Source organism: Dermacentor silvarum, chromosome 5 (genome assembly GCF_013339745.2).
Source record: "Dermacentor silvarum isolate Dsil-2018 chromosome 5, BIME_Dsil_1.4, whole genome shotgun sequence".
Classification (NCBI taxonomy): Eukaryota; Metazoa; Arthropoda; class Arachnida; order Ixodida; family Ixodidae; genus Dermacentor; species Dermacentor silvarum.
Window position 1 is genome coordinate 64,976,951 of NC_051158.1, and position 72,089 is coordinate 65,049,039.

At 47.4% G+C, this 72,089-nt stretch overlaps 1 protein-coding gene across 2 annotated transcripts; it reads right to left on the reverse strand.

Moving 5' to 3' along the window:
- Positions 1-2,972: 2,972 nt before the first annotated feature.
- Positions 2,973-22,905, reverse strand: LOC119453422 (pleckstrin homology domain-containing family A member 8). Of its 2 annotated transcripts, XR_007467145.1 has the most exons (4): positions 22,670-22,905; positions 16,859-17,161; positions 3,727-8,128; positions 2,973-3,591 (listed from the first exon to the last, which is right to left on the reverse strand). XR_007467145.1 is itself a non-coding variant. In XM_037715450.2 (3 exons), exons 1-3 carry the CDS (start codon positions 22,772-22,774, stop codon positions 6,875-6,877), a joined length of 1,662 nt encoding a protein of 553 aa, XP_037571378.1. In that variant the 5' UTR covers positions 22,775-22,905; the 3' UTR covers positions 2,973-6,874. The 2 variants fall into 2 exon arrangements, 1 of the variants encoding a protein (XP_037571378.1); XM_037715450.2 differs by having other exon boundaries at positions 2,973-8,128.
- Positions 22,906-72,089: the final 49,184 nt, after the last annotated feature.

Genomic DNA, 72,089 nt, shown 5'->3' on the forward strand with positions numbered 1-72,089 from the left:
TCCTGTGTACACCTTGAAATATAATGTATCTGTGCATGGTGTTCACACTGGAAATTAAAACAACATGTTGAAGTGAAGAAATACGGATGAGGTAGCCGCCGTTGGTGCTTCTTATGTGCTTCTTTTCCTATTGTCAGGAGTTTCAGAAATAAAGCGAAAGTATGAATAAAAGTCGTGCACATCCGCGTCAACAATGATGCAGTAAGATTTTAGCCACCATAAGGGAAAAGCCACCCAGAAGCCACCCAGAAGGGAAAAGGTTGAGGCAACTACAAAGAGAGAGATAAACCATAAACGATTTGGGTAACAGGACTCTGGTAATGACATTTTAGGAGCGGGGGGAAAGGGGGTCTTAGCCCCCCCCCCCCTCCGTAGTCGGCGCCTATGCGGCCTGTAGGAATCGATGTTATGCGAAGCAGTGTGCAGGGAGCCTACCAAGTTAACGAAACGACCATGAGAGCACCAAGACGTAGGCGGTTCTTTCATGACCTACATGCCACGCATGTCATGAGTCCTCAGGAGTCCCTTTGGCTCCACCTAAGAGATCTTAAGGCGAAAGCCTTCAGGTTATAGCCAGTTATGGCTGAGTTATGGTCACGACTATGACTTCTACCACAATCCTTTAGTGTTAATTCCTTCAATTAGTGCCCACGTCCGAACCCATTTCAGTGGTTTTTGAGTATTCATCTTTTTTTGGCTGATTCATTGTAATTTTTGCTGAGTCATGCTCATGACTATCACTTACTATCATCCTTTAGTGTTTCCTTCACTTAGTACCGACGTCCAAACCTATTTCAGTGGTTTTTGAGTGTTAATCTTTTTTTGCTGGGTCATTGTCCTTACCTATATGACACTCATATTATGACATTTATGTCATGAACTATCACTTATGTTCGTCATACACTCTTGTCATACTATGCCAATTTTGGTACCTACCAAGTTAACGAAGCCACCATGTGAGCACCCAGATGTAGGCGGCTGTTTCATGACCTACATGACATGCATGTGATGACATTGAAGTCATGACATACCATTTATGTTCGTCGTATACTCTTGTCATAGTATGCCAATTTTGGTACATAACCAGTTAACGAAATGACCATGAGAGTGCAAAGACGTAGGCGGCTAGATAGATAGATAGATACTGTCAAAGTAGCAAATGCTCGCGAATGCTTCGCATTTAAAAAAAGAAAAGGAAACAGACGGGTCGCCGTGCGCGCAGCCGTCTTCGCTCGCTTCGGTGGAGTGTCTGGCGGATGAAGCATGCATCTGGCGCGTCATTGGCCTGTCGCTAGTTAACGCAATAAGTCGCAAACTTTAAGTTCATTAATAAGCAAAACCTTTTAGTTTTCGCGGCATAGATAAAAAAGAAAAATAAAACAATGTCTGTTAACGTAATTTCACTTTCTTTTTTGCGATGCTCGGCAGCCAATGTTCGGCATCAATACTATAGCGTGACATATTTCCTGTAGCTAGTTTTTGCCGAGTGTCCCCTCTTGTTGAATTTCTTTCTCTATGCTGGAACAATGAATCCGCTATTTTGAGCAGGCTATGTTTGTATATCCACAGCGGCCTTCTTGCGAAAAACAATTCTTGCTAAGACAAAACACAATAAAAAGACGAGCATGGCGATGCAATTACTAAAGGATAATTCGTGTCATTGCAGCGTTCGCGCCATTAAATACACAAATACACGGCACAGCGACGGCTCTCCTTAGGTTACAGAAGCAAATCTCAAAGGCTATGTATAATAGAAGAGCAGCGAAAATTAACACACAGAGGAAGGAGACAGGACGGCGCTTGTCTTTCCTTCCTCTGTGTGTTGTTAATTTGCACTGTGGAGGCAACAACTCACCCAACGAGAAGTACTCCTAAGATTCAAGGGCTATGCTTTTGCTGGTGGCATGAGCATGATGAACACAAAAAAGTCAGTTTCGTCCGAAAGGCGAAGCATTGATTGCGACAGCAAATTAGTGGACAGCTATATGAACTAAGGATAGCAGTTTTATCGGCCGTATAAACAAGGCATACTAACTAAATTAACAAGCATGATGTCACGCGTGCACAAGCAAACATGAACACATCTCACTCGATGACCGCGGAAACTGTCAAAACGCTGGAGTGAAGAAGCGCAGCAGCAGCAGCGAGCGAATTGACCTTCGAGCTGTTGCTCGCGTAACGCGAACAATTTTTTCAAGCGAGACTTGTATACGCTAGCCTGGGCCGGCCATGTAATGCTAAAGCTCCTGCTACAGCGGCGGCTCGCCGGCGCCGGAGCGTGAGTCATTGGGCCTCTTCGATTATCCGTCTCCGACAGTCCCGGACTGTCCGAGGCGGTGCTTTCAGCCAATGAGCGTTGCGTATGCAGCATCTCGCCGACAGTCCGCGACTGTCAGGGACGGATAATCGAAGAGGCCCATAGGCACGGTGCCAGTTGCGTAGGCACGCGCTCATGCCCTGTGCGCAGCCAATCAGAGCCGTTTCGCTTCCGCCGGGGAGGGAAAGGGCAGGAAAAGGTGAAAACACAACGCAGGGCGGACTCTGTTCCCGCCGCAGATAGCTTTCAAGATACAGCGGCCCGAGCGGACGCGCGTGGCCGCATGAGGAGTTTTTATCGCCCTTGGACTTTGTACGGAACTTCACGGCGACGACAGAAATGCGCTTTAAGTGTTCATATAATTGCTATCAAAATAAAAGATTGCAGGCGCCGGAAACGCGTCATGTGCGCCGTGTTTCAGACATTTCTTATTTAGCACTGCTAAGTTTCGGTTTTGTATACATTTACAACGCAGCCAGCTTTTTCATTCGCCGTAAATATTCAGCCTATAGACCCTTACCAATTCGGCTGTTGCGTGGAACGATACCAAACAGTCAGGCACCCATATGCTGTTGCAGTTGTTGCCACAAGCGAACCAGTCATCACGACAGTTGCCCTGTCGGAAGTCATTTACAACAGCTCCGGCATGAAGTTCTACGTGAGACACTTTTATTTGACAAGATTTCAACTGCACAACTAAAGCTGCCACATGCGTCAGGATGTTGCATAAGTTGCTCGTGCAACTACTGACACGTCATAAAGCTGAATACAAAGGCACAGCTCCACCTCAGTTTGTACATATATGTACATTTAGACGTATAATAAACCTTTACTGCGATAATCTTATATTACAGAACACTTTCACACAAAACTACATCACTGCACACAACACGCTTCCTTGACTGAGGCGAAAAAATAAAGAACAGGGATGAATTTGTGCATGTTGCCACTCTATCTTAGACTCTTAAGAGATGCAGAAGCAAAGACAGCCTGCAGAAGCAAAATCCAGCTAAGAAGAGCTAGCACGGGAGGTTTGGTTACTAAAAAGCCTGCTATGCTTAAATTTTCTTATGATGCTGCAATTTAGTTTACATTACATCAACACCAACAGTGCGGCATTAGTGGCCCTCACATCAAACAAGCAGAGAAACATTTCAACAAAACCAACTACCAAATGCACTTGTGCAGTGCCACGCAATGGTGTGGTCTATCTGCAAGAATCTTATCAACAGCAATGTGCAGAGTTAGCCCAAGCTGCAGGCTAGGTCGATGACCTGCCATCATATTCTGCCACCACTTCCAAGCATACTCCTAACATACATATTCCTAACGAAAGGAAGAAATCAGACCTAGAGCAAGAACAGTGATGCACTACAATCTTCAGGCAAGACGATGAATGATGCTACAACCAAGACCAGACTCGTTCACTGATGTGCTGTGACACAGCGCAAGTTAAATGAGTTGCACTACCAGACACAGTGGCAGGAACATTTCTGAGAACCAACACCAGATCAGAGACGAGGCACTTGATGCCCATGCATTAGGAAACAATGACCTCTTTTCAAAAGCCTACAATGTGAAGGAATGGCAAATTCTGGGTGGGCTCTCAAAGAATGACTCACTCTGACCAGAAACTTAGGCATTGCTAAAAAATATAAATGCTACTAAATGCAAAATAATGAATGAAGAGAGATGACAAAGCAGAATAATGATACAGAGCAGGCATAGAACTAATGCCGAGTGCCTGTGCAGAAGTTGCAAGCTACAAATAAGTGTTCTCTTGCAGGTCGACACACAGATTGCAAAAGAATGGAAATACAGTCGAGTTACTTGTTCATACTGAAACAGCTTGCATGAGACAAGGACTGTTTCTTGCAGTCTGGTTCACGCGCACTGTTTCAGTATTTTACGTATGCACTAACATGCAGACAATCAGCACAAGATCTGCAATGCCCATAAGTGGTCACTGCTGCAACACTGCAATAGCTGGTAAAATGCAATGTTACTTCACTTAATACATGAGCCAAAAGTTGCAAATAGCCAATGCACTTGACACAATTTTTGATGTCACATAAAGTAGGCACTCCACAGAGAAGAGGGGGTTCAGGTGGCAGTTCACTGGCCACTGTAGCACCAAGCAAAGCAATGGATACTATGTGCTGGAAGTGTTGGCACACTATGTTGGAAATGAAACAAAAAAATGTGCATCTAAGCTAGTTGCCACTCGAAGATGATGATAGCACCATGACACGAAGCGCCCTGAACAATTCAACATATACGTAATTTCATTTCTATTGGACTAGTGGCTGGCAAATCCCTGCCACGGATATTTACAACAAGGGAGCTCAAGAAAATTGATGTGACATCTCCAATGGCTACAAGTTGAGCTATCCCGTTACCCTTCCCACTCTACACTTTTCACACATCTTCCGAAGTGAAAACGGCATAGCTGATCTGCCAGGACAGCGAGTCAGAATCACAACATGGAGTAAAAATAACTTATTGGCTTGTTATGGAATGTGCTCGGCCAGGAACAACACAGAAAAGTGCTCAGTGCACGAACACTGTACAGTGTTGCCAGTCAGCTGCTGGCTTTCGATCGTACGACTCACTCCTCTCTCAGCTAGGATCTGAAACTGGTCTCTGCTCTCTAAAATGAAGCACAGAGCTCATTCTCTAGGCGCACTAGCATGATTTAACGTCTAATGTTATGCAATCCATGTCACCGACGCAACACGTAAATACTACTGCACATGAAGTCTACAAGTACTACTAGAGGGACGTCTGGCACTGTGATTGTTTAGTTACATTGGGAATGACGCGTAGTGTATGGATTTGTCTTGTCTTTGTGCTTCAGACATTCTTGCAGTGTTGTTTACTGTGCTTGATCTTCCTAAATTTCCAAGCAATCATATTTTTCTAAATGCATGGAGGGAATACGTTTCTGCACACAAGCATAATCATTGCAAAATATTGTATTTATACAGAGATAGCTGAAAAAGTTTGGAAATACGCAACGCCAGTTGAAGCCAGGACAAAGTCCAGGTGAATCTGTCTACTGCAAATCATTCGAAAGCTGGCTGAGCCATCATACTTGCGGTTCCCATAGGCAATAGCACCAGAGTTGCCTCTATAACATTTTGTAGAAAACAGTACGCTAATCAACAAGGTATGCAGCTAAAGCATATGTGCAAGGCTGCACACAAGTTCATGTTTAATAGATCTCTGCCTAATGCATGCCTGTTACTTTTTGTTCAAGATTACTCAAATGTCAAGGTTAAAATTGACACACACTGTATCAGCATAGTGCATAAATATCCTACCAGTGCTTACTCGGGTTACACAAGCACACCTCATAATAAAGTCAATATTAAATTTCAAGCAAAAAGCCACTCACTTGCAGTGACTCTATTTCGTGTGAAACTGAGACGAGCAAAGGGCATGCTGCCTTGAGCAGATAACACTGTACGCTTGATCGTCGGCAATGCTTCTAGTTAGTGCCGCCAACAATGTTTGCGTGGCAGAAATTTTACATGGGACAGACAGGGCCACCAATGACCCAGGCAGATGAACCTATCTGAAAGAAACTGCTGGCACACTTTGAAGAATTCTTAGGTTACCGAGTGTCTACATCTACTGTCGTTGAAAAGAAAATGAGCGTGCTCATACCAATGCTATCACAAACTGCACAAAAAAAATGAAAGCATACAGATTTCAGCAGCGCCTCCATCATACCCACACACAAAAAAAAGTAATGTCGGGTGGCTTATAAACAGAGCAGCATTTTCTGTAGAGGATGAAATATGGCGCTTTGTAAATGCAAATAGAAAATAAACTCTGCATTCATTTAAAGGTAGAGAAGTGTTTCTGCTGGGGAAATATTTCCAAAGCTACTTCATTTGTTTTGAGCTCTCTATGCGCTTTCGTGCAGAGTGAAACATGCTGGCAGAAGCTGCATTGTCTATTTCACACAGCATGTTGCCTTTATTTGCTGTCAATGCCTGACAACACTGATAAGTATTGCACTGATAAGTTTGCTGATAAATGCTACATCTTCTGCAACTCACTTTTCGTGACACCGACATTTTCAAATGGTAGCACGCCAGAGAGGTTTGCGAATTTCATAAACTTTAAAGCTGCAAGCAGAAGACTCTGAAGTTGGTCCAAGGTTAAGAGTGCCAGTTATGTCAGCACGGAAGTCATAGGGCCAAGTGGCAATGAGTCGTTTCACCTAACTACATGCACCTTTACAAAAGTGTGCCTGCTAGTTGAGCAGGTGAACTGACTAGCAACTCACTTTCTCTGGTGGGATCTGACTATACCAGGGAATGTGCCCCGCATTTAAATTGTTACAGCCACACACGCAGATGCCTCGTGCCTACACATGCATACACACTAACACTTCCAGCCGCTGCATTGTACGTAGTCTGCCTTTCATCGTCAGCTTTTCATGCTCAGTTTGGGCACACTGCCTCGCTGCACGAGTCTTCGGCTCCTGTTCCTCATCACGGGCTGACCCACTGATTCATGCACGAAGGGCACAAGGGGTTCGAAAGCTCAAGATTTCTGGACAGGCGGCTCGAGCCCATTCTCGATGTAGAAACTGTTCAGTGCGTCGAGCACTTCCCGCAGAGCTTGCAGGTACACTCTGCTGTCGGTAAACAGCTGCTTCCGGTAGTCCGGGTGCTGAAAGTCCTCGAATGAAGGAGCCATGGCCTCTATAAACGGCTCCAGATCGGGCATGGCTCGTAGCGCTACGGCAAAGATGCTCCGTACCACCCAGCCGTGGTGGCATTTGAGGGTGGCACCATATGCCACTGAGGCGCAGTCCGTGAGGACGGGGTTCCCCGACTGGATCTGTTCCAGGAATGCATGGATGAATGCCAGCGCACGAGACAGCCACAGGAGTGCGTCCGTTGCGGAGTTGCGGGAGGTGTTAGTGGCCGAATCGACCTCCTGTTGCACCATGTCGAGGAGCATGTTGAAGCGCGACGGGTCTGAGTCGTACCTGGCCTGGAGCTTGCCGATATTGCCCTGGATGTCCATCTTGACTGGGACGAATGCCGTCGAGCCGAGGACATCAAATACAGCCAGGATGGAGCGACAGCTGTTGAGGAACTGTTCTGTCGGAATTCCAGTGCCTAGGGCAAGGTCACTGAAGCTGTGCTCCATCACCGAGAAGAAGGTGCGTGGCCGGCCCAGATGACCCGAAAGGCTCCCATTGGCCACTAGACTAGGCTGGTCCGTCGAGGTAACAACGGACCTGTCGGCGGCGGATGAAGACTCTGTGTTGTCTGAACCTTCTGCACTGCCCGGCAATGGCACACAATCAGCAGGCGACGTCACGTGGTTGGTGGCAGCAGAAGACTGAGACGAGGTTGATGTGCAACCAGGTGAGGTCGCACTAGACTGGACAGGCCCGGAACTGCATGGTGCCCCATCGGTGCTTTGGTCAGGTCGCTGACCTCGCTGCCTGGCACTGTCCAGTGTAGACACTGTGGAAGAGGCGGCTCCAGATGTAGCTGAAGAAGAGGATACGGAGCTGGACTTCCGCCGGCGTCGAGAAGGATGAGCGCTCTGCAGGGACTTTGGGACCACGGGTGCGATGGGCGGTGGGGCCTCGTGTGGCAGGGCCGAGTCTCGGACTTCCTGGTGGGGCAGCTCGTATGTGAAGTTTGCATCAGCCAGGCGCATGCAATCTTCCAGTGTGGTGATGAAGGTGTCGCAGGTAGCCTGCAGCAGGTCAGCTGCTTCGCCTGCCTTGGCAGCATCCTCTTCGCCTCCACTCTGTGAGGTCTTGATGGTGTGCACCTGAAACAGGATTGCACATATCAAGCAGTGTACACTACATACTGAAACAAATCAAAATGACAACTATGAACAAGGTTAGTGTCGTAAAGAGTACATAACTCAAGCAGCCATAGTACGTGCTTCCTAATGCCAGATGTTGCAATCGTGCTGCGGCAATAAGTTCCAAAACTCATTCTTGTGGGCATTTTGTGCAAGGTCAACAGTAGCCAAAGGTTTCCTTGGGACGACGACGTGACAGAACTTCCAAAAACCCCCTCTAAAGGCTGTTTAGGGTACCTAAAAGGAACAATTATGATATACAGTTAAACCTGGATATAACGAAATTGACAAATTCCCGAAAAACTTCGTTATAAAGAGGATTTCGTTATATGCAGGTTCGGCACGAAAATTTGAAAAATAAACGTTTACCGTATTTACTCGATTCTAACGCGCCCTCAATTGTAACGCGCACCCGTTTTCCGTTTTCGTCGAAGCACTCATCCTCGGAATGTCGCACCAGGTCCCGAATGCGTGGACGCGTGTCGTTTCGCACAAGCGCGAGGCATTGGAAACGAAGAGCAAGCGTCACGATGGCGTCGTAGCGTCGTATAGTGTTACAGTAGAACCTCGCTGTTACGTTCCCGGGGGCTGCGTTTTCTCGGCTGTTACGTCGTTTTCGACCGGTCCCGGCACAGCTCCCATAGAACTCAATGCATTGGTAACCCTGCTGTTGCGTCGCAACTGTGGGACCGTTCCCGCATCATACGTTGCGAACTGCCACCCTGCGCCGGCCCGAGCGGCCATTTTGACTTTTCATGTCGCTTGGCTTGGTGGCTTGACGATGGCATTGGCCTCCCCAAAGTGCCGGGGGCAACAACTATGACGTATTTTCGGTTTCCGCCAGCAAAAGTATGACCCTTGAGATCCGTATTTGCTATATAAAGATGGAGTCCATGACGCGTTGTGGCCCTAAAATTGGTTTTGGCTCATAGATATTCCGTATATAAGGGTACGGCCACGCTAGCAGGAAAAAACGCGCGCGTCATGCAGTGAGCGGCAGGTTGTTGCGCGTCAGCGCGTTGCCGCGAGGCCTCCGTGGCACGCGCGTCTCGCCGGTCTCGCCGCGCGGCAGCGCGAAAAGATATCCCACGCTCTCCGAACGGGCGAGCAATATCGCGAGCGCTCGTTGTTTCACGCGAGAGACAACGATCGTCGATTGAAAACCCGATGCGGAACGGCGGCGTTCCGATTGTGATGACTCCGTGACGTCACCCTCGTCGCTCTTGATTGGTTCTTCATCTCGCGGCACGCGGCATGTGCCGCAGAACCCATTTCGCACGGCACGCCGCAAGACCCCCAATTCCTGCCGCTTTTGCCGCAAGCGGCATGACGCGTTGCCGCGCGTTTCTGACGCGCGTTTTTGCTGCGTGTTTTTGCCGCAAGCGTGGCCGTACCCTAAAGTCCAAGGGCGATAACGCAGTCGCCGCACGCCGTATGTGCGAATGAAAACGTGCTAGGGGAGCCGACGAGCCCGTCTAAATCTCGCGCGCACAAGAAAAGCAGGGAGGAAGCGCGCCTTCTTCCGTTGCGCTCGAGGCACCGGAGAGGGAGCAAGGGGGGAGGGATAGCGGGGTGGCGCGTGGTCGCGCAGGCCGCATCTTGAAAGCGATCTGCGTTGCGGCAAAGTCTAGCAGTGTAGGCAGGGCTCTCACACTCTCAAGTTCAACAAATGGCCACAGAGGGCGAAAAAATCGACCGTGCGGGCGCGGCTAATAAACCAAGCCTAGTCCGTTTTCAAAAAAATTGCCCCGGTGAGTTCCGTCGTCTCCCGCTAGAGGCGCCGTAGTAAGTGCAATTTCAACCTACAAACTTACTCCCAGACTTATCGAAGTGTTTTTATTTTATGACAAAGAGTACATATTTATTATTCCTAATTATACATCCTACTCTTGAGTAGTAACACTATTGTTTTTTGTCATTACAAACGCAAAATAACGTTCATCATCATCGGCCTCCCACGTGACCTCTCGCCTGGATTTAAAATTTTTACCGGTATTTTCAGAACACGGCAAGCACGGCTTCATTAGTTGGTACACTTGTGCTAGTTGCTTATTTGTGCTAAGACCACTTTATTGCTCTTCGACACCTCGCGTTGTTTAACTTGAGGTGAAGTGACCTGTGAAGTGAAGCTTTAGCTTGGGTGCTCCTATCTAAGTACATGTAAAACGAGAATTCGTTTTTCTCGGCAACCGCTGCACCACATTTGATGACGTTTGTTGCAGTTAAAAGAAAAGTGAAACTCTAGTGACTGTTGGTTGCGATTTTTTTATTTAAGTCGTCAACTCTTTAATAAAATTGACAAAATAGCAGAGCTTCAGAAAACGAAACTATCAAATTTACAACTCTAACTCAGCAATGAAACATGATATCACAATCTTGTAAACTGCACCGAATAGTAAATCTAAAGTGCACAAAATTGCTATATTCTACATGGCTTTAAAATAGACTACTATTTTGTGTGTAGAACTTGTGCAAAATCCTTGTAAACAATGTAACAAATTCATGTAAGAAATAAATTGGCATATCAAATTTGTCTCCTTTGAATGCTCTAATAGATGCCGTTCACAGGTCTGCGATATCTTTTATATAGGTGCAGAGCTACGAATTTGTAAATTTCGTGCCTCTATTTTTTTCAAACTTACCAATTCTTGAAAATTCCAGTTAAATAATGCAGGCCAGAAATCGACATTTCGCGTCCGACAGTCACTAGAATTTACCTTTCTCTATCATATGCAACAAATTTAAGTAAAATCGGCCCAGTGGTTATCTCAGAAAACCGTTTCTGCGTTTTACATGTATTTGAATAGGCGGCGTCAGAGTTGGGCCCGAGCTAAAGCTTCCTCTTAAGAGCAAGCTTTATTAGATTCGCTTCATTAGATCTGCGTGATCTGGCCCTCTGGATCAGTTGGTCTTATTTGAAAATGCGGAAAGAACCGCCATTACTGCAGTGCTTCGTAAACTGAGGACGCGTTCTCAGCACGCTATCATCCATTCGGATTTGTCAGTGGTGCTCCAACAATTATCCCGTGCATTGTATGGCAGCAAGTTCGGCCGATAGTCATTGATGTTAGCTCAGGAGCTCAGCAATAGGCATTTCATTCTGAAGTTTCAGTGGATACCACCACGTTGGACTTGCAGGCAATGATGCAGCAGATTACATTAAGAGTGCCAATGAATCACCCCTTATATAAAGACTTCTCAGCACTTTGAATATCACCTCACCATCCAGGAGTGGTTTAAGGAATCCGTCACGCAGAAGCTATACGCTGTTTCATAGAGTAAGAACTAGTTCCGCGAACACCCCCCCCCCTTCCCTGTTAACGCGGAATAGTTCATCTGTGCCTGCCAATACTTCAATAAAAACACAAACGCTCTACTTGAGACTTCGCACAGAAGACAATTTCCTTAAGAGTGTGCGGAACAGGTAATGTTTCCCCAAACTCATAAATTTCTGAGAGAGGAAGTGTCGCGTCTCTGCCCACCTGTTCAACCCCCTTTTTAAAGAGGCGGCAGAAGAGAGCAACCGCTGGCACTATCTGCCAGCTAAATCAGCCCTAACCAACGCCATCGCCCTCCCCCCCCCCCCTCCCAACTACCGTATCTTAAGTTATACTGTATAATGACGTTGCCGACGGAGCCATGGCGAGTACAACGTTTTTAGAGACCTTTACCTGCCGTAAATTTTGGTACTTGTGTACATGCACAGGGAGTTCACCGTTAAACCTGCAATTATCTGCGCTGCAAGCTACGCACACTTGTTAAATAAAATGAGCCATATAAAGCTTGCTCTGTTGACGTATATTTACTCACATTCAAGAGAATGTGTATTGTACTAAACGGTATTTTATGCATAAGTATTAACCATAAGGGTAAAATTACCCTTTTGTCGCAATCATGGCCAAGTTTAGGCAAGTCAGAGGCTAATAGACGTTCTTTTTACCCCGATGTCCCTATTTCTTATCACCGTGCTGCATCCCGGCGAAGCTCTCATTTCTACCATATATTGTCATTAAAAACAAAATAATGCAAGATGTTTTTTAATGTTCTTTTTCCAGTGTCTGTAGACAGCTGTTTACGAAATTTTGAGAAAAATTAACGATGGTTTTTTTTTAATTTTGATTTTTAAATAGTGTTCATTTTCTTCAAAACTTCACATTTGAGGCAAACTGTAAAAATGGAAATTTGCGCTACAGCAACAATATTCAGCACAATCGTTAAACAGGTTAAGGTCTCACAGCCCACCAAATTTCAAAAGGCTACATGCATTAGTTTAGTAGATAAAAATGCGTAAATATAGCAAATTTTGAAAAGTGTAGCAAATTAAGAATTTTTTCTAAAACACTTCCGTTTTGCACAGAAGCCTCAAACAACGCTTGCTGACTCTTCTTTACGTATACGTTTTACAGAAGAAAATGCATTCTTTGTAGCCGTAATATTTTGTATTTCACATTGTTGTGAATTTGCAAGAATGCCCGGTGCATGAAAATGGCGGCTGCAACCTGAAGAACTTCGATATTTTTTTTCTCCTAAAGTATCCATTTGTCAAAGAAGGCAAGTTCACTTTCCTACTACCGAGTGATATGCGCACAAAATATAAAATATTGAATGAAATCTAAAATATAAATTTTTGGACCCATGTTGATCTCTCGTGGAATCACCCGCCTGCAACCTCTGAACAAGCATGGACGATGCTGGCCAAAAGAGTTCCATCAGTTTGCCCTTCCTTAATCAGCTTCCTGGCCTTGTAAAATTCAATTTGTGCCACGTATAAATTTTTGCTATGAATGCAAGCTTTTTCATTCCCCATTCTTGCTAGATATCATTCTTCTTCCTTATCCAAACATAAAGGTGAACTGATTCTTTGCTCATACTTAAGGCCCGTCATTGTCTATTAGCATAACATCTTTGTAGCAGTATTCTCTACGGTACGTTGCCATGTTAAATTCCTCTCCTGAAATAGCAGATGCGGCATCGGCATGTGTCTTGCATTAACCTTTGCACCATGTGCTATGTAGCATTTCACTTTTCTTAATGTTATTGGCCTTCACTGCTTGCAGAGCAGAGTGGCTTGCTGAATGCAAGCTTTCTCATTCCCATATCTAATTCTTGGTCTCGTTCAAAACTGCTCTTCTTGCTCAATAGCCTGGGTTTTTGTGCAAGCTACACTGAAGTGGTTGATTGCAGAATCTGGTTGCAGAAACTTGGTCGTGGTCGCTGTGTTACGTTTTTCGGATTTGGGGGGCCTGGTAAGTTGCATTGGGAAGCAGTCTCTCGAGGTAAGCACCTGCTCCTGCAGTCCGTACAGCAACATAGATTCCCAATTTACACGCACCGTGATTGGTGCTCCCCATTCCGTCCTTTCCTGCTGCAGCCGTGTGCAAATTTTGCTTGTGGCCTTCGTTGGCCGTGATTTGGCATACATGCTTACATGGTCGGAAGTGTATGAAGTTGATACCCACCTGGGTGGAAAGGTCCGCAAAAGTGGCTGCCGAAGGTGATGCCCACGAAACCGACTTGTGCATATTGAGAGAAACTGGGGCACCAAGTGTCAGTGACATATAAGTGGCCCCGATAGACAAACATAAACGTGCAGCTTGGAAAGGAGGTAATGCTAGAACGCACGGTAGTCCATGTTGCTGTGTTGGGTGCGGCAGCAGATGCCTGCGTCACCCAATTGCTTCGGAATGCAAGTTGCTAATCTTCAACGGTGACTGTCGGTGCAAACATCTGGGACACAATCTGCTTGCGCTGCTGGTTGTCGCACATTACCGGACCACCATGTGCAATGACAAAAGTGAGCAGTTTACAAGCTCACGTTTATTGTTTCAGGTTATCTTAACATGCAAGTTTTATTGCTGCTCTTGTACGAGAAGGTTCACTGCTTGTCTTCGACCAATAAAGTCGTACGTCCTGTTCACTCACTTGTGGCTTGTTTGTATGGGCGTTAGTAGAGGCTCTTTGGTCTCCTGGCAATTAGAACGCACAAGCTAAGCGGCAAGGCACGGAGGCCCGCCGAACGCTAGCCGGGCAAGCGTGGCGCGTACCAGCGAGCGCGACCGGTAAAAAACGGCTATATTGGATTTTGCACTAAAAAAAAATATTTCCTCTTCCTGTTTGAGCAGCGCCATCTGTCGGGTACCCCAGTGAGTTCCATGCGCTGCCGCTTCTTATTTTCATACCGCTGTGGAAGGTACAGTTTCCCTTCTCTAAAGTTGGTCTTTATTCTATGGTGTAGGTGCGTCGGCGGCTCGTAGCTTTCTGCGTGCTGTGTGTTCTCGGCGCTCAGTTTGCGTTGAAGCGATAGACAACAGCACGAAGGTCTCTTCGCTCGCTTCTCCAGCGGCGCTTCCACACGCTGCCAGCGTTTGACAGTGCGTGTCCAGCTCATCGAGTCTGATGTGCCACAACGTGTACCAGCGCGTCGGCAACATCAGCTGGAAAAGGAGAGAGTGCCGGCTTGGCGGGCTAGGCCAGCTGCAGCAAGCGGCAGGATCAGATTTGAATGAAGGGAGGGGGAAAGGTCACGCCCGTGGCAGCAAGATCGCCGGGTCGAGGGATGCCGGGCTGCCTTGCACACGCACGCACGCACACGTGCGCTCGCTTCGCATTCCATCGCGGCGGAGAAGGTGCTTCCGGTTGCTGCTCGCGCAAAAATGACAAAATTTGGGGCGAAATCTCTAGGTGGTCGGAGGGGAAAATTCGTTATATCGAGGGGGTTTCCCGCTTCCACTTCGTTACGTAGAGGTCTCAAATGCATGTGCTTCTATGGAGTAATGGCGGGGAATTGAACAACTTCGTTATATCCAGGAATTCGTTATATGGAGGTTCGTTATAAGCAGGTTTAACTGTACTGTACTTGCTGTATGCACAACAGATTTCGTTCACTTTCGAAAAAAAGCTTGCCGCTAACCGCCTGTATGTTTTTTTAAAAAGTCAGACATTATTTGGCATTGCAGCATTTCAGGAACCTAAATATTCAGATTCATAGCTTTACTGTATGAAGAGAAATAAGGATGGCCATGGCATCCATACTCTGCGGTGACTTGAAATGGAAGGTTGCAGCCATGATGTTTAGATGCTGTAGCATTGAAATCTTATGTATGCATGCCATGCTCACGATTTTGTCTACATTTATCTATGTTCGCACTATCACCCCATTTTATCAACATTCCATACACCTCCTTTTACGCTGCTTTATTACCATCAGCTGTAGCCACAGGTCGGCATGCCAGAGATTTTCAAAGTAGAACACACTCAGACTAGTTCCAAAAAAAAGTATTTTTGCTTAAGGTCTCACTCAGACTCACTCTCACCAAAATTCAACTTAGCCGGACTCACGGGTCGGCCTCAATCCGAGTCGGTGAATTCGAGTCTGCCAACCTATCACTGCAGCAGCTTATTTATGACCACCGCAAGACACAGGCCTCTGCCAGCGTCCTCCCATTACCCCCATCTTGTGTCAGAAGGCACCATCCTATGCCCGCTGGTTCCCTTATCTCCTCTGTTTTGGTAGAACATGATAAAACAAGGAGAATGGAGAGACAGGGCCACACTTAGTATTATGTGAGTCAATGTTACTCCACACTTTTTTTTCATGTGTTACCAACAGAGGAACAATGATCATGCAATATCAACTTGCTCAAACAAGGACACTTTCTCCCCAATCCCGTCATGCCACTGAATCCTGTTGTCCTGAAATGCGCTTCTCTGCCTTGACACTCATTTTATTGGTCTGTTAACAGAGTACTTGTTATCTGCTCCAGGAATCTGTCCTGCCTCAACTTCACTTCTTAATCTTAATCTCAACCAGAACATAAGCTACCTGCACTTTATATTACAACCTGTCTAATCTAATCTTTTAAAACATTTTATTAAATCTCTCTTAATCGCCTTCTATTAGTCTTAAACTTAGCAGTCACTCTTAGGCCTAGATATCCTTGTGGAATAAATACCAAATCACTGAAAGGAGACATTCCATCAGTGTCTGCTCTGTTTCCTCTGTTGTTGCAGCTTCATTCTTGGATCGGCGCTGTCACGGCTCTTGCAGTGTGCATATAAGTGCACATGCCGAATAAGCGGTTATGTTTGCTGTCATCACAAAATGGGGATGCCGTTTTCCGTGACTGTGTAATAAAAATAATTGAGCAGAAACCATCAGAAGATTGTCAAAGCAATAGCTTCATGGTGGATCTGCCAGTATATGCAGCTGGGACCCTTGTTGATTAGCACAACTGGTTAATCTATATAAGATGTGCAGGTGCTGTAACGTGCACACAGGTCGAAGAGCACTCGGCAGGTAGTCTTTAGCCTCAATATGCAACCACACGAGACAAGCTGGTGTATTCATTTTTCCTGCGCCTAAGGTTTTGCGATCAGTTGTGCTGTGGCCAGCGTCTCACAAAGTGTTGCTCATGCTTCAAAGTGCTCTTTTCTTAATTAACATTCATGTGCTGGAGTTCCAGCACAGCACACCTTATTAAACAGAGGTGTGTTACTTGTAGCATATGTGAAACACCAGCTTCAAGTTCTCTTTCGCTGCTTGAGGCGGGCTGCAGCTGGCCAGGTGAGCATGTCTCCAGGACGCTACACTGATGCTACAAGTGAAGTGGAGTGTTGGTATAAATGCTTTCCCAATAATATAAGGACATCGATGCTTCATCATTTCTGGGTCAGAATTCTTTGGCTGGGTACCTGCTGCATGAGGAGGTCGCAGTAGAGCCGCAGCTCGGCCTTCTTGGCCCGCAGGCTGCCCTCGGGGTCACCTGCGCCTCCACCGAGCCGGGGCGGCTGTGCTGCGTGGCTCCCTGCTGCCGTCGTAGCTGCTTTGGAGCTGCCTAGCGCCACAAGCCACTGCTGGCGCTCGGACGGCGTGGGCGCGCGGAGGTAGAAGTGCTGCTCCGACGGAATCACCAGATCCAGCCGCCGGTTGTCCGTCGGGTGCACCACGATCTCGCACGCCGAAATCTTCACCGAGCCCTTGCAGCCTTGATTCACCTGGTGTAGAAAATGAGGCGGGGGGGGGGGGGGGGGGTATGGTGAACACCATTACATGTCTCACTCACAGAACAAGACCATGGGACCAGCGCAACCATATGCCTGGCATGCTACTTTTGATTATTAGGGTGACAGATGAAATGTGAATGAGAGGCACGACTACTAAGAGAGACAATGAGGAAGAATTTCGCTAGAAAAATGCTTACGAAACATACAGATAAAGCAACTGAATAAGCCTCTACAAGGCACGTTTATGATTAGGGTGAAAGATGAAAATGTATTAATGAAAAGCATGACTGACGAAGAGGAAAGTGAGTAATAATTTCACAAGAAAATGGTGGTTTCGGAGCACAAAGATACACAAACTGGACTCTACAGGGCGTGGTTAAGGCAAGTAGCACGCAGAATAGTCAAAAGGAGCGCAGTGCTCCCAGAAGGTGCGCAACACTATGGGTTCAAGGCGTTGTGACGAAGGTATAGAGAACCCCAAGTCAATCCTTGAGGCTGTAAAATGCCTACAATATATACGAACCAAGCCCTCGACGTCACTGCATGAGCGACACCTTGACTTCAAGACTGATTGGTTTTGACATCTCAAAGCAGGGTAACTATGAATGTCGTAGTGAAGGGCTCCAGATTATACCTGATCACCTCAGACGGACTTTTTTTTAGCATACGTCCAGAGCTTGGTACGCGAGTGCCCTTTGCATCTTGTCCTATCGGAACACAGCTACAGTGGCCAGGAATTGCACCCACAACCTCATCATGGGTTGCAGAATTCGTATTTTTGGTGTTGCTGCAGAGGTATACACATTTAGACAACTTTTATACAGAAGGAAGATGCAGAGTCAGTGACTGTATGGGGACCTCCTGTAATGTTAAATGTATGAGAAATATTAAATTGCAACAAAATGTACTGACACGTAATACGGTAAAGCATAACAATAAAAAGCTTAGCTCTATAACATGTAGTGGTGGACATGTTAAAAAAAGGCCGGCTATTAAAGCAACAATGCAAGACAAATGCAACAAATGTGCTATTTATAAAAATTATATTACGGGAGAAAGAGAAAATAAACTTCACACCAATAGAGCATGCAACAAGCAAAAACAGCTTCATTATTTCTCCCTCTGTCATTAGGTATTTCGTCAATTGCTTCTTAAACGAGTACTAAGTACACCGAGACGATCTTACTGGAGATGGTATTTTGTTCCAAAATGAAATGAATTAAAATGAACTGTTTACCGCAGTTAGTAGATACTTTTGGCAAGAGAAGACAACCTTGTAATGTTAGTGTTGTCTAGTATAGTGTTGAGATTATTACAGTCTGAGCTTTACTCTTGTGAAATTTGAACTAAAGTATGCCAACCTTTTAACCAACTAGCTCATCAACTGTGAGAATGTTATTGCCATGAAGGGCTTGTTTGTTAATATTATTAGTAGAGAATGCGCTAGATGTAAGCAACTTATAGTGACATTTTGCAAAGGTTTGCAACGACATCAGCTTTAAGATTTATGTATTTCTAAAACAGAATGTACTTCAATTAATATGAGTCAATAAAGGAGTAATAGAGAGGGATAGGTATAGAGTGACTAAAAAAGGTGAGCTGTAACGATGCGGATGCCATCTACAATATTGTTTTCTATCCATGTGATGTGATCCCGATACTTTAGATTACGATCAATTCAATTAGTTTATTTTTGAAGTGCCCATATTCAATTATAAGCCTTGGTAAAGGTACACTTGTGAAATGACAAAGGAAAAAAGAAAATGAAGCACGAAATGTGAACAGCAGTACATGATAGCAATGAAAAAAAAAAGAATTAACAGCAAAAACAAATCAGCAAAGAGCACACATTGGGTTTACAAATGTCAAGATTATCACGCAAGGCATTTTGTTGTATTAGAACATGCATTATAACACTTGAGGTAAAAGTTCATTTGACTAGAAAACATTTGAATTACGCAAGTTCTGGAATGGCACAAATAATGATACAGCTGATAGTAAACACTGAGAGGAGAAATGATTGTAGACTAACTTATACAAAAATAAGTAATCACATTATTTCAACCCCATTTCCAGGAACTTAAACGTTAAACATGCGCGATACACGCTCATAGTCATAGTAAACACGTCTCATGGGAAATCGATCATACAAGATTCGAGTTCAGCAACTAGAAATGCGCAGCAGTTGCGAGCTGCAATTAAACGTGATCTAACCGAGATACAGAGAATATGACTTGGTTGCCTTTGGTGAGAGCTAAAGACTACAAACTTGAGGTTAATCTGTAATGTGTTTTTACAGCCGTGACTTGACATGTTTACCAGATTTTTGTTTAATTTAGCACCTAATGACTCAACAGATTTATCAGTGGTGTTTATTGCTGTCTCATCTGCAGCAGGCATACATATAGAAAAGGCTAGTGTGGCAAATCATTTATGTAACAGTGTGGCAAATCATTTATGTAAAGACTAATAGTGTGTCCTTTGGATACACTATTAGCCCTTGGGATAGGGGTGCATGTTGAGATCTATTTGAAATTTAGTACAGTAGGCCTAAAGGAGCACAAGTACAAGCAGTGGCGAGATTTCATGGGGAAAATAATAAAACGAATAAAAGAAAGTGACAGTCTTTACAATGCTCACTTACAGTTCTACCGCTCGTTGGCACTGTTTCGGTAGCATAAAAAGATGTTGAAGCAGCTAGATTTTTCGACTCAGAGTTACCCGTTCCACAATTGTAAGCAGATCAGTCGTAGTGTGATGGGTGTGGAATGCAAAAACGCTCATCCACCACACTTTTGGTGAATGTTAGAGCCTCATAACTACGTTTCTCATACCTCTTGTGTTATTTGGGAACGTTAACCTCCAGGAATATATAAAAAAAAAGAAGATATTTGCTGGAGTGGATGGGAGCAGCAAACAATGAGAGATAAAAAAAAATGATATTGCAGCTTTGTCCAAAGTGACAAGCAATAACAGCAAGGTTCTGCATTTTACTCACAAAAGGCTCAGGCTGTTCTGAGAAATGTCAGCTGCAGAAACATTCGCAGACACATGGGAACGATCGTCTCAGAGGAACCATGGCTTTTGCTCCTTCCCTTCTCTATGCTGCATTTAACTCTGTACTGCAGGTTTTAATTAGCTTACATGATTTCAGTGCTGGTTGATGACTGTCTTATACATTGCAATGCCCTTTGACAAGTCTGCTCGACGAACACTGCTCAGTTTGCGCTGATGTCATGGTAACGCAGACTAAATATTCAGAAGGAAACATACTGGCATTTAAATCAGCTGAGGTACCTTTCCTCTGAAAATCTTTGAGTAGAATTTGAGCATTCTTTGGGAACTTCACCCAGTTTGCGGTATGTTTTTGTCTGTTTGTCCATGCCAAACTATTTTCCTACCAACTTTGGTCACTGGGTAGCACATGATCTAATGGGTAAAACATCAGGCTGCTGTGCTGAAGCAACCGAGTTAGAAACCAACCGTCAGACCAACTGGGTATATGCCACTTTTCAATGAAACTCTTTGATGCCAACTTCGGTCACTGCTGCTTGCGTCCGTATGCAGCAGCGCAAGCTCGAAGAGGAAAATGACTTATGTTAATGCGATTAGCATTACACATCATCGCATTCATCTGCTGTGCCCCAGAAGTAATCTACGAGATTCAGCTCAGCTGTGCTAAGTGTACATTGACCATTCTGGCCCCTGTCACAAGCAGCAGTGGGAGGAGCTCGAAGAGGAAGTAGAAGACTCTGCCTGACTGCATACACACCTCACACATTACTCTTGTCGGAGGTGGCAATACGGTGTGTCGATACGTTGCTTTAATGCTAATTGCATTACCGTCGACATTCATCGTGACATGCATTCTCTCGGAATTTTTTTTAGTGGTTGTGACGTGATGATACGACTGTTATATATCAGAGAGCTGCTATGACCTGCCTATGGGGAACTGGCGCTGGCCAGGGGGCGCTATGACAGTGCAAGTGTGTAATCAAAACATGCTGCTGCCGTGCAGTACAGAAGTAATGAAAACGGTACAATATTTCAAACGACAACAGACGTGTGCCTGTACCAACTTTTGCTTTAGCCTGATACGTCCAGCCATGCATGTTACGAAGAGCGTAGGCACTGTTACGTTCTAGCACGCTGTCGCCCTGCCAGCTTAGGAGCTGGACACATGTGACTCAACATGAGCGTTGAATTGACTGACGCGAAATCCCGAAATGTCCTACTTAAAAGTGTTTCCCTCAACTAACTAGTCTTTGTTACAGCGCTGCTGTTGACAAGCAAAATTTCAGCGCTGGTTGGCCACAATGACATCATGCAACAACCTGATGCAACACCTCGGATACAGCCTGGAGAGTCCCTAAAACAGATATCGCCGTAGAATTTACTTTCATGTCCACCTGCAACAAGCAACAGCAAAGGTGATAACGGAAAAGAGACTTATCAGCGACAACAATGGTTTATCTTTCTAGCAGGGCAACTCTCACATCTGTGAAGAGCAAGCTCTGAATGTTGCCACATAGAGGGAAACAAACAGTGTTTCCTGTAAACATGTTTTCACAACTAGTTTGAAATTGAAATGAATAGAAGCGATGGCAAACGTGTTTTTCTTTTGCAACTGGTTGTGACATTCACCAACCGTATTTCTTATTTCCTGCATCGCGTTCATCCCCAATTGTAGGTGCTAGCTAGCCGACCAGCTCTAAACTGGCTGCTTCTCAACAGCGCAGTTATGCAAGATTGGAAAATAGTTGTTTTTTTGTTTTTTCCCCCTCTCGATAGCTAATCCAGCGCCTTATAAACATCTCTCGTTTCTATGACTACGAGGCTCACGCATGTAGGGGCGACCGACTGCTCGCTGCGATGCGCCGCAGCAATCGCACGGCATCTAAACAAATGCCGTTTCCTGCCAGCATACCAGTTTCAAAGTGCGTCAAAAAAGAACATTCGGCAACTTACGCCACGTTCTTTCACTAAGCGCGAGCAAGCGCGCTGTGCGTTCCGAAGTCACTGTTTTTGTTAACGGTGCTAACTAACATGTCAAAATCTTCCAAGTAGCCAAATCGGCGTCAACTAACGTTACGATCCACATCTGTCGAGTGCTGCGAGGTTCACATATGTTGGGCGATTGAAGTTTCGCACTGTCAATGAAAGGACACCACACCCCCAGCAAAACAGGGCCGTAGGAGCACTCGATGCTGCGCTAACGGCGAAATTTGAGAGGTGACCGACACCACGCTCAAAAAAGAGAGGAATGGAACAAACGCAACCACAGCTTCTCTCGATGCGCGAATTAAAATCACGCTGCACGGGCTAGCGGCATCGCATTTAGAATCGGTGCCGCCTCTTGCAGCTGGCTGAATGGGCGGCGTAAAGTGACAGGTGACAGGGCACCAGGGCCACGGACGCGTCACAGAGCGAGGCGCTTGACAGCGAAACAGCGCCGGCTTCGGTTTCCGGCGCTTTGCTGGGTCGCGCAAGGAGACCCACCTCGTCCTGGGACTTGTAGTACGTCAGGATACCCTTGTCCAGGATGAACCATCGAGGCTGCCAACCGTTCCAGTAATTGGTCCACTTCCACAGCACGCCTTCCATGGCCGTGTTCCTTGTGATGCAGGCGGAGGGAAGCAGCAGTTTGTTCGAAACGGCGAGGAGAGAACGCCGCGTACGCGCGAGCGCTGCCGACGGATCACGGGTCAGCCATGTCTCTTTTGGATGGAGAGAGGGGAAAGTGGCCGCCGATTTGCACGCTGCCAGCGTGGACAGTTTCGCACGTGTGAGCCTCACGGCGAAACCGAAAGAAAAAGGCCAAACTCGATTTGCAAGTACTACATGCTCGCGTCTCCTCCTGTTTTAGGCTGCTGGCAAAAATAGCGATCGTATTGGGGCCGCCACTAATTTCTCTTTGGTTTGTAAAGCCAGCGTGCGGCGAGCTTTGCAGACGCTGCGTGGTTTGACTCATGAACTCTACAGTTTCTCTTTGTTTGATCGCTGGTTAAAACTCCTTCCTCAACAAATTTCGCAGTTAATTTCTTAAAGCATCCGTCGATGGCAACGCTTGTGCTTCCACACCATGAGGATCTTTATAGCGAATTATTTTATTTGCTTCATACAATGCACTTTGCGGCGGCGAGGTTCCTGTCTCGCCTTGTTTCGGGCTATTTCAACAACAACAACAACAACAACAACAACAACAACAACAACAACAACAACAACAACAACAACGACGACGACGACGACGACGCAGTGGCGCACCGACGGGGGGTGATTCGGGGGTTGTAACCCCCCCCTGAGGCCGACTTAACCCCCTCTTTTGTTTAACCCCTTTTCTTTCCTTACGCATTTCAGTACTGCAACTAAGATGTAAGACGCGCAATCGTCTGCACACTCGCAAAAAGCGCATTTTTTGACAATTCCCCCCGAAGAAAGTGAAATTAGCGCTGTTTAGATGGTATTGGCAAACTGTCAACCCCCCCCCTGGCAGAGATCCTGGGTGCGCTACTGCGACGACGACAACAACGGCAACAACAATTACAGTGTACTAGATAATTGGGTAGTGTGCTCTCTGCCCTATGCGGCGCATGCTTCCAGCTGAAGCCGCGTATGTCGCCGGAGCCGGAGGCCGCTAGGGGCGCTGGAGCTAGTTCCACCTGAAGACCCGTGCCAGCGCGTGCGCTCCTGTCACTGCCATTTGCTTGCTGCAGTCTGCACACGAGGACGCGAATCGACTTGATTTTGATTGTTTTTGTAAAGTGCAACGTTCGTCGACTTGTCTCTGCAATGTCCTCGGACATCCTTTGTGCTCGTTCTACGGTGCGCTAAGAAACTATGCCTAGTCGCCGGCGCAATTATTGTTTTGCACCAGGGTGCCGGGCAGGCTCGCCGAAGGCGTCTCTTTTCAGCGTCCCACAAGGAGACAACAGTGGGAAAGGAACTTACACTGTGAAGAAAAGAAGCTTGACCAAACATGTGCCGTGTGCGAATTACACTTTGAACCGCGTTACATAATCAGGGACTTCGTTCAGGTCGTTCACGGCAAAGAGCTTTTTTTTTTTTTTTTTTTTTTTTTTTTTTTTTTTTTCATTTCGCCGTACTGCATATTCTTAAGCTTGCTCTTAAAGTGATCTAGTGTGTGCTCTGTGAAAAAAAAAAGTTTTTTTGTATACATTGTTATTGTTGTAAACAGAAATATTTCCTGCATGCACTAACAGGGAGCTTTGCAATATTTTTGGAATCTGTGCAGTTCTTCGAGTATTCTTCGGTTGGGCTCCTTTTTGCCTATTTTTCACTGCTGCAACAATATTTTACATCGTTTTTGTTTCGATGCTGTTCCTAATAAAATGTATGAACTTGAAAGTGCATTCGAAAATAAAAGCAATTTTATGCGCTCAATGAGCACTGCCGCCTGCTCGCTGAAATCATTGGTCGAATTATTGTATACAATTAGAAATAAGCTTGTTTGGTATTTTAAGGAAAACAATTTTTCATAAATATATGCGCCGTGTTTTTCTTTCCGGCGATGTGTACCCCCACGTCGTGTATATGCATTTATGATGCAAGAAAACTGTCCGCAACTTGACCAAGTGCGGTCAGCTTGGGCAACGGTCCACAGCTAATGAGAGCGGCGCTAGCTCGACGCTGGCCTTAGTGGACCGCAGTGGACGATTACACGGTGATAACTAGTACTGTAAACGAATCATCGCGCTCACATTATCGTCACAGTAACTGGCAACTGCTACAAACTACCGCAAGCTGCCCACTTTAGTGGCGAACCAGCGCCCAAATTCATGCACTCGCGAGGTCATCGATAAGACCTCCCGAGCCGTCGCAGTCACAATGGCAAAGTTACATATATAGCACAAAATGCGAATTGACGCCTTTCCGGTAATACAGATAGCAAGAACTTATTTAGATTTACGCTATGCAGTGAAATAACCCGCATAGCGTACGCGCCAGACTGCAAAACGTTTCAGGTGAGAATGTTTGTAGCGCCATCTCTCGGAGGCGACATCAAGGGCCTCAAGCGGAGCCGTCATCTGAGCCCACTACCCCTATTCTAGAACACTATACAACAATAACGACAACAACAAGAACGACAACAACAATAATGACAATAATAATAACGACAATAATAATAACGATAATAATAATGATAATAATAATGATAATAATGATAATAATAATAATAATAATAATGCAGATATACGGTAAGAATCGATATCACACGGATCGCATTTTGCAGATGGCTGCATGGCTATGCCACTGAACTTTACTAGACCCTGGCGCATTTCGAGGAATTAAGGCCGAGTAAAAATAGAAAGTCGCTCAAACCAGCTGGAAATTTCCAAATGGAACGAATTGGATATTTCCAAGTGTGTTGTGGGACACCCTTTGGAGGAATCCAACAGGTCCAGTTGGAGCAATTGGTTTTTTGTACACAATTGGATACTATATGATCCCGGCCTTCTCGAGCCGTGTTCTTGATCAACTGCGAGTATGCGAGTGCGTGCGAGTTATTCAAGCGAAGCAAGTGCGGCCACTGTATAGGTGTCCTGTGGTGCGGTCGTGGCAAGGCAAACACCAACCGGCGTTACCCGCTATTCTATCCATAGTAACTCTATGCTATCAGTAGTGCCAAAAGGGGTGGTAAGCTGCGCCACCACTAATCAGCCATGTGAAACTGGACGTAAACTTTGACTAATGTGTGTACTTTTTAAGATTTTATAACCTAATTCGAGAAACATACAGTATTCCCAATTAACGGACATACGGAGAAGACGAAAGCGTAAGTAAATTCGGTAGAAATTCAGACTCTTACATTTTATTTATGAGAAATTCGTTCGAATAGTTTGCTATAGAGTGTACTAGAATATTCTCTAGTTTGCTAGTAGCCAGAGCAGCCAAGTGAGACTTGAAGGACGGGTTGGTACTTTTCTCATACTTTTCAGTACACGGCTTAATTTCCAGTGCAAGGCAACGGGTCTCATTTTTTTGAAAGCACAGTGGAGGCAAAATAGACTGTAAGCGGGCAGAAAGAACCAAACGGAGGTCATGTGATTGATGGCTACAATCAAGGCAGGGGTTCGATGCTGAAGAACTTTTCCTTGCCCTTAAGGCTATGAAACAAAACAGAAGCCCAGGTACAGACGGCCTCCCACCGGCCTTTTACACAAAATTCTGGCCCCTTCTGGCTAAATATTTCACGGCACTGGTCAACGCTTCCCTAGCTAGATGAAGGAGCATTACCAGTTTCGCAAATAGAAGGATTAATTACGCTGTTATGTAAGGACGAAACAAAAGCATCCGTCCTCCGAGCATGGCGTCCCATTACGCTCTTAAACAGCGATTATAAGATTATCGCGAAAAGCCTTTCGCTTCGTCTGACACCTGCACTGACAGACATAGTCGGGACCTATCAGGCATGCTGTATTCCTGGTAGATCAGCTGAATTGCACGGATTTTAACATGGGCCGCGTCGAGAGATCTACCAGGATACGTATGCTCGCTGAACCAAGAGAAAGCCTCCGATAAAGTAAGCCATGAATATCTTTTCCAGGTTCTAGAACAGGCAGGAATTAGCAAAGATTTCCGCAAACAAATTCAGTGCTTTTACAATGGCCCAACATCCGCGGTCTTAGTACAAGGAAGAACGTCGGCAATCTTTCCAATAGAAAGAGGTGTGCGCCAAGGCTGCCCGCTTAGTCCGCTACTATATATACTAGCCATTGAGCCACTATTACAGAAAAATTTCTCTGAAAGTGGCATTAGAAATTTTCCCCTTCCAGTCGGTCCGCCATGCACTCCGATATTCGCATACGCGGATGATATTACAGTGGTCGTACCGGATAGTGATTCGGTTGCTAGTTTGCTTAACACAGTCGATTTGTACTGCAAAACAAGCGGAGCAAGCCTCAACCGCGCCAAAAGCGCAATAATGAGCCTGCTTCCTGAGCTAGGATCATCAGGATGTTTGCATGGTCTGCCTCGCAAAAAAGAAATAAAAATGCTTGGCTACATATTTGACAGAGCAGGGCCATTCCAATCAAATTGGTTTAAAGCAGAGGAAAAACTTCGACATAAAGTAAGCTACTACAGTGCAATGAAATGTCCCATCACAGCTCAAGTAAATATCATTAGAAGTTTATCGATGTCTTTTCTTATGTATACCGCGAGTGTACTTGATGTTTCGAATGCAGTAAAAACGAAGCTAGAAAAAATAATATATCGCTTCCTCTGGCAAGGAGGACCAGATAAAGTTGAGAGTAATAGTAAAAGTGTCACGATTTAAAGGTGGCCTAGGTGTTCCAGACTTGAATGTAATGGCACTTGCTTTACATGCCAAGTGGACACAAATAGCTCTAGACTCAGACATTCAGCTAAGACTCTGACTTCCTTTTTCCTCAGTCCGAGAATTGTTTGTTTCACCGGTCCCCCTCTCCCACATTCCGCACCCCGCTCGGAATTCCCCCTACCCTTTTATAAGGAAGCCGCGAACGCACTATGTAAACTGAAGGAGGCCATTCAAGACTTTGACATAAGAAGCACAATGAGCACTCAAAGTGCTCATTGAGCACCTGTCCCCGAAGCTCCCGAAACAATTGGAGCACTTCAGCAAACCGGCTGAAAAACCGAGTTGGAAATTGATCTTGACAAATTTTCTCGATGCACGTAGACCATCATTTATGTGGCGTTTCGCTAGAGGGTGTCTGCCCATGCATAAGAAAAAGAGCCTTTGTAACAGCTCAGGCCGGGCTCAACAAGAACTGCCCATTTTGTAATGCAAAAGAAACACCTGAGCACATATTTTATGAGTGCTTGATCCCGGCAGCACTACTTGAGAGAACGAAAAATCTCTTCAAACTGCCGGGAGTGCCATACAAAACTGTCCGTTTTTTAAACCCACTTCCTAAGGAAGGGGTGAACCAATTTGCTCTCCTGATGACCGAGTGTAGCTACCAGGTATGGCTTGACGAGATGCAAAGCGACCTACACGGACAAACAGCCAGGCCTCCACGAGGTACTGGCTAAGATAAGGAAGGAACTTTGGTTCTACCTGGAACGGGAGAGACGTCATTTCGGTACACTCCAATTATCCCAAACATGGTGCCGACCGATGATAATTTTCTCACAACAACAGGGAAAGATCGTTGTGGAGTTCTGAAGAACCTGTTCGCCAACTACGAAGGCGCTTGTAGCGCGCTCACATGCGATGCCTTGGCACCGCGAGTGAGTGAAAAACATTTATTGTCGCTATATACAAAGAGAGAGTTTGGGACGAGACAGAAGGGCCCGCCCCGTACAAAGTCTAGGAGGGGTTCCTATTCCGGGACCCCTGTGGCTTTTGCGGCAGCCCGGGCTCGGTCCACCAGGGCACTGTTGGTCCTGTATGGTCGAGCAGCCGAGCAGGGCAGCCTCCCAGCTCTCTCGGGAAGGATGGGGGTGGGGGAGGTAGGCCGGGTTGTTGGGGCATGCCCATACCATGTGGTAAGTGTCCGCGGACACGTTCCCACAGTGAGGGCACTCGCCTGAAAAAGCTGAATTAAAATGCTTCAGTACTGCCGGGCACAGTACTGTGTTGGTATAGAGGCGCAGGAGCCAGCGCTCCTCTGCCTTCGTGAGGCCTTTACACGGGGGAGAATACCGGCCGTGAGAAGATTGGTAGAAAATAGAAATTTGCCGGAAATTAATAGCCGAATTGAAATCCTGGTCCTCTATATGCGACGGATGAGGCGATGCCCGGTAGTTAAGCGCGCGGGCGGTAGCGTCTGCTACCCCATTTCCCGCGATCCCCGCATGTGCTGGGGCCCAGATGACGGTTCGCCGGGTCGGGTAACCCTGGTACTCACATCGGTGAAGAATTTTAAAGGCACGATACGGAATGCGTCCCTGCTGCAGGTTGCGACAGGCTTCCCTAGAGTCGGTGATGATGACTCGGGAAGCTGGATCCGCGGCGGCTAGCGCGATGGCGACTTCCTCCGCGTGTGTTATGTTAGGGGCACGGAAAGTGAGGCCCTGTACTGGTTCGTTTTGGTGGATGACAGCTGCCGTATACCAGCCCCCGTGGTGCGGGCCAGCTGCATCGATGTAGAATACCCCCGGCCGGATGCCGCACGCGCGAGGCGGCGGCCATCGTGGGCATCCTTGGTCATGTTGCTGGGGAGGGGTCGTACCTGTAGTGCGAAGCGCCAGGCTTCGGGCAAGGAGACCCGCTCCTCCCGTTGAGTTGTGTAAGCGACGTATAAGCGGGTCAGAAGGCGGCTACCCGCTGCTGTTTTGCCTAACCGCAAGTATTGATTGTTGAGATGCACCTCACGGAGCTCCTCAAAGGTGTTCGTCATTCCTAACTCGAGAAGACGTTGATTGGACGTAGTGATGGGGAGATCGAGGGCTCTCTTGTAGAGTTTGCGGAGAACCACTTCGAGTGCGTTCTCATCGCATTTGCGCAGGTGGAGGTACGGTGCCGAATACAGGATCCGGCTGGTCACGAACGCATTCGCCAGCCGCAGGGCGTCTTTGCATCGTAATCCCCCCCCCCCCCCCCCCCCCCCCCCCCGTTTGTTAGAAACCCGGCGGACCATGCGGCCCACTTGGTCCCCCACCTTGCGGAGCTTTTGGAGAGTTCTATCAATCTTGCGGTTCCGGTGAATAAAGAGTCCCAATACTCGTATATCTCCTCGTGTTCGGGGATTGGACCGCTAAGTAGGGAGAGGGCGATTTTGGTTGTGCATTTCGGATTGGGCCGAAGGTGCACGAATTCCGATTTGCTCGGGGAGCATTCAAGACCGCAGCGGCGTGCGTATTCGTCCACAATAGACGCCGCTTGCTGCAGGTTGGTCTGATGTCTCCTACCGAACCATGTGTTGCCCACAGAGTGATGTCGTCGCGGCGTACAGAGCATGCTGCACGCCGGGGACCGCACTCAGTAGGGTAGGGAGCCTGACCATGGCCAAGTTGAAAAGGAGTGGCGAGAGAACCGCTCCCTGTGGCGTCCCTCGCGTACCAAGCTGGTACGGGCCATGTTCTGAGTGTTGCAGACGAATGTAGGATTGCCGATTCGTCAGGAATTGTCGGATGTATCGAAATGTGTTGTATCCACAGTCTGTTTGGGACAGGTGTGTAAGGATGATCTCGTGGGTCACGTTGTCAAACGCCCCCTTTAAGTCCAAGGAAAGAACTACCTTGTCATCGCTGGGGTATTCGACCGGAGCCAGGATCTCCCGATGGAGTTGGAGCAGAACATCTTGTGCGGACCGGTGTGGGCGGAAGCCGTACATAATGTCTGCGAAGGTGTTCTGTATTTCGAGGTAGGTAGACAATCGGTCGCGGACCATGGTCTCCATTAACTTTCCCACACAAGAGGTAAGGGAGATGGGCTGGAGTTTGTTTATATTAATGGCTTACCTGGTTTGGGAATGAAAGTAACGAGTGCTGTTTTCCAATCCACCGGGAGAGGCGCTCCTCCCTCCCAGATGACATTAAAATACTCAAGCAGCTGCATGTACGCGGGATCAGGGAGGTTAGCCAATAGCTTTACCGTCACCTTATCCCTGCCTGGAGCTGTCCCTCTATTCATTTTTGCCAGGGCCGCTTTGAGGTCGTGAAGTTGGAACGGACAATCCAGCTCCGTGTTCTCGGAGCCTGCATACGAGTACGCCGACCCGCGGGAATCCTGGTGCATGCAGAGGTACTTAGCGCGGAGAACTTCAGCCATTTTGGCTGTGTCTCCATCGAACGCATGAATTGCTCTCTGAAGGTGCTTTTGGGTCTCAGTGCGAGTTTGGCCCGGATCAATGAGGGTGCGGAAAAGGCGCCACGTATTCCGGTTCGACATTTGTCGAGCAGCGGTGTTGCATCGGTCTACCCAGTTTGAGTCGGCGAGTTGGGCCGCATACTCTGCCGCCTGCTGAGTAAGCTTTGCGATGCGAATTTTGAGTTTGCGATTATGCTTCTGCCGGCGCCATCGGCGGACGAGGCTATGCCGGGCTTCCCAGAGGTGCAGGAGGTGGTTATCCACCGCCGGGTTCGCCTCCGAGAGCTGAACCTGGTGTTCAACGACATGAAGCTGGGAGATGAGATGCTGCGACCAGGTGGCATATCCTTGGTCGGCAATAGATGCAGGGTTCTCATATGTGGACCGAAAACGAGTCCAGTCTGGGAGGTTTGCTTTGTGAAAGGAACGCGTGAGGGGTTTGGTTCTGATTGTGGTTACTAATATGCAGTGGTCGCTACCGAGGGCTTCCTCGGTATTGTGCCAATCTGCATAACGAATGTTTTTAGTGAAGGTAAGGTCCGGGCACGTGTCCCGTGCCACGGAGTTACCTATGCGTGTAGGTTGCGCAGGGTCGGTATGAAGAGTAAGGCCCAGCGTTGACACAAGTTCCGCCAGCTTGCGTCCGCGTTTCTCTTCACGCTTATATCCCATAACGGGCTGGGGGCGTTAAAGTCCCCAACAATTATGAGGGGTTCCCTTTTGGCCACCTTAAGCTCACGACTAAAGAGATCGGCGAAAGTGACGTTGGGCAGTTTGGGAGAACTGTATACATTAAGTACGTGTAGTAGGGGGTCCTGTTTCCGAAGAGGAAGGAGCGTCACCATCACGTACGAAAAAGCCGCGTTGTAGTACAGATCTACTGGGTAAGCCGTACAGTTCTTATGTACACATAGGCAACTCTGTGCGTCCCGCTGATATACCGAATAACTAGGAAGCGTGGCGCCGTCCCCCGACTCCTGGAGGGCCACTACAGCGGGCAAGTCTGGGAGGGTTGTTAAGAGGAGCCGCGAGCCGCTCGTGCCGGAGTATGGAGGCTCGAACTCGTTCCGAACATGACCTCCGCCGCTAACCCAAAATCTCCTTCACCCATGCGGTGTTGGGGGTAGGGGCGGATCCAGTTTTTTTCTGAGGGGGGGGGGGGGGGGGTCAGCTTCTGTCAATGATGATGATGATGATGATAGTAGCCTTTCTTATTTACCGAAATTTACCGTTTTTCCTCACGATAAACCCGCGTTTTATACGGCTAAAGCAACACCTGTAGCCCTCCGTGGTGGCTCAGTCAGCTCAGGCGTTGAGCAAGAGATCGCGGGATCAAATCCCGGCCGCGGCGGCCGCATTTCGATGGAGGCGAAATGCAAAAACGCCCGTGTTCTTGCGTTGTAGTGCAGGTTAAAGAACCCCAGGTGATCAAAATTAATCTGGAGCCTTCCACTACGGCATGCCTCATAATCAGAACTGGTTTTGGCACGTAAAACCCCAAAAAGAGGAAGAAGACCTGTAGCGAAGCCAGGTATCGGTTTCGCCGAGCTTATAGGAAAAGGACGTTACCCAATACAGCCATGTGCTTGGCGGCTGCGCCTGATAATACAGGGTGTTCAAAACTAAGCTTTATGGTTTTCTTAAAGTTAGGCACTGGGAGGCACGCGAAGACCACCTGTGCAAATAAGTTATGTGGCTAAGGGGGCACAAAGTGAGATGATAATTATCGCTGTGAGCAGTCCAATTAACTAAAATTCAACAATTATTTTTTGTTGACTGCAGTAAGTGGGTATGTTTGTATTGAAAACTTAGAGACAGTCGAGTTTCTACACAGTATCAGTCGGAAGAATTATTGTAGCGTGTCCGTGCTCCGAGATATCAGACTCCAAATTTCAATTGTCGTACTGCGCAGAATAATCGAGAATAAAGACGCGACAATTCTCATGAATTCGGATAATTCCCGTGAATGATCATGAAGCTCAGTGACCACTTCTGTGGAGAGATGGCGGTGCCATCTCTCTTGAGTCGTGGTGGTGTTATGACTAGAGGAACGTTCTTGAATATGGGTGTAACGCTCCGCTCGAACGCAGCAACCACTACGCTGGTTGCTTACGATATGCGAATCACCGCGTGTGAAGACTCACGACGCCACCTTTAAGAATAACGATGTGGCGTAGTAGGCGAGAGCGCGAGCCAGCGTCTTCATGTTTTGTTTCCCACGCGACGTCATCCTTTTACACAAGGCGCGCATCTGCTCCCATTTTTCTAACCACGCGACGTCATCCTAGGCCCGCGCGCTGGCGTTGGCCGCTGACGTGTCCCCCACTTCGCAGCCGCGGCTCGAGGCTTCGCCCCGCTCCGCGAGAACGCCCACTCAGATAACGGATCCGGCGGGCTTGAGCCTCCTATGCTTAATGTACGACAATAAAACTGCGAAGTTACAATGAAAAACTTGTAGCGTACGAACGGCACTGTGCTCGTACTGGATATTGTCAACGTGTAACTGTGATCACAATGAGTGCTACAGTTTAAAAAAGTTGCCTATGCGTAGTTCTTAGTTTAGCTGTTAGTTGTTATTATTTATATATGAACACTTCAGCAAGAGATCTCTTTAAGCAGGTTGGTCGCGGAACCGATGACAGCCAATGAGGCAACCGTTGACACCCCAAGGGGAAACTAAGTTAATCAGGCGCGAAGGCGCTCGAGTGGACCTCGGCGTATTTGGCAAAAGGGACGTCCCCTCGTTCATTCGACGCCACCGACGGGACGAGTAAGGCACGGCAGGCACCAGGAGGTCCAAGGTGTTCGTGAGAAAAAATAACTACGGCAACTTCGCGACACCACACTCCTACGGAATACAACTAAGCTTGTGAGCGAGCTAGCTTTACTTCTACATGGCTGATACCACTGGTACTCGCGAAAAATACTTTTGAAGAATACTAGTGGCCATATTTTTTTTTTGCGACATGACCATCCCCCTGTCAGCGAGGGGGCGATGCAGAAATCTGAGGGGGGGGGGGGGGGTCAGGGCATCCGGACATCCCCCCTGGATCCGCGCCTGGTTGGGGGCCTTGCTTGAGGCGGTTGTACGGATGATGATGGTCGGCTGAGATCTGAATTCTCACTAGGGGACAGCACTTATTTGAGCTGGCCTCTCTTCCATCTGGCAAAGCAAGGGGTGAAATTTCGCCCTGCACAAAGTACAAAATATGTTAATAGTCGCGGCAGACTCATCCGCAAAAGAGTGGAGCAGACGGCGTACTGCGTAGCGCCCGAGGAATCTCGCTCGTGCTACTTTGCGCGCACTCGTTTTGAGTACTAAGCTTTTTTTCTTTCTTTTTATTTTCTGAGCTTCTGGCACTAACTTATGGCACACTCTAATCGTGCAGCTTGTTCTTCTCGGAAGCCCGTGAAAGCATGCGCGTCGAGAAGGAACGGAGTGAGACGTGGCGCGCACCAACGAGAAACTGGATTTGATGACGCAGTTCGACACGACACAAGAGCATCTGATTTAGAAGCGAAAGTATATCAGACAACTACACATTCATTCAGATCGTGTTAGGCTGCTCCTTTCAGGTGCAGAAATGTCAGGACACGGATATTTCTTTACATTCCGCAATGTAAACATTTAGCCAAGGGTTTAATGCACCGCCTTCTTTTTTCTTTGCGGAAGCATGTTCCGCTGAAAAACAAACAAACTGATCAATAGTGCAAATGAAAGGATATATTAGCTTTATGCATTATAGTTACAGCTATAGAAAAATTAACCACACTTTTACCCCAGGAAAAAGCTTTATTTCAGACTCTTTATTCAGATAGTTTCCAGATAGCAACTTATCATTAATTTTATTTCCAATACTTTAGTGTCTTGCCGTTTTTCCCACTACAATTATGAATCGCTGCAACTAATTAAAACCAGTTTTTAATGCTTATTCCCATTGTTAAAAGCTTGCCTGCTCCTTTGCAGAAACATGTATTTAGACGCGAAACATGCCACGGGTCTCAAAATTGTGTGTACATTTTCTCTGCACAAAGGAAACAGGGGCGGCGCCAGGATATATATATATATATATTTTTTGGGTGGGGGGCAGGCAGGCGGGGAACTTTTGCGTTGTGTTTTGACTATTGTGTAACTCCCTTCCACTTTCCTCCTATTTTATAAATGTTCAAATCAATCAATCGGAAGTTCGAGATAAATCTTGTTACATGGCACCTACACTCGCTCAAGACTCAACAGTCTCGACTCAACAGACTCGCTCAAGACTCGCTCAGTCGCTCAAGACTACAATAAACGTACACGGTGTTCTGCTTAGATAAGTGCAACGTAGTAGATATCCAGGCTGCGCATGTTCAAAAGATGTCAATCATTAGTCAGCCCAACGCTTCTCTGTGTATTACAAGTTCTCCCACTATTTCTGAACGTGTTTCTTATTTTCTTATATTTTTTAAATTGAACCATCTGAACTTTGTAGTTATTCGGCGTGCTTTCATTGCGTCATTTAAGAATGAAAGGAGGTGGAAAATAAAAAAACAAAAAAACAAACGAACATTTATTTCGGTATGTTCAACACACTCGTCCGAGAGCACAACAGGGTTGCGCTGCGGATGCAAATTGCTCGATGTCTAAAATAATTTAACAACAGCTTGAATGGGCTGAAGGCGTCCTGAATACATCAGCCTGAATAAGCTATTCCAGCAATGCAGTATGATATAAATTAAAAATTAGCACGTTTACACAGCAGTGCTCTTGCTAAGAAAATGAAAATTTGTATAGTACATCGTGCAGCACACACATAAAAAACAGTAATAAGTAATGAAAAAAAAAAAAACCAGGTACCCAGCAGCAACACAATAACATCAGTTATCTAGATCACAATATAGCTTCAAAAAGAGTAATTTCACAGTAGGAGAGAGAACACCACTAAGCAATGTGCATATCAATTCCAACTTTGGTAAAGAGGCGCAAGATTACAAAAAACTAAATTTAAACACACTTGTGGCGCCGGCTGGTGATTCTAAACGCCGGAAATAAGAAAATAACAACAAGGAGATATACGGGAAGTAACAAAAGCAAATTGAAGAGAGGAGAGAACTGCAAAAATAGAGGACGCAGTAGGCATGTCAGTCAGTGTCAATTTTGGCCATACAAAGCAGGTTTCACAAACGCAAATATTAGCACGTTTCACTACACTAGCTAGGGCACAGACGTCGCCTCGGACAGCTAGCACCCTGTGGAGTGTCTTTCAAAGCGATGATGGGGACAGATGAAGTGCTCAAAGGTTTCGGCACAACACACAGATGTTAGTGCCTGCGCTGTGACAGTAAAAGACAAAACATAGCCGGGATTTATTCGATGGTAAAGAGGGTGTTCTGATACCGGTATACGTTTGGGTCCTATGCCCGTGAACGCACAATTTTCCCGCGGAAGCACCGCAGAGATACGATGGAGTATCATTATACCGGCACAACAGTGCAGTACGTATACGTCGATTACTGTGCGCAGCATCAACATGTCGAGAACACGCTGAATATATATCTAATTGGCAATAGATAGTTCGACCGCAAGCCCAGCTAGGTCGCTCAGACGGTTATTCGTCATCTTGCTGCGAAGATAAGTCTTCAATCTTCGAAAGCACCAAAACGTGCGCTCGCAAGATGATGACGATTCCGGTATCGTCACGGCGAAAACACCTAGCTTGTGCAGTTCGTGGAACGCTAGTTTATGCACTTCAGCGATGTGACTGGGATCTCCACATGGTCAAGGTTCAACTCTGCCCAGTAGCCGAGAGGAGTTCGCATAAAAAGGCATTGAAACCGTCTCCATATGTGAACATCTATGGTTTCGAGCCGACACTGTTTGCTGTGCTTGTGTTCTGCCGCTTACGCGCCGCATAAAGATGACACGTGTATCCCGCGTGGTATACGTGCGCTGCCTTCGGTTGCACAGCACTCGCGGTTGTGCGACCTCAGCAGGGCGAAGCTTATTCTTTGCCGAAGAGGCCTGTGAGCGGAAGGCGCCTGAAAAAAAAAAGTACAGCAGATCCATGAGGTGAATGATGATGAGATTGGGCGAAGCTCCTGGAAGTAATCATCGGTAAAACCGTGAAAGTTGTTCCGTTAATTCGCCCGATAAAATTGACGTGAAACGATTGATTAAATGTTTTATCAAACTTTTATTGCTGGTTTCCGTTGTCCTCCGGAAGCCGGAAGCTGGCTTCCGGAACCGGAAGCGGAACAGGAAGCGGAACCGGAAGTGGAACCGGAAGCGGAAGTCGGCTTCCGGTTATACTATACATATACATATATATGTATATATGGGTATACATACATATAGGGACACACAACGCCATCTATTGAGCAATTCATAAAACTAGACGTGGCTACCTACTACGACGGGGACGAACGGGTGCCGCTATAAGGAGCTTCGCCCCTAAAAGAGCGTATTGCATCCGAGGCACGAACTTTCCGGTTCACGCAAGCAGACCGAACAACGAAGAAGGCTATAGCTTATTCTTAAATCTATGTAGAACCGTTGGAACCATTTTCATCGTATTGCGACAGTTCGCGCTGTATTTTAAGCGCCTATTCTATCAGAAGCGAGAGGGTAATTACTTGTGACCAGAAATTTTGTATGCATCTGCCTTCATGTTGTAAGACATCAAAAGTGACATTTTGTTTAATACCGCCTACCTTAGGTCAGCTTTTCGGTGCTCTTGTTTGCGGGGGGGTGGAGGGGGGGGGGGGGGGCGTGCCCCCCTCTGGCACCGCTCCTGAAAGGAAAATTGAATTAAAATAAATCCAGAGCCCTTCCACTATTGTGAAGATGGAAGCCAGCGAAACTGTGACTATGGTGGGTCTGCTGTAGTGAATATTGCTATAGTAAATTTGTATATTATCGTTATTGATTATATTGTTACGGGGAAAAAGACGTAAGCAACATATTCACAGGATATTTACAGTAACTGTAGCGGCTGACAAGATGGTGGTTGTTAGCGTCTGATGATGATGATCGCCTAGCTCGTGGAATTAAGAGCACCGTCTTCTTTGGAGTAATCGTGCACGTCTTCTTCATCAGCCAGTCACGATATTGAGCGTCTTGGGCATGTTCGTCAAAGAGCAAGGACATCGGTGTCTTGTTTTCGCCCGGCGCGATGGCCAAGTAGTGCATGCGTTTGCTGCGTCAAGTCCACCCGCGAAGACGACGAGATCTCTCCCGCTCCTCCTCTCGGCGGCTCATGCGTGCCCACATATCCAACGTGGGTATGAGCCACACGTGATTTATTTCTTACCTTCCTTCTTTCTTTCTTGCTCTCTTTCTTTCTTTATTGTCCCTGGCCCATACCCGCATATCCAATGCGGGTATGCGTCACACGTGATTTTATTATCGGTAATCATGACGTAACTGACGAGCATGTGATATCATTGATGTCATGACCTATCAGTCATGTTACTCATCTGTTTTGACACCTGTGAGAGCAGCATTCCGGGTAAGTTGGTAATTCATTACTGAAGTATAACTTGAGTAATGGATGTAATGTAATGGAGTAATGGAATACAAGCATTACTTGTATCCATTACTCAATAATACTTGAGTAATTTGACACCTGTGTCAAGGCACAACTGGCGGGAAACCGCCACGCACATGGAGCCAAATCACCACGCACATGGAGCCGAAATGCTGATCATGCTACTTTATTTTTTTTTTAACGCGGACACGATCCTGGGGGAACTATAACCCTTAACAGCTTCGGTGTAAAACACATTCATGCAGGAACAAGTTTATTTGAACCTTGCAGAACTTTATAAGAGAAGTTTACTTTATTCTCTTGGAGCTGCCTGTCAGCTCTCGGTATTGCACGAGCCCACTTTTGAAACACGTCTTTGCACGCCGGTGCTCGGAACAATGATACTTTTTCGGCAGGCGACCGGTATACCCAGAGTTGCAGTCAGGAACGAAGCACCAGCGTTAAGTTTGCCTGTTCGTTTTAGAGGGCATCTTTACTACAGTTCACAAATGCATGACCCGCGTAAAATAAAAATCATGCAACCGAGAAAGAAAAACGCAGCAGCAACCCCGTGGCGCCGCCACGTTATCCTACAGGGAATCCGCAACGGCGGTGGCGGCACGGCACCGCGCCCTAGAGTCACTGGAAAAATTTTTTCCAGTGACTCTACCGATGGATGGATGGATGGATGAGGCTGAACCCTTTAAATCGGGCGGTGACATACGCCACCTAGCCATGACTATTAAGATAATTTGTACTTTGTGGTGGGTGAAATTTCACCCCTGCCTTAATTTTATCCACCAATCAGATAACCTCTGTTTGGTTATTTCTACCCGCTTAAAGTCTATTTTGCCTTCACTGTACCTAAACCCCAATGCTTTGAAAAAATCAGCCCCGTTGCCTTGCACTGTAGGGTTAAGCCCCTTACAGAAAAGTATGAGGTGTTCAGCCGTTTCCTCTTCTTCTCCACACGCACAGCACAACGTGCCTATACCTTGGTACTTGACTCGGTACATCTTAGTCCGCAATACTCCCGTCCTGGCTTCAAACAACAAAGAGCTTCCCCTAGAATTATCGTAGATATTTTCTTTGGCAATTTCTTGCTTGAAAGTTCGGTATGTGCCCAGTGCTGATTTCGTCTGCATCCCTGTTTTCCACAGACCCTTCTCTGTTTCCTTAACCTTTTTCTTAACCGCTGTTTCCTGGTTTGCACCCCTCCTGCAGTCCAAATATTTGATTGACAGTTTTCTGTCACCGCGCCCCCTGCAGCAGCGCTCCTAACGGCAGCGGCGCACCGAGGGACCCTGTCTGGCAAGGGAAACGCGCCGCGCTTTTCACACCTCCCAATTCTAGCCACCCTACCATGGCCCTCAGTCCCCAGCGGCTGCGGAGCACCTGGCCAAGGCGGCAGCCAGACTCAGACGCGGCTGAGGGTGCTAAGAATTTCTGAGTCCGGACAGGTCGCCACTGGAAACTGAACCTGGCAACGTTCAGCACTCGCACCCTATCGAGTGAGGCTAGTTTAGCAAGGCTATTTGAAGATTATCATGTATTGCCTTGGATATTATTGGCCTTAGTGAGGTTAGAAGAACTGGTGAGGTACAGTGCTGACTAACGCTCACGTCCTCTGCTACAGAGGTCTTCCGGATAAGAGACAATTCGGGGTAGGGTGGTGGAAATTTATTTCCGAAAAGGGTCCTGAAGGACAACCGACCGTTCGTCAAGGTGTAGAGGGCACCTCCCACGTCGAGACGGGGAGCCCTAGGCTCTCCGCCGCTTCGCGGGCCTTCTGGACAGCCCAGAGTTGGTCTTGGAGCTCGCTGCTCCCAAGATCGCCGTCCCACTTGTTCTTGTCCTCCGGATAGGAGGCCTGCGTCGCACATCCCGACAACATGTGTCCCAAGTTCACATGTCCACCACACTGTGCACTAATTGAAAGTTCCGTCGTAGTCTGGGTCGATTCGGCTCATACGCCAAGGATTGAGGTACGAGTTCGTCTGTAGCAATGGGAGAGTCACTGACTGCGCTCTGTTAGGTTCCTTGTGTGGAAGGGAGAATTCTCTATGTCCTAAATAAAAGTGCTTGATGAGCTCATTATATGTCTGAAGTTGATCTTTAAAGGCTTTAGGAGGAGACGAGGGGTTCTGCAGGGGAGCGCGGCTGGCAAGTCCTCGCGCGGCCCTATGAGCGGATTCGTTAAGGTTCCGCTGTCCTCCCACGAAACACCCATATGGGCTGGGAACCAGACTATAGAGTGGAGACTAATGCATCTACCTTCCAGTAACTTAGAAACCTGCGCATCCACTACTTCCCTAGAAAAGGCGCGAGTAGCTGTCCTAGAACCGCTATAGATTATCGAGCGCTCTGGATCTAGAAGAGCGAGTGCAATGACCATTTCTTCGGCCACCTCCGGGTTTTTGGTGTAAACAGAGAGTGCGTTGAAGACTCTTTCGTGGGCGTCTATTACGGCTACCGAAAAAGCTTCGTGACTGGCCACCCGGGCGGCATCTACCAAGGCAGCTTCTGTGGAATCCGTAGCAGCCTCGGCAAGAAGAGCCTTCGGGCGGGTGAGCCTTCTCCTTTGGTCAAAGACGGGGTGGACGTTCCTGGGAAAGGGACGAACCACAATCGCGTCCCTGATTTTTTGCTAAGATGTCTGACGTTATCCTTTTCACGTTCAGTAAACATGCCCATAGTGACCAGGATGTCCCTGCCAGCTCTGGTGCCTGACTACCGGACGACTGGAGCTGTGCGCTGAGCCTCAGCGATTTCAGCTAGAGTATTGTGAACTCCTAGTTTCGAAAAGAGCTCGGTGGATGCATTAAACGGTAGCCCCAGGGCTACCGTGAAGACTCTGCGCATTATGGTATCGAGTCGTTTCTCTTCTGATTTTTTTTCCAATCGAGCTTAGCCGCAACATAAGTAATATGACAAAGGACGAAAGCGTGTATGAGCCTAATGGCACATTCCTCGCTCATACCTCGATTTCTATTGACAATGCGTCGAAACATTCGGAGAGCATTCTCCACTTTTCCAGTTATCTTTTGTATCATCAATCAATTGTATCCGTTACCCTCAATAGTCAGTCCTGTGATAGTGACTGTGACCCTAAAATATATACTTCAGGGATGCGGTTACCATTCATGTCAAAGAGCACGATATGACGTCGACTATCTTGCTCCCAGCCCTTGTGTTTTCGCCCTGGCTTTGAAGGACGGTAAAAGAGCAATTCCGATTTCCTCGACGAGCATTTGAGGCCCGCTGGAGAGAGGCAGAGTTCCGTGGTTTTAATAGCCTCCTGCATTCGAGAGTACTCATCGCCGCTGGATCACCGAAAGCATGTATGCACGCTTTAGGAAAAACAGTCATAGTTCAAGCTAACAGACCGCATTTCCACCATACTCGTAGATTGCATTACGCACAGTTCACCAGCTTGACACCACCAATATCGGTGGCCGTGACGTTGACAGACATCATCATCATCATCAGCCTATATTTATGTCCACTGCAGGACGAAGGCCTGTGATCTCCAATTACCCCTGTCTTGCGCTAGCCGATTACAACTTGCGCCTGCAAATTGACAGACATATTCCTTGGGAAATCGGAGTGGTAAATTTTGGAGATAAGCGCCATCAAACTCGCCGTAAATATGCAATGTTGTTCGACCTACTTTTTAAGAAGACGCTGTTTTATACATTGAAGCACAAAAGTAACTGGAACGCCCATGTATTTCGTCCCACACTTTGGGAAATAATATCTCGAAATTGGTGTCATCCTGGAAATTCATTTCAAGTGGATGCGTCTTGCAAGCTCACCGGCTACAATTCATAAATTGCAATATGTGTCGTAAAGTAATTAACTAAGAATGTCATTGGTCAAGTTTTGTTAGTTGAATATGCGTTTCGATTTCTCATGCTACTAATGTCCGCCTCTTCGAATAACCTAGCTCAACGATAACAATTGTGCTACCTGCCACAGGCGATTTTTGAAAATTCCATAAAGCTGCATTTTGAACACCCAGTATGCTAGGCTATAGGAAAACGAGCTGCGACTAGAAGTAGGCAGTTATCGTGACGCTAGATTGCAAGCAAAAACAGCAATCTGAAAGAGAGGGGACAAACTCAAAGGTACAAAGCTTTCCGTTGGTGCAGACGTCTCAGGAAAAGGTGAGGAAAATTTAGAACTTTTGTAATAAGACAAACCGAAGCCAAGTATAAAGAACGCCTCATACGAGTATGTACGTATTTACGGAGCTTTACATCAACAATCGCGCCTATGTTTTCAATGATGGGGAGGAAGTGTCCATACAGCGCACGCACGCACGCACGCACGCACGCACGCACGCACGCACGCACGCACGCACGCACGCACGCACGCACGCACGCACGCACGCACACGCACACGCACACGCACACACACACACACACACACACACACACACACACACACACACACACACACACACACACACACACACACACACACACACACACACACACACACACACACACAAAGAGATCGAACGCGATATCGTTATCGGGACCCGTTCGCATTGCATCATTCGTAACCGGCAAGTAAGCTTGATTCACTGCAACACTGAACGTGGAAAAGCCAGCTTACAAAGCCCAAGCTTACACCGATCCCCTTAAAGTTGGCTTCACTTTTAAACAGACATGCATTGCTGGGAAGACGTTTTTCGAGGGGCAATATATGTCGTCTTATATTAAAATGTGAAGGCCCTAGGACCTTTTTTCATTATTTTATTAATTGTTTGCTATTGCCCCGACACGCGCACGTGTCCAAGAAACGTATTTGGCAGGCCAAGTTCCAGGAGGAAGGAGGAAATAAACTTTATTGAAGATAAGGGGAGGGGGAGGGGGGAGCCGAGGTTAGGCAGAGGGGGCTAGAGTGGCGTCCAGCTGGCCGCGACCTTCGCCACCCAGTCCGCCAACCCGGCTTGGGTTTCAGGGATCATTATTTATTTATTTACAGATACTGTCGGTCCACATCAGGACCAAGACAGGAGTGGTAACAATACATCAACATACAGCAAGCAGTCAACGGAACAATAGAATACAGCGATACAGTGATATACGTCCTATTGTTGAAAATATTCGGACACAAGTGCAGAAAACTGCTCACGAGTCCCTGCGTTTACAATGTTTGCAGGGAGACAATTCCAGTCACGTGCTGTGGAAAGGAAGAATGAGTATTTGTAGCAATTCTTGTGAAATCTATTTTCCTTAACGTGCCTACTATGTTTATTTCGCACTATGCGGGTCTTAGATTCATTTATGTAGCGAGACTTATCAACAAGTAGCAGCTCATTAATGATTAAATAGAAAAAGCTAAGTCGTTTCTCCTTCCTCCTGACATTAAGTAGGGGCAGGTTTGCCCTCGCGTAAAGTGGTGTTACGGCGTCTTGCCGACGGTATCGTGAATAAATAAACCGCAATGCACGTCTTTGAACTTGCTCTAGTTTTGACACTGAATCTTTACAATACGGATCCCACACTTCACATGCATATTCTAATATTGGGCGCACGAGCACCTTATAAGCAGTCAGTTTCGTGGCTGGAGAAGCCAGTTTAAGGACACGTCGAATATAACCTAATCTCTGGTTGGCTTTCCCTACTACTTTTTTAATGTGTGGTGTCCAGCTAAGGTCAGATGTTATTAAAATTCCCAGATATTTGTACTCTGTTACGCGATGAAGTGGATCACCTTGTAGAGTGTATGTGAATGACAGAGGTTCATGTTTGTGTGTGATGGTCATACATACTGTCTTTGCTGGGTTAAGAGACATCTGCCACGTGTCGCACCATTGTTGAACTTTTCCTAAGAAGTTATTTAAGAGTATCTGGTCACTAATAGATTTCACCTCTGTATATATGACACAGTCATCTGCGAATAACCTCGCTGTAACTGTGGCCGATTCTTCGATCAGGTCGTTAATGTATACCAGGAACAACACAGGCCCAAGAACTGAACCTTGAGGCACCCCTGATTTTACATCACAGACCCCGGACCTATTTTCATCAATACTGACGAACTGTCGGCGATCAGTAAGAAAGTCTTCCACCCATTTGACTACATCTGTATCTCCTAAAATAGCCTTTAATTTAATTAACAGTTTTCTATGATTAACCTTATCAAAGGCCTTCTTGAAGTCGAGAAAGATCAGATCTATTTGTCCCTTGCCATCAATAACTTTACTAAAATCGTGAACACTTTCTAGTAATTGTGTAACGGTTGACAAGCCCTCGCGAAACCCATGTTGATAGTTACTAAGAATTTTGTTCTGTGACAAAAACAGCCGGGTATACTTAGAAACAATATGTTCTAACCCTTTACAGCAGCCTGACGTTAGCGCAATGGGCCTATAATTGGCAGTAGACGTGGTGTCACCGTCTTTAAATACGGGTATAACTTTACTCATTTTCCATTCTTCAGGAAGTGTACCTGACCGTAGTGACTTCGTGAAGATAATGAAGAGGTACTTCGCAGTCCATTCAGCATACCTCTTTAAAAACATATTTGGTATCTCATCAGGACCTGCCGATTTCTTTGTATTTAGGTTCAGCAGCAAATTTAATACTCCTTCATATGTTAACCGCAATTCCTCTGCAACTGGAAGCTGTTGGTGTACCTCAAATTTTGACTGCTTTCCATCATCATTGGTGAAGACACTAGCAAAAAAGTCATTGAAGGCAGTCATTGAATACTTAGATTTTAGTACGGCGCCTCCTGTGAGGGAGCTTGTCGCAGGATATTTCTTGGGGGAGGATAATTCCTGCAACCCCATATAATATGATGCTGATCAGCTGGATCTGTGTCGCAATATTTACATTTTGAATTATAGTCGCCTTTGGATAGATAAGGTAGAATAGGCCAAGCCCCAATTTGACCTGCCGAGGATGCCAGTGCCATCTGGATAATATTTTCGCAAGTAGGCTACCCGAGTGAGCCAGTGTTCTTATGGTAGAAATGCTGGCAAAAGGGGTTTGTGTTTGAGTTTTCTTGTAACAGAATTATGTTTTCTCGTACATTGAAATAACAGTCCGACGCCACCATGTTTGTAGGTTGTGCTTAAGTTGTACTTTACCATTTTTCTCGCGGATTTCGCTGTGAGAAATTCAATTTTTGTTCACCATAGTCCTGCACTACAACGAAGGGCCTGCGTGGTCGGGGTGGTTCGGAATGATTTTCTCCTGCACTACCACCTTGACGGATGCGGTGGTTGCGGATGATTTTTTCTGCCACGGACGCCGACATTCATGTCGACGCCGACGCCGGATTTTCTGCGACACGGGGCCCTTAACGCTGTCGCGTTAAAATATTGTGGACTAAAGTGCCTCTGGAGCACCCGGCTCTTACTGCGGGACGAAGGATCGATCGTACAGCCATGCGGTCAATACTTTTTTTTTGTTGAAGATGCCTGAATCAATGCGGAACAGTAACCTCCTAGCGAAAAGCGCGTAAGTGCTTTTCGCACTTATACGTAAGTGGTTTTCGAATTTAAAAGTGCGTGTTTTCCCAGATTATCAGCTGTTATGCCGGGAGACTCTGGTAACAGCATCGGACACGTACATTGTTTTTTATTGAAGAGGCCTGCCAGGAGACGCTGCAGGCCCTTGCCTACTTATCGCAAAAAGCCTGACATGAGAAAAAATATCGCTTCAACCGCAATGCGCCCTATTATACCGATGATCAATGTTCCCGGGTACTCTACGCAGGACTCTTATGCGTCGGTACATAAAGGATGCAATACGGACGGTCACGCCACGCTTATCGAGCTTCGCTACTCGCAGTTGATCACTTAGGTCCTACATCTGCAAGCTGTCAGAGCGTAGCGCCCAGATCACGACATAAGCAGAAGCACTACAACAGCATCAACATTTCCGTGATGAAACATAGGCTTACGAGAACACCCAACATACAAAAAAAAGCACCACAAACGTTAGGTGCTTCCCGTTGATAAAGCATCACGCTTATTCTTGGTTTCATGACACCCTTACACCATCAGACAGGTACCTCGTTACATGGGTATAAAGATTTGCGGGACAGGAACCTATTTACTTACCGACCTACTGCACTGCTCCTGGTGCTCGGAGTATAATGCTTCGTACGAAAATGCGACATTTAATGTTAATAATGCTGCACCTTTTCTGCCACAGAAATGTCACAGCACATGCCAATCTCTTTGCATTCGACGTTCTAAAGGCTCTCGCAGACCCGTCCACTCCTGTTGCCGTGCTTAACTTTCGAGAGGACGCTGCCATGTTGGTCAACTCTATAAGAAATATTACCGTGCCTGTGACCTTTTGGAACTGCTTGGAGAAGAGTGACTGCATTGTCAGTATTTCTGCGTATGTTGCTCAAGATGGCGTCAGTTTTCCGAGGCCTGGTTTTGTTTTCGTTCCCTTCCTGAAGGCTCAGTCGTCGCCGATATCCAGAACAGCCATCTCGCGGTTTGAAAAGTACCACCCGAACGTTCAGTGGATCTTCCCAGTACGCCGACACGAAGAGGTGCTTGACTACTTCTCCGGAAACCTTTGCCAAGTGGTGACAGTCAGCGAGACCGAAATAAACGCACCTTTGGATGGCTACACCTCCTGTGATATACGCCAAATGCACACAGCCGCGGACGACCCACGTCTAGTTGAGCGTACACCAACCTCAAAAATGTATCCCAAGCACGAAAACCTCACTTTTGCCGCTCATGACAGCATCGCCGACTATTGCTTTCGGAATGCTGGTTCAGCTACAGGTCTTATCAAGCAGACTTACAGAGACCTCAACAACACTCTCATCGAGAGGTGCAACTTTGGCGAGACTGATTCGCTCCTGCTGGACAGACTTGCTAACTTCCTTCTCGCTCCGTCAAATGTGGCACCCCTAAGTTCCTATTACGCTTACGCCATGGCTCCACCACAATCGATCTGCTTCCTGACTCGTCGAGGTGAGCCCGTTAGCCCGTCGTTCGCTTCCACCTGGCTGTCCTTCTTCACAGTATCCCTGATATTAGGGCCCCTAGCAACGGCGTTCCTTCTGATGCTTCACATCCAGGCTCGCCACTGCCCAAGACAAAAACCGAGCCTTTTGGCATGGACAGTTTTCTTCACGGCTACATACATGGGTCGGTGTCCGCCGCAGCCAACTAAGTCAACATCAGCATCTGTAAGAGTAATGATAGCTGCTTGGATGTTTGGCATGTTCTTCTTGGTCCAGTTCACTCAGTGGGAGATCACCGCTTCTCGGAGCGCTCCGCCGTACTCGTCTGAATTGAGGCACATTACAGAACTCACTTCACGACTCGATGCTGGCACCATACGGCCTTGTATTGTGTTTTCTGTGGCCGAAATTGTTGAGAAACTTAGCGTTAAGTTGCATCACATGAAATCGATAGATGACGCGACGAAAAAATGCGACAATGGATGCCTCACTGACAATATTTACACTGGCTGCATTTCCAAAGCTCAGAGCGGTACCCACGCCATCATACACTTCTGCCGGCAGTTTATCAACGATAATGATTTGCACGCGGGACTCGTGACTGGAGAAGACCGCCTGATGACAAATCTTTACTGGTTACCAACGCACAGAAGACTTCCTCTAAGGTAAGCTGACGACGATACATGTTTTCATAGAGTGTTTCTGTGGCTTTGAACGTTAACGAGATGTATGTAAAAAAAAAAAAAAAACCCTCTTGCGCAAGATATAGGTTGGGTGCCGGCATAATAAAGTATAAATTCTTGGTAGGCATCTCTCGTGAAATGAGCTGCAGATGCTCGAGGTCACCACAGCGCAATAACGTGAATGTACGCTGCGAGCGTTCCAGCGTACTCGTCTGAAATAAGACGCACTGTGCAGCTCACCGCACGAGTCGATGCTGGCACCATGCGGCCTTGCATGCACTTCGTTTCGAGTAAGGTTGCTGAGAAGCTTAGCGGCAACCTCTCCCACATGAAATCGGTGGCCAAATGCGACAGTGGATGCCTGAGTCACAGTGTCTCGACTGCCTGCTTTGCCAAAGCTCAAAGTGGCACGCACGCCTTCATAGACGTCTGCCGGCCGTTTCACCGCGGTAACGATTTGCCAACGGTACTCGCGATTGGAGAAGACCTCCTGCTAACAAACCGTCACTGGTTACCGACGCACAGAAGATTTCCTCTAAGGTAGGCTTATGGCGACGCAACTTTTCATTACGTGCTTTTATGGTTTTGAACTTTGACGAGAGGTGTGAAAGACCCTTCGCAGAAACAAAATGTCGCTGGTAGTCGCCATGTGAAAGAGTTAAATTTTGGTAGGAATTTCTCGTGAAATGAGGTGCAGGTGCTCGTGGTTGTCACAGTGCAGAAAGGGAGTGTCTCAGGTATTGCGAAAAATGTCTCTCGGCCCCTCTAGTTGCCCTCTAAAGAAAAAAAAAAGAATAAAGACGTGTAAACAACCGCCCCTATATGCCCTTTCAGCCCATTCAAAAACACTATATATCGAAGTAACTTAGAAAGCGTAAGCTACCGTTCCAAGTACGACTGCCTTAGGGCTACAGAGGTCTATCATTCACATTAACTATCAGTTACTGTTTTCAGTTAGCTACCAATAGGGGCACATATTAACTTATCATTCCAGACGCACCAGTAAAACTGAGCAGAGCTCTACTGGTCTTTCACAAGAAATGCCATTCTTATGAAAGTCTTCTTAGCTCCGTCACAGTACATATCATCTTACAGCGACTACAACTGCAAAGTCCAGGCTCCAAACTGCAGAACAAGGCAGTATACAACGTTTTTCGTACGCAGGTCTGCTTCCCGTCTGCAGACCTGCAACCGCAGTCCGCGACCGCAGCGGTGGCCTAGTGGTAGAGCATCCGCCTCGTATGCGGGAGGTACATCAATTTTCCAATTAAATCAACATCAATTTTTTTTGTGCTAACGAGGGTTTCAACGGCAATTTGGGCTCCTTTCCCAAGCGTATCACCCCTGAAGGAAGCCGAACGCCAGGCCGGGATACGCTTGAGCCCATTTAAACCAGTGGGTGCCCGGTGGCAGTGGGAATCGAACCCACAACCCCCCGCAGCCGAGGCGGGCGCTCGACCACAAGGCCATGGCTTTTTTGACCACCTGGTGTTCTTTAACGTGCACCCAATGATTGGTACATCGGCGTTTTTGCATTTTGCCCCCATCGAAATGCGGCCGCCGCGCCCGGCATTTGATCAAGCGACCTCGTGCTTAGCAGCGCAACGCCAAATCCACTAAGCAACCACGGCGGGTAGCGCGTTTTCACGGCGTAATATGTTTAGTAGACAATTGCGACAAACACTAACCCATTGATCCAATCCGCTTAAAAAATTCAGAGCCCTTCCACTGCCGTGAAGATGGAAGCCAGCGAAGCTGTGACTATGGTGGGTCTTCTATAGTGAATATTGCTAAAGTAAATTTATATATTATCATTATTGACCATATTGAGCGTCTTCAGCTTGTTCGTCAAAGAGAAAGGACACCGGCGTCTTGTTTTCGCGATGGCTAAGTAGTGCGCTTGCTGCACCAAGTCCACCCCATCGTCAAAGACTTGCGTATGAGCCACAGCGTTCATAACCACCGCACACTGCACGGCATCGTCAGGATCCTGGAAGATGTGGTTAAACGAGCGTCCGTCCCCATAGCGAGTCCAAAGGGCAGCTGCTAATAGAGAGTTTAGATTAGGGGGACGCAAGCGTAGGGGCCCGCTAGCGCTTGGGACCGCGGTATTGCGCACGCGCAGGCCGGTCTGCGCGTGCGCAGTACCGCAGCCGCAAGCGCTAGGGGGCCCCTACGCTGGCGTCCCCCTAATCTAAAGCTCTCTAATAACGGCGCGATCTCTACGTCACAAGACAAAGGGGCACAACGATTGGTGGGACGTGCCGCAGTCGAGTATCGTGATACTTGTGAAGGAGGCATCGGCGGTGGCGAGGGGTATAACAATGGACCATCCATCATCCGTTTTTACAACTGTACTAAGACACAACTGGCGGGAAACCGCCACGCACATGGAGCCATACCGCCACGCACATGGAGCCGAAATTGTTGTTCTACGCGTCGTTTTGTTGTTATACGAGTCGGATGTCGTGCCAAGCGCGAGCACGTGCTCGGCACGCGCTCGTGCTCAGCACGGCAACCGAGGGGCGCCAACGAGCCAGCTGCGAAAGAAGATGATGACGCTCGAGCCGATGCTGATGATGATAGTTTTTTTGTACACTCGGACACGATCCTGGCGAACCTAGCCATTAACAGCTTCGCTGTAAATAAAGACATCTTTCTTTATAAATAACTTTAGTTCTTTTTACTTCAAGCAATCCTTAAGCCATGGTCACCAAGCTTTGTTATGGGTTCAAGTGGGTTAGAGGTTGAGATCATATTAGTGGTAAACGTGCCATGCAAGAATGTTTTATTTTATTTTCAAAGGAGCTTCTCCGTCGAAGCCAAAGGAGCTTCGCCATCGAGAGTGATACCGTATTTACTCGCATAATGAACGCACGTTTTTTCCCGAAAAATATGCGCAAGGTTGGGGGGTGCGTTTATTATGCAGGGTAAAATTTTGAGCGATTTTTTCCCGTGGCTACCTCCAAAAAAGGCGCAGTTTCGCCCGAAAGGCGAACCATCGATTGCGACAGCAAAAAAAAAAATATGGGGTTTTACATGCCAAAACCATCCTCTGATTATGAGGCACGCCGTAGTGGGGGACTCCGGATTGATTTGGACCACCTCTGGGGTTCGTTAACGTCCACCTAAATCTAAGTACACGGGTGTTTTCTGCATTTCGCCCCCATCGCAACACGGCCGCCGTGGCCGGGATTCGATCCCGCGACCTCGTGCTTAGCAGCCTAACACCGTAACCACGGTGTTGAGCAACCACGACGGGTGTAATAATAAATGCGTAGACAGCTATGCGAAGTAAGGATAGTAGTTTTATCGGCCGTATAAACTTGCACGGTAATTTAACCTGCACGGTGTCGGCGCGCACAGGTAAACATGAGCACATCACACTCGATGACCGCGGACACTCGCTATCAAAACGCTGGCGTGAGGAAGCGTGGCTGCATCAGCGAGCGAAGTGAGCTTACCTTCGTGCCGTATATCGCTTCAACGCAAACTGAGCGGCGAGAACGGAGCATGCACAAAGGTATGAGCCGCCGTCGTATCTAGACTCAGCCCCCGACGCAGACCGCTTTCAAGATAGGGCGCGCGCGGCCGCGCAGTGTGCAATTCATGCGCGTGACGGAATACGGCGCGTTTCCTCCCCGCTTTCCTCCCTCGAACGCGGGACATAAGAGCCGCGATCGTCGGCGCCGACGGCGAAAATGCGCCTGGACCGCAATAACACGCCGTCACATTTACAGGAATTCCGCATAAAAATACAGGTGTAAAATTTCAGTCCAAGGAACCACAATTACAGGCGATCATATTTATAGCATTTGCTCGTAAAAAAATACTAGCTTCTGTAATTTCTTTACCATACCGGGTACCATAATGACATGACACTATAGTTACAAAAATTTGAAGTTTTCCTGCAAATTTTCGAACTTTGCTTTTCGATGAAAACTAACCTGTTCCTTTTTTTTTGATCGTTACAGTATCGCGTTCATTAGAGAGAGAAGGAGAGGCGTGCTGGGGGAGGAGACGACCAATGAGAGGCCGCGCTGGGCGCGAGGAGGACAGGCGATAAGAGAAGGTGTTTCTGTGCGGCGCGCCCTTTCGGATAACGCGCAACGCGTAGAGCTGCTGCCGACGCCGTCCGCGTTACCCCACGTTCGCGCCGAACGCGCGCGGTGTCCGTGACTGCAGCCGATGTCTCTGGCGGTGGCTCGGCAGATTTCGACCAGGGAATTGGACACTCGTCGATTAGCGTCGGAAGTCACTGCCCCTTCTCGCAACGTTTGAATATAAGTTCGTGTTGTAGATTTGTGTTTACTTGTGTTAACGCAATTGCATCACGTACAACACATGCACATGTAGCACTCGGTGTAACTAACAGAGCTTCCCTGTTCAACCATCTTCACGCAGTGGAAGGGCGGTAACGTATTTACAGTATCTTTCATATAGTGGCGCACCGCGTTGATGCAGGAGCCGCTTTGGCGGAAGACGCCGTGTAGTTTGGTGGGGCTTTTCGTTTCGCTCTTCATGGGTGGCGATACAGTCGCCGCCTAAGTGTGGCGGCAGCCTACCTGTGTGTTGAACGATCCCGACCCATATGCTTTAAAACGCGAATTATTTCCAGACCCGCGGTCAATCCTTCGATGAGGCTTCGTGAGAACCACGGCAATTAGGGCACTTTAGGACAGTCGCGCGGCAGGCGTCTTCTCAATGCGATTCAGAGCACCGCGGGCATCCCGACATTGTTCGCACAGACACCTTTTTACGGGGAAACTCTTACTGTAGGGGCTTCGGCATGTATGGTCCAACTGGATGGCGGACATGGCCAACTTTGACGAGAGATGGATGGCAGTCTCCCTAAAATACAAGCTTCACGCAACGTGTTATTTCGGGTCTGGTGAGATGCGTGATGAGTGTACCTTGTGTTGTTGGCTTTATTAATATCGGCAAGTTGTCGGTCGAAATGAGAGCATCAATGCCATAAATGACGCCAATAGTGCCGTTTCTGCCTGTAGGGATCATTGATCATCGATCGCACTTTCAGTTTGTCGATTTGTATAAGATTCCAAAGGCTTTATAGTTCGCTACGATGTATAACGTCTACAGCCAAGACACTCTTCCGTGAGTTTATTCCCACGTATATAATCTCATTCGGCGCCATTCCGTCAAGTGAAAAAGAGAGAACATGCTTGTTCAGGAGCCGCAAAGTGGTCGTAGGGTCCACGGACAAGAAGAGTACAGCGTGCGGCCAGCGCTGTGGTATATCCGTCACGGTTGAAACACTTGCCGGCGATGACACCCATGGCCGTCTTCTTTTTGCCGTTCGGCTCATGGCAAGCTTGAACTCATCGCCCCAGTAGTCGTAGCTGTCCGAGTACAACTGGGTGGCCTCGCTGTCTTTGTCACCTGACTCGCTCCCACGTTTCATTGACGTAAGCCGACATGACGGCTGCGCGCCAGGAAGGTCCTCGGAAATCTCTTCATCAATTGCAGCAACGAAGGAGCGGCAGCTCACAGAGTTTGCAAAGAAGCAAAGCGAAAACGCGGAGACAATGGTTAAACAAATTTTGAAAATAGCACTAGGCTTGACATAAGCGCCGTCAAACTTGCATTAAAAAGGCACCCTTGTTCCACTAACATTTTGAACAAAGCAGCTTTCTACACATTGAAGCTCAAGAATGACTAGATCACCAATGTATTTCGTCGCAAATTTTTAACGCATATGCTGGTGTCATCCTTAGAACCTCTTCTAAGTGTACGCCTTGCGAACTCACAAGCTATACATTTCGTAAATTGCAATACGTGCCAAATAGTGTAATTATATGAAAATCAATAAGTGAACGTTTGGTAATTTGCCAATTATGCATTTTGATTTCTAGTGAAAATCTAGTACGGCTTTTATAGTAGCCCAGCTCAAGGTGCATAATTGCGCTACATGGAACAAGGGGTTCTTGAATGTTGTTAACTCTAAAAAAAAACAACCATCTGTAAAAGAATATAAGTTAATAACAAATCGTAATAACAGCGAAGATGCTTATCCAGTTCCACCGTGCGTGCACGTTGATTTATTCGTTGCAGGTACCAGCAGCGACGGCTACTGTTGGCGCTGGAAGAGTCGGGGCTGATGGAGGAGAGTATGAGAAAAAAAATTGCACGGCGTAGCACTATCAACCATGTTCCGTTCGACATGCCCTTCACCGACTACGGCCTTGTCTACGTCGTCAGCTGCTGCCTCTCCTTGCTGGTATTCACTGCCGAGCTGTACTTTTCAAGAAGGGTACAGAGGCCACAGCGCCACGCGGAGGTGCTCAACATCCAGGATGTATCAGCGACCGGACTGGCTGAAAGACAGCCTTTCCGAGCTATCACCATGGGCATGAGCACGATTAGATTCAGAGCACACCGTTATGCAGTGCAACGACTCCCTAAGTCGGCAACATAGGGGCATTCGATTGGGCGTTCTTTGTCAAAAGCACAACAGTAATGTGATGGGTGTTGTAGAGCTGTAGCTCCTGCCGAGATGTGATGTGCCCTTTCCCGTAGAAGTTATCGCGCTCTTTACATGTGTGATAAATAGTAAGTTAGGCATGCTTTCTTAGAAACGATGATGCCGTTTCATTCCGGGAACACTTTGCTGGAGTAGGAATTCCGGATGGCCAGTCAGCCTCTATAGTCTGTAAAGGAGTACGTTTATCTAGGTCAATTACTCACTTGGTACCCTGATCATGGGGAGGTTTTTACAGAACGATAAAATTGGGGTGGAATGCATACAGCCGGCATTACCAAATCCTGACTAGGAGCTTACCACTGTCGTTGAAAAGAAAAGTGTACAATCATTGCATTCTACCGGTGCTAACATATAACATATGGGGCAGAAACTTGGAGGTTAACACAGAAGCTCGAGAACAAGTTAAGGACCGCACAAAAAGCGACCGAACAAGAAATGTTATGCCTAATGTTAAGATACGGGAAGATAGTGTTGTGGATCAGATAGCAAACGGGGATAGCTAATATTCTAGTTGACCTTAAGCTGGGAAAATGGAGCTGGGCAGGCCATGTAATGCGTAGGATGGCTAACCGGTGGACCATTAGAGTTAGAGAATGGATACCAAGAGAAGGGAAGCGCAGTCGAGGATGGCAGAAAGCTAGGTGGGGTGATCGATGGCTGGATGAGAAACTTTATTAGGGGTGATGAAGTTAGGAAATTTGCAGGCGTAAGTCGGAATCATCTAGTGCAAGACAGGGGTAATTGGAGATCGCAGGGAGAGGCCTTCGTCCTTTAGTGGTCATAAATATAGGCTGCTGCTGCTGCTGCTGATGATGATGATGATACGAGTGCTCGACAGGAACACCTTAGATTCTCATATACGTCACAAATACGAGTAAAGGCACGAGATGTTGGTGCTATACCAGCTGACAAGAAGAAGGCGAGAAGGTAATAGGTGGCGGGCAGCGTAGACAATTTCGGCCTGATACTGCCGTACTTGTTCAAGCGGCATGACTGTGAATGTTTTCTTCTGCTAACGCTACAGCCATCTAAGTAAAAAAAAAGTCAGGTGAATTTTCCACAGACTGCTGCCAGTTGTTGGTTTGAAATTGACCCTCACCACTCCACCACATCTCCTTCTCCTGTAATTGGCAACCGTGAATGGTTGCCAGTTACAACCGTGAATGGTTGTCAATGGTTGCCGTGAATGTGTTCTCCGCTGTCGCCTGCAGAGATACTCTCTATTCCGTGTGTGCGTGGACTCTTCGTCTGCAATTTCTTTGAGCGTTGGTCTGCAACATGTGTCGGAAAAATTAAAGCGTTACACATTGGTACCGGATTATAGTGTATATGACTGAGGCATACACGCGTATAGATATCAGAAAAAAAAAAGACACAGACAATACGGGTTTCCCATGCCTTCTTTTCTTGTGTCCTCTATAGACATATGGCGCATCGTTAGGCAGAGCCACCGTCGGCTTTTGAAAGGCGCCACCAAGCAGCCATTCTGGCTGGCATATGTAGGGCCGTTGCCTCCGATATCGGGCGGCGCGCAGTCTTGGAGGTGATGGTTACGAGAGGAAGAGCGCGACTCCGTCAGCAAGTTGAAAATCTCCGCGCGAGGTTGGCACGATGCTCGTCATGGCATAAAACGGCGTGTCCGTGTTCATAATGATATGATTATTCGAACTGCGAGGCTCAGACGCATTCACTTGCAGCGGTAACGTCAAGGGAAGCCTCATCTTCACAGAAAGCCCGCGTCTACGAAATCGAGGAGGTGGCGATTGCATGCGGTTTCAATATCAGCGGGCCATGCGTTCCTCAAACTGTAATCTAAGCAGCGACAAGCCATAAATTCATTATAGAACTTGCCGGCAGCCGCACGCGCATCGGGTTCTTTTGTTCAGATTAACAGCCGAATATTTCAATCGACTGCCGCGCCGGTCTTGCGGGAAACTGTAAACAGACTGCGGCTGTTGCTCTGCACGTTCACGAGATAATGTCGAAGTCGTGCACAAGTCAGCTACGCACCTGAAGTGCTCTTTCATCATGGAAAGCACATCAGACTTTCAAAGATTCACGAGCAGAAAGCAGAATAAAGTCAAGCTAGAACGACCTAATTGGCAATTAGCCACACATTTTAAGAAGATTAGTGTTCACTGTGGTTGGGGCGGGTCAGGTACTCTAGATTTGGGGGACACCGAATGCCCGTTAGTCATATATACTCCTTGCACAAACAAACGACTTTTGAGACTGACATTACCTGGTCCTGTCTACGATGAGAAATTGCTGCTTTCTGAATGGGAAAAAGACCAAACACTTGTTCAAATTTTACAGTCCGAGAAGCAAGAGCAACGACGATGTGAAGGTTCTCATCCGCAGCAAAGTAGTAGTTTGTATGGTTGGGTTCAGTTTCTCTTCCGGATGACGTTTTGACGACCGTCACTGGGGCGGTAACCTTACGTGCCAAGCTCGCATTTGTCCAATCAATATGCTTCACCTTATTACAGGTTTATACTGAGGTGAAGCACAAGCGTGTCAAAGCACATTCGTCACTTTGACACGAGCCACATTAGCCGTCCCAAAACATCGGCTGTTCCTTAACGAAACATAGCAGTTCGTCATGTGTGCAAGTAACCGTTTGGCAGATGATCAAGGACACATACTCGTATTTTGGGATGCGAACTCTTCCTAACGCCTAAAACAATAAACAATTAAACAAGTCGCAATTTCGCCCGAAAGGTGAAGCATCGATTGCGATAGCAAATTTGTGGAAAGCTATACGAAGTACGGATAGTAGTTTTATCGGCCGTGTAAACTTGTATACATAGGCATTCTAAGCGAATTAACAAGCATGGTGTCACGCGTGCACAAGCAAACCTGAACATATGTCACTCGATGACCACGGAAACTCGCTGTCAAAACGTTGGAGTGAGGAGGCGCAGCAGCACCAGCGAGTGTCGTGTCTTTCGCATCAACGCGAACTAAGCCGCAAAAACACAGCGCGCGGCGGACTCCGTCTCCGTCGCAGATGGTTTTCAAGATACAGCGGCCCGGGCGGGCGCGCGTGGACACCCGGAGTCACGGTGTAGAACACGCACCCTCTCTCCCCTCCCCCCGGAGCCTTGCGTGCGACGGAATACGGCGCGCTTCCTCCCCGCCTTCCTCCCTCTCGTGCACGAGATTGAGCAGTGATCGCCTGCTCACTCTCGCACGCTTTCACTCGCACATACGGCACAGGGCGCGCGGCTAATAACTTTTTTTTTATTCGTGGAGTTTTACGTGCCAAAACCACGATACGATTATTAGGCACGCCGAGGTGGAGGACGCCGGATTAATATGGACCACATGCGGTTCTTAAAGGGTACCAATTTTATCAATTACAGGGGCACTCCAAGCGCATTTCAGCAATCGCCGTGAAGTTCTGTATACAGTCCAAACACGGTAAAATCGTCGCTGCGCGCCGTACGCTTATGTGGGAGTGGGAGCTTGCGAGGGTCAGCTGACGATCACGGCTCAATCTCGCGAGCGCGAGGGAGAAAGGCGGGGCGGAAGAGCGCCGTCTTTCGCGCGCGAGGCACGAGGGGGGGGGGGGGAGGCGAAGGAGGGGAGGGGGGGGGCGTTCTACTCCGGCGGCTGCTGCTTACGGTGGGGCCACGTGGGCGCCGTAGCTTGAAAGCGACCTGCGACGTGGACAAAGGGCGCAGCCCCACAGGCCTCATCTTCAAAGCGATCTGCGATATTGACAAAGTGCGCAGAGTGCAGGTAGCTTCGTATGCACTGTGCTTTCGACATTTAGTTCGCGTTGAAGCGAGAAACAGCATGAAGGGTATCACTTTGATAAAAAAAAATATCACAGTTTCGCCCTAAGGGCGAAGCAATGAATGCGATAGCAACACAGCAATGTCATACGAAGTAAGGTGAGCGGCTTTGGTAGCAATATGAATTGTAGTAAACATGAGTAAGCAGGTGTGCTGCGGCGTAAGTAGACCGACATGAAGAGAGACTCGATGACCACGAGAAGGCGCGTGTGAAACGGTGGTGTTGATGAGAAGCGCTTCCCGTGGGCAGCGCGTGCGAAGGGATACACCTGTAGCTCTGCACTGCCGATCCGGGCAGCATTGCATGTCTAGCGTGCGTTGGAAAATGTGGCCCGACTATTACTAACTGAATGAACAAGCGTGGTGTGAGCGCGCACAAACAAACGTGAATAGATCACACTGAATGACTGCAGACAACGACTGTCAAACCGCTGGCAGCAAGCGCATATATACGCCGCAGCGGCGAAGGTACGTGCGGTCTATCGCTTCAACGGAAACTTGGTTGGCGGAGCGGCGAATGCACAACGCATACAAAGGTCAGAGCCGTGGGGAGATAAGAGACGGTGCGAGCGAGCGACGAGCGCGGTTAATGGCAGAGTAGAAGTGCGCCCCCCCCCCCCCCCCCCCCCGGTCCCTCTGGCGCTGGCTTCCCGCTTCCTTGCTTGCGAGTGGGAGATTGAGTGCGTTCGCTCTCCGTGATAGCGCGCGTCTCCGCACGCTTCCGCTCGGGCATACGGCGCGCGGCGAAGATTTTATCTATAGGGAACCTCACGGCGACGGCGACGACGACGGCGACGGCGACGCCGATGGCAGAAATCCGGTTTAAGTGTCCATATAATTGCTATCGCAATAAAAACACCGCATATCCACGAAGTGAATGATAATGAATGGGCGAAGCACTGGCCGGGGGATCATTCGGGCAAAACGCCGGAAGCGTTCTCGGGAAGCCGGAAGCTGGCTTCCGGTTTCGGCTTCCGGAATCGGAAGCGGAAACGGAACGGGAAGTGGAACCGGAAGCCGGCTTCCGGATGACGGAGCGTGGCGTACACACACACACACACACACACACACACATATATATATATATATATATATATATATACTGTACATGTGTACAGTATATACAGCGCTTATATAGCCCTTGTGCACCGCAGCACCCCTAGCTACGGACGAGAGAGAGAGTGCGTCGGGAACGAGAGAGAAAGAGAGCACAGCTGCCCCTCGAGCGGGAGCGGCGAGTACTAGCGTGGCTACGACGGCGCGACAAGGGAGAAGGCTCGACCCTAAAATTCCATATCACTTCCAGCACAAGTATCACTTGTATGAAAAATTCTTTAGGCCTCCCTAACCTTTCTATTAGAAGGAAGCAGGCCCGCTCATGCCTCTTTCATAAAATCTTTACGAATCTTGAACTGAAACGCACATTGTTCTTGCCACCTTGTCTATTAGAAGGAAGCAGGCCCGCTTATGCCTGTTTCATAAAATCTTTACGAATCGTGAACTGAAACACACACTGTTCTTGCCACCTTGTTACCATTCATCCCGTGTCGACCATAACTTCAAAGTTCAAGTGCCGTTCTGCCAGACCAACATGTACTTCCACTCCTACGTGCCGAAGACATCATCCGAATGGAATCACCTCCCCGCCTCCATCGCCAGCAACCCTGAGCACGCATCATTCAAGACTGCCATTTTGAACGTGTAACCCCACTCCTCTCTGTAATGCCGCAATGGCATTGAGAGTATTTAAATAAATAAATAAATAAATAAATAAATAAATAAATAAATAAATAAATAAATAAATAAATAAATAAATAAATAAAAGGGAAATTCGCTCGCTGCTGCTTACAAGTTCATACAGCTAATAAAGCTACTATTGTTACTTTGCACAGCTCTCTACTAATTCGCTATCGCAATCGACGCTACACCTATCCGGCGAAACTGCGACTTTTTTTTATCCAAGTGGAGCAATCTATTTGAAGTTAAAATAGGCTATTTCAGAAATAGCTTGCCATAAAAACCACTTCAATACGCTCAGCAGAAGCGGATATATTGGCAGTAAAACACGGTATTCACGGTGCTTCCGCTCCTCCTTCAATACCTTGCACTGCGAAGGCTATGGTGGAGCGGGGCGTGCCCACAATTGCCTAACGTGCAATTTGCGAAAAATGAGGCATTGCTCGATCGGCAATCGATTTTTAAATAATTCTTGGCACTTCATTGTCTCCTTTCTTCTGTCCTCTTTTCACGAAATGTATTTCGCGCCACAGCCAAGTATATCTAGGAAAAAAAAAAAAAAAAAAAAAAAAAAAAAAAAAAAAAAAAAAAAAAAAAAAACGTTTCATTGAGTTACGCCACCCGCATCATGTAGAAGTCGTCTTCACCGCAGTAGTCGATGTCCCGGATTCTTAGACTTGTAATGAAAGCAGACATACAACCCATGCATTAATGATCAATATGCCGGGCCTCCGAACAAGATAACCCTTTGGGCTTTGGCAACTAAAGAGCGCTACATAGGGCGGGCTGTCACGCTACGCTCAACGAGTTGAACATGTCATGCAATGTGCGAATCAGACCACCAGAGGTACGCTTGTCAGAGCTACAGTTGGAGATACGGAGGCGCCAACTAAACTGACCACGACAAAGCATTTAACTGAGCGGATCGCTTGGTCTTTTATGTGGTGGTGCAGACTGACATGAAAAAAAAAAAAAAAAAAAAAAAAAAAAAAAAACTGCCGGTAAAATCAAATTGTTGCGGTGGGAAACGTGCAGGCAATAGATTTTAAAAAGTCGATTACTGCTACGTCTTGTTAAGCAATACGAGGCCCTCTCGCACTGTCGCTGTAAAGCTTCATGCTGAGCGCAGCTTCTCGTAGGCGTATGAATATCTTATAGCTGACTGGGCGAAAGCTACGCAAGAGGTAATGTACGACACCTCAGGGGAAAAATAGAGACATGTCTGCAGCTAAGAAACTTGGTGTTTTGCACATCCTAACTATTATTTCAGTTTCAGGACAAATCAGTCCTTTGGCGAACGATGTGTTTAAAGGCCTCGCAAGTACGTCACTTCCCGTGGCCGTTATTTATACGCCAGGAACCAAAGAGTTGTCGGGCAACTTAACATCGAAGTTTCAAATCTCAGTCACTACGTGGGATTTTCTTAGAAGGAGCGGGTCCTTCGAACACTTTGTTAGGTACATAACGCAGGGCCACGCCAGTTTTCCAAGTCCGGGAGTAGTTCTGTCCTCGTGTGAAGCGTGCTCCTTGCAACCTTTGAGAGAGTTGATCGGCTCGTTCGAGAGATGCCACTCGTACATTCAGTGGATCTTCGCTGTGCACGAGCACGAGCAAGTGTTAGAGCCGCTCTCGGGACACCTGTGTCAAGTGGTTAGCGTAACCGAGACTGATATAAATCTGCCTTTGGACGGCTACAGGTCTTGCGAAGAACGCCGTGTCTTCGAAGCAGCTAAAGAGGCAATCTTCGGCGAACGCATGCCACCTGCCGGAACATATCCCAAGCACAAGCGTATAGATTTCGCTTATCTCGACCAAGACAGTAGGCTTTGCTTTACTAAACGAAAGATTGCGCCGCTCTTGGAGCTGGCTTACGCCGCTCTTAATACCACTCTGGTAGAGCGGTTCAACAATGACCAGACTGACTCGATCCTGTATCGGGAAGCGTTGCGCATCCAAACGGACAAACACAGGAAAAAAGACGTAAACGGATAGAGCGCAAACTATCAACTGTTTTTTTTAATTTCTGTAGAAGCCACAATATATACGCTGCTTTGACACCTTGCCACAAAAAGGAAGAGGGGGAAAATGGGAGAAGGAGGGGGAGGGTTGCAAAACAAGCCCGCCTCAAATCAACAGCAGCTGCGCAGAAAATTATTTTCCGCTTGATACAGGGTAACCGAAGTGTCACTTATGCAAGTATCGCCTTTTTTCTTGATATAAAAAGCTTCTAAAAGTTCTCGGGCAGTTTTGTCGTATCCATATAATTAAAGCACCGACAATTCGCTCTAAAGAAATACCTGGCACATGGACAACAATGGTGCTTAGAAACGGGCTCTTCTAGATAAAAAAAAAAAAAAAACACGAAATGCAGAACTCTGTCATTTATATTAAAACTTCCACTCTTGCACACAGGTAGAGATGGGCAAAACGGCTCACTTCAGTGAGCGGCTCGGAACGGCTCGGCTCACTGAAATGAACCAGTTCATTTGAACGGCTCACCGGTTCACTTAAACGTGTAACCTGTGTATAGCATATTCTAGTTATGTGGCTTTGAAAAAAAAAACTATATATGCATAATTTAATAACCGTGTTATGAGTGTTTTCGCTATGTTTAGATAATATTTTTACATATATTAAAAGCGTGAATTTTTAGTTGTAGTGAAGCTTTCTTTTCCGATATTGCGGATAAAATGCTTATGATACTGTGACAGGCAGAATGTGGCGTACTTTTTTCAGAAAAAATATGTAATTTCATCGTCATTGCAGAAGCTTGTCCGTTTTTGTGGTGCTTTAAAATCAACTTTTGTCAAACTAAGAACACAAAATGATTGTACATTATGTTTCAACTTTATTCAATTATTCACATACGTACGTTCACTGTAATATGAGTAAGCCGTAACGCCATGCAAAATGAATGTAGAAATCATTTGTTGAAGTAACAATACAAAAATCATACGAAAGATCCACAAAACTGCCGCACGCACCTTTCGTTTTTTTTTTCTCTTCAGTGCACGTGCGATACTGGAGATCATGCCATCATACACCAGGACAAAAAAAAAAAAAAAGAAAAAGAAATGAAGTTCTATTACAACACAACAGATCATTGGTCTCGTTTTATTGACGTGCTAATGATACACGTTCAGAAAATGCACTGAAGTGGATGTCATGGGCGACATTTTCATGACTAAACTAATTCGCACAAATGAAGACCAGGCCGTAAACTGTACGTTCACCTCTTGTCGTTAAAGGGCCCCTAACCACCCAGAGGTCGAAATTTAGTTGTGGTGTTGCAGTTGTGCACGAGTCTACAACGAACACGTAGCCGCGAGAATTTTTCGAAATGGTGCCGTAATAGCGGAGTTACACGGGTTTGATGATCGAAAAAAATGTCACAGTTTCGCCCTAAGGGCGAAGCAATGAATGCGATAGCAACACAGCAATCTCATACGAAGTAAGGTGAGCGGCTTTGGTAGCAACAACACGCAGAACTGTTGTCGACGCCATCGGCGTTTTGCCCGCGTTAGCTCTAAATGCGTGCGGCGTTGGTGACTGTTGCTGGAGCCTCTCATATAAATAGGCACTTGGTGCCGCAGCTAAACGTCGCGTCCCTTCCTTCCCCCTCCCCCACGGCCTCTCGCGCGTCTGAAGAAGGCGCGTTTGCTCTACATATATGGTGATTGTAAAGGAGAAACGAGACGCCTAATTCTGCAGCCCTTAAGCGAGCACGGCGCAGAACGCGCGTTTGTTCTCCGCCGTGCGTTCACTCCCCGTGAAAGACGCGCCCCTCGCGCCCTTTCACTCGCACATACAGCGTTCGGCGCGCGGCGACGATTTCATCTCCAAATGACGTCATACGGAACCTCACGGCGACGGCGACGCCGACGGCGACGGCGACGCCGACGGCAGAAATCTGCTTTTGAGTGTCCATATAATTGCTATCGCAATAAAATGTCCCTCGCTCGTTTCGCTCTTTCCTTCGCTACTCTCCTCATCGGCTGGTCTCCCCTCCTCGCTGAGTGCTTCGCGAAAGGTGACGTGACATACGTCATCGCCAACGCGCTTCTCAAAACACTGCATACTTCCGGTCACGTGCACGCTAGCGGCACATATACCGACGGCGAACCGTCCGCCAGTGCCGTAGAACGCCTGCCGCGCGAGAGGTGTCCAAAGTAGACGGCAGTTCGGCCGGTGCCCCGCCCGCTGCACCATCAATGGCCCACTCGACGACCGCGAACCTGCGCGCCTCCACCACCGGCAACGAAAACATCAGCTGCAGCCGGGAGACGACGGGCTCGGCTGTGCTCGCATCGCAGCCGACGGCGCCGCTAATATCAGCGTATTTTTCTTCTTTGTGTACATGTATTGCGAAGAGCGATAACAACGATAAGAAAATATTCCGGCTTGTGAGCGTCGGTATTTCATTTCAAAGCGCCGTCCGTTTTAGTTTTGAAGGGAACCAGAAAAGGCCTAGCGACGATATCGGCGCCGTCGAGCGATCAGCGGCGGTGAATCGCTGCACAAATGAGTCCCGGTCTCATCCTCTCTACGTACGGCAAGGAAATCTCGCCGTTCGCGAGCAAGAACCGCTGTCGAACGGCGGCCCGCGAATGGCAAACGGCATGCGATGAGTTACCTTGCCGGTAACGTGGACTCGGCGCTTCTCGGCTACCCGCTGTTGCTGCGGTGCCAGCCCGTGTTATGCGAAGCGTACCGCTATAGACCCTGTGTTGCGCGCACGTCTGGAAAGGCCAACACTGTCGCACTCTGTTCGCGCAGCTAATCAGACCGCTAAGCACGACTGTGCGATTTGGCACTTGCGTTGCGGGCTATAATTACCGATTCGCAAGGGCGCACAAACGAGCAACACGACGAGGAAGAGCAGAAAGCGCGCGTACCTGCTAGCAGACTAACCGGAAGTCGCAGGTTCTTGTTCAACCAATGAACATCGTTTCCGCAGTTGACATCACCAGATTCCCCCTGCTGACATCGTGACGACCGCTGGGGATACCGGAAAGGCGAGGGGAGGAGAACGGCATTGTTTTTATTTTTATTTTAACACGAAAGTGTTTTATGCCGGGGTCCACCAAGACTTCAATGACGTATTTCCGTCACGGAAATACGTCATAGAACATAATACAAAGAAACAAACCAGAAGAAAAAGTTCCACAAACATGCAAAATTTGGAAATCGAACCCACGACCTTTCGGTCCGCGACGATAGATCGCCGAGCGTTTAACCCATTGCGCCACAAACGCATTTGCAGAGAGCTACACAGACGCGCCTTATATATCTAACACTCCTCCGTGTACCCGCGCTCTTGCTCGGGGCGGTGCCGCCGCCTACGAGCAGAAAAGAGAAGTACTGCATTATGACACTAACGCGCACCGACAGTGAACGCTTCGGTGGTCTCAGCACTACGACGCCTCGATGCCAGCATTCGAAGGGACGCTGGCATCAAGAAGCACTACCAACGCCACCGTACTCAGCACAGCGGAGCGTGGCCTCCGCAATTAGCTCTGAAAATGTTTCTGAAGTTGATCGCGGAGGCTGCAATTACGACGCGCTGTACGCGCTGATTTGACTCGGTGACGATTCAGTTACGTGCTTTGTCTTGCGCGTTGTATTAGTGTGTCAGTTACGTGCTTCGTCTTTCGCGTTGTGCTAGCGTGTGCAGCGTAGTGCAGCTTCCATATGCACTACGGTTGCTCATGGTCATCGACGTTGGTAGTCGTGATGGAGGAGACGTGCCACCAGGCGTCAGCGTGGGTGCATCAACGCCTAAGGGCGCTTTAGCCACAAAACACCAATAGACATTATATATCAATGTGCAATAAACATTACACTACTTCTGTGAAGACACGTTTCACTTTCGTGTTCTATACCGATTCCTATATAAGAGGGATCAACCACATTTTTTATTTTTTGTGGCGCTCCCGCGGCGCGCAGCGCTGCAGCGTTTGACATCGTTGATCGTGACGGCATTCTGAACTCGATGCGCGTTTACTTGAAATGTTCAAAGAATATCTGAGGTGGTTTAGGGGCCCTTTAAAGACACGGAAGACCATGTTCGAAGTGTTATTGGACCAGCGCACGATGTTCGATCGGTGAGAGTCGTGCGACATCGTTCGAACAGCAGCAGGAAACGAACGGTACCATCCCTTGCCAATTAAGACTTCTTTACTTCTCCCCTCGGTGGCATTGGGTGCCACACTATAAGACGCACAAAAAACCAAGGAGACTGCTGCGCACACCACACACTGCGAGCGAGTACCAGTAGCGCGAGTCGGCCCACACCGGCCACCATTCGTCGGTCAGAAATATAGCGTTCCGTCTTTTTTCTTGACCAGAACGACCGGGGAGGACCACGGACTGTGCGAAGGCTGAATGACACCATCATCTAGCATCGCCTTGACTTGGGCTTGAATTGCCTCACGTTTTTTCGGCGAGACACGATAAGGCTGTTGTTTGATGGGGCGTGCGTCGTCGGATGTCGTTATTCGGTGCTTCGTGATTGGCGTTTGGCCCACCTTAGTAGACCGAGCGAAGCACGCGCGGAATTCGTTCAAGAGTTCCTGCAGTGCGTTCTTTTGGTCGTCCATAAGCTCAGAGTTTACATCGATGTCTCTGAGCGAACCGTCGTCTGTGTCCACTTCAGAAGCAAAACACTCGACGATCTCCGTTGATGGTTCCGCGTAGGCGATGGCAGTGCTACGAAAAATGTGCCGATGCTCAAAAGTAAAGTTGGTAACGAGGACCGCTGTCTGGCTATCACGAAGTTCCACAAGGCTTCGCGCTACACAAATACCTTGGGTCAGCAGCATAGAAATGTTGCCTTCTACAATGGCTTGACCGTCTTGTAGCTCGTCGGACTTGACCGGAACCGTAACACTCGCACGCGGCGGTATCGTGATGCTGTCGTCCGAAACGCGAACTGCGGATCTGTGTCCAATGGCGTCGGTCTGTGTTGTTGCCCTTTGTGTCGAGAAAGTGATGCAGCGCTCGCGGAGGTCAATAATGGCGCCATATTCACGAAGAAAGTCCATCCCAAGAATTAAATTGCGGGAACACTCGCGTAGAACCAGACAAGTGGCGATAAAAGCAGCACCGCGAATTTCTACTCTGGCGGTGCATAAGCCAAGCGGTGTGACGACATGGCCACCTGCCGTACGAACTGGTGCCCCATCCCAGGGCAACGTTACTTTTTTCAGAACGCTCGCCAGTTTGCCACTAAGAATGGAGTAATCGGCGCCGGTATCTACAAGTGCACTCATCTTTCTGCCGTCGATCAACACAGGTATGTCCAGTGACAGCTTGTTCGCGGGAACTGGTTCTGCCGTCATCGTGTTTTCGTTGTTATGCGGTCGTCGGGACGATACGAGGTCTTCAGCGCGTCGAGTATCAGCGGCCCCGCCTCGGAAGGTCGCTGACGTCAGTTTTCCCGGCGTGGACTTGGTGATGTCCCTTGCGTCGTCCTCGATGTGGTATCACGAGCAGGGAAATATCGCCGCGGTGAGGGTGAGCGTGACTGCCGCTGCGATGTGTCCGGCCTGCGCTGCTGGTCGAGGAATTCTGCGATGTCGTGGAGGCCGTTGGCCGAACCTAGGTCGAGACGAATCGATAGAAAAACCCCGCAGTCCGAGTCGTCGGTAGGGGCCCTCCCGATACACATGACCCGCTTCGCCGCAGTGGTAGCACAGCGGTCGTCGATCGGTTGCTCGCCAAACCTCTGATTTCCTCGCGGGTATTCGGCGGTCGTCGAAGTACGGTAGCGGGGTTGTCGGAGCGGCTTGCGCGGCCTGCAACGCGGCTGGCGACGCAACATAAGTAGGTGCAAAAGCTTGGGCGAGGCTCAACAATGTTTCTGCGTAAGTCTTGCGCCGGGTCTCGCTTGGCAGAGGTGATGCTTCACTGCTGGAAAGAGATGCCTGCAGTGCCTGCTGCACTTGTTGCGTACGGCGCTGGCGAGGGAGCTGACTGGAGGTGGCGACGTACCGTGGTGCTTCTGCAGCTCGTCGCGAACCACGGAGCGACTCTTCTCGCAAAGCAAGGCGACGTCGCACCCGAAGCCCACCGGCATAACCGGAGTGCAGGCGGCATTGACTTGCAGGTTGTACATGTTCGACCGTTGCTGAAGCGTCTGCTCCATCACGGTGGCTTCGGTGAGGAACTCCGCAACAGTCTTGGGCGTATTCCGAACAAGACCGCCAAAGAGCTGCTCCTTTACGCCTCTCATCAGATGACGTACCTTCTTCTCTTCCGACATGCTCGGGTCGGTACGCTGAAAGAGACGCGTCATGTCCTCCACGTACATCGTGATGCTCTCGTTGGTCTTTTGAACGCGTGATTGAAGGGCTCGCTCCGCTTTTCCCCGGCGATCGGGGCTGAAGTAAGTCTCCAGTAGCTTGCGCTGGAACTCGGGCCAGGATGACAGGTCACTTTCGCGGTTCATAAACCACGTGCGAGCACCATCCTGGAGGCTGAAGTAGACGTGCCGGAGTTTGGCGTTGTTGTCCGACTCGTTACACGCAGCCACGCGCTCGAACTCCACCAGCCAGTCTTCCACGTCTTCAAATGTGTTGCCATGAAAAGCCGTTGGCACTTGGGGATTCAGCACCGTTAGGTAAGTCGGTGTCACCCTTTCCGTAGAATTCGCAGTGGTCGCAGTCACCCCTTGTTCCTGGAGGTTTCCAAATTCTGGGGCGAGGCATCGGATTCGCTGGCTTGTGCGGTGAACTGGAGTCAGCTCCAATTGTGGGGCGAGGTTCTTGCTGCCCAGTGGGGTCTCCTGCATAAGTTGAGCGTACCTAGCAAGCTCCACCAAATTGTCGCGTATAACCTGCTGTAGAAAACACGCTGAATAAGAATCCAGGCAAGCGTAAGCGTCGACGATGACGATGATGATGATGATGATGATGATGATGATGATGATGATGCCTCAACACTTGGCACAACCCACTGAGGGGGATAGGCCACGAACCGGGTGGTATTATGATAGAAATATAAAATAAATTAATTTATAAATACATAAGTATAAGAATGAAAATAAATGACTAATTGAAATGAGAAATAAAGCAATAATAAAAGAATTAAGTAGTCTATACTAAGTCAGCCTTGCCTGAATAGGAATAGTAATATGAATTTAATAATAAATTAAATGCAGCAAGGAAATACGTAGATTTTGAATAATAATAATAATAATAATAATAATAATAATAATAATAATAATAATAATAATAATAATAATAATAATAATAATAATAATAATAATAATAATAATAATAATAATAATATTGTGGTTTTGTGACTTTACTTTTTGAATTTGCTAAATCTATAATTTATTGAAGGGATAAATAAAGCAATCACGTAAAAAGGGAAAATATTAATAAGGCAATCTTTTTGTGTCACATAGAAAATTATAAAGACTCGGCAAACATTCCCGTGGCAATATCCTAGCACCGTGGCTCCAAGTGAGATTAAAACTGAACTGCTTAACGGCAGTCCTAGATTACGAAGTGGGATTTCTAAACATCGTTGTCGATGATTAGAAAACCGCCGACAAGATAATAAAAAGTGATCGATAGATTCTGGTTCATTGCAGAGGTAGCATAATGGTGATGCCGCCAGACCACATCTGTGCAAGTAAAAATTTAGTTGTGGAATACGGCAACGCAGTCTTGTAAATGTTACTTCGAATTGCCGGTTGGGACACCACTGTCGATTCCAAGAATAATTTAGATGTATAAAGTCTGTTGATTTTGCTAATGCGAGGCTTTTCTTGTCTTCAGTTGTCTTCAGTCAAAGAAAACTGCCTATATCTGGCTGCAGTGATATACCCAGTTGCCGGCAGCACAGATATCGCCGGACCCTTTAAAGAAGCTCGTGCTAAAGAATCAGCTATTTCATTAAGTTGGATGTCTCGGTGGCCTGGTACCCATACTAAATGAATTAACCTTTAAGTGGGGAGGAGCTAATGTATAAAACGTGTTTAAAGCTGTCAAATTTGTAGATGCGTTAAGCGCGCTGCCGATGCGCGATGCCGACGCGCGATGCCGAGACGAACCTCGTTCTCTTCTTTCTTCAGTCCCCTCGCTGTGCCACACCATATGGCAGTATATTAACATGCAAGGTGGCAGGAATAGGCTGAAGTGGGAAGAGATAGACGAGCAACTAAGGCAGGAAAAGCTAATGGTATACGGGTTTGTGGAGACACATCTTAGGGACATGGAGCAACCACCCTGTAATCCTGACTATGCATGGGAATATTGCAATAGAACAGAGGGCAGCATAAAAGGGGGTGGAATTGGGGTAATTCATAAAAGTATGAATTGGCAAATGGTCAAACACGAATGCAAGGAGCATTTATGGCTAAAAGGGAAACTGGCAGGAGAGCAGACACTCCGTGGCGTTGTATACCTGTGGACAGGAGCAAGTGCCAAAGAGGGAAAAAATGCTGGAATGCATATCGAGTGACATTAATGAGCTAGGAGGAGGGTGCGAGATTTTTATACTAGGAGATATGAACGCACACATAGAAGACATGGATGGGTACACAGACTCAACAGGCAACATGATGCTGAATACGTGCGAAAGGAATGACTTAGTTGTATGCAGCAGTACTGAGAAGTGTGAAGGGCACATAACATGGGAGGTAGGGAGCCTGCAGTCGACGATAGATTATGCACTAATCTCACATAAGATGCATGATAGGTTAAAGGTAATGAACATAGATGAATATGGCTCCAGAAGTCTAGGTAGTGATCACAAACATATCAAGGTGAGTTTTAGAAGAGAAATGAAAGTAGGTAGGAGGCAAGATGAACAACCGAGTGGGATATTTTACTCAGAAAAGCAGCTGGAAATAGCAGCCCAACAAATTGAGGAAGTAATTTCAGAGGATACTAAAACAGAATGGACATATGCAAATTTAACACGGCTATTTGAGCTAGATCTTGCTAAGGTACGAGTCAGGCCCAAAGAGAACAGAAGACGTAAACTCAAGAGCTGGTGGGATGAGGAGGTTAAGAAGGCCATAGAGAAACGCCAGGAAGCATCCAGGGAACACAGATATTCAAAGCAGAGGGGTGAACCAGAAGCTGATGTAGGCAGAAAATGGAATAACTTTTTAAACTGTAGAAGGGAAGCATCCCATTTGATCAATGAGAAGATCAGAAAAAAGGGGAGCCAATGGTTGTCAGAAGTAAACAAAAAGGATAGAAAAGCAGCGAAGAAATTTTGGAAACATCTCAAATCCTTGAGTAATAAGACCAGCCTAGAGCAGAGGTTATAGTTACAGCTCAAGATGCTCGGCTAGAGGGAGATGAGGCAATGGAACATATAAGAACAATGATGACAGAAAATTTTAAAGAACGAAACAGAGCATGTGCTCAATCAGGTGAGGATAGACTAGTTAGTGCAGTGGCTCCACTTGCACAAAGCGAGTGGGAAAGGGCAAGAGAAGAGGGTTCCTAGTAGCACGTCGACAGGTCCTGATGGCATCCCAATTATGTTGATAAAGACATTGGGCCCAAAATCTAAGAAAGCATTAAGAGAGGCAGTGAGCAAAATGATAATGGACGGTAAAGCCCCTGACGGGTGGAGACTGAGCATGATATATAAGGGAAAAGTGGACAAAGCTGACATAAACAACTACCGCCCCATAACAGTGACGTCTGTGGTTTACAGGGTGGTGATGCAGATTGTAAAGGACAGACTGTAGGCATGGGTGGAGGGCGATGAGGTGCTGGGGGAACTACAAAATGGGTACCGGAAACAAAGAAGGTTAGAAGATAATCTGTTCTCATTGACGCAGTGTATTGAAATAGCAGAAAAGGAGCACGGGCCCCTATGGCTCGCATTTATGGATATCAAGGGAGCCTATGACAGTGTAATCCAAAAGGATTTGTGGGACATACTGGGTACTCTAGATGTGGAATTTAAAAGAGATCTATAAAAGTAACAAGGGGCTTATAAAATGAGAA

Bases quoted from the DNA above. Each gene is read 5' to 3' on its own strand.
- LOC119453422 (XM_037715450.2), bottom strand. From the start codon at position 22,774: ATGGAAGGCGTGCTGTGGAAGTGGACCAATTACTGGAACGGTTGGCAG. The intron at 17,162-22,669 runs GTGGGTCTCCTT...TTTCTACACCAG, and splicing joins ACTACAAGTCCCAGGACGAG to GTGAATCAAGGCTGCAAGGG. The intron at 8,129-16,858 runs GTACCCAGCCAA...ATCCTGTTTCAG, and splicing joins GCGACCTCCTCATGCAGCAG to GTGCACACCATCAAGACCTC.